The sequence below is a fragment of the Oncorhynchus nerka genome, linkage group LG17 (genome assembly GCF_034236695.1).
Source record: "Oncorhynchus nerka isolate Pitt River linkage group LG17, Oner_Uvic_2.0, whole genome shotgun sequence".
Taxonomy (NCBI): Eukaryota; Metazoa; Chordata; class Actinopteri; order Salmoniformes; family Salmonidae; genus Oncorhynchus; species Oncorhynchus nerka.
The window spans coordinates 47,207,848-47,279,936 of NC_088412.1; the positions used below are offsets into that span (position 1 = coordinate 47,207,848).

General features: G+C 43.8%; 2 protein-coding genes and 1 pseudogene across 2 annotated transcripts in view; 2 read left to right on the plus strand and 1 right to left on the minus strand.

The window, feature by feature from the left end:
• The first annotated feature begins 1,641 nt into the window (after window positions 1-1,641).
• On the plus strand, window positions 1,642-13,382 carry LOC115145335 (phosphoglucomutase-1-like). The gene is made up of 11 exons (XM_029686828.2): window positions 1,642-1,953; window positions 4,744-4,906; window positions 5,567-5,710; window positions 6,165-6,290; window positions 8,357-8,547; window positions 8,796-8,950; window positions 9,983-10,098; window positions 10,299-10,434; window positions 10,713-10,896; window positions 11,184-11,318; window positions 13,121-13,382. Exons 1-11 carry the CDS (start codon window positions 1,708-1,710, stop codon window positions 13,208-13,210), a joined length of 1,686 nt encoding a protein of 561 aa, XP_029542688.2. The 5' UTR covers window positions 1,642-1,707; the 3' UTR covers window positions 13,211-13,382.
• A 26,631-nt stretch (window positions 13,383-40,013) lies between these two features.
• On the minus strand, window positions 40,014-40,883 carry LOC135561355 (uncharacterized; annotated as a pseudogene).
• Window positions 40,884-62,479: 21,596 nt separating this feature from the next.
• Window positions 62,480-72,089, plus strand: part of LOC115145333 (inactive tyrosine-protein kinase transmembrane receptor ROR1-like) — a 199,174-nt gene continuing 189,564 nt past the window's right edge. Inside the window, exon 1 of the mRNA XM_029686827.2 lies at window positions 62,480-62,801. Within this exon, the coding sequence (XP_029542687.1) occupies window positions 62,696-62,801 (106 nt within the window). The 5' untranslated portion in view covers window positions 62,480-62,695. The remainder of the gene's footprint in view (window positions 62,802-72,089) is intronic.

Genomic DNA, 72,089 nt, shown 5'->3' on the forward strand with positions numbered 1-72,089 from the left:
GTGCTTGTCTTCACCCCCCACCAAGTGTCTCCTATTTTTCCCCCATAATTCTGTGTATTTACACCTGTATTTTTATTTTTTTTCTGTTCTCAAGTTTTGTTTTCTAGTCTTCCGGGTTCTGACCATTATGCCTGTCCTGACCCTGATCCTGCCTGCTGTTCTGTCCCTGATTGACTCTGCCTTGGATTACGAACCTCTGCCTGCTCTCGACCTGACCTTTGCCTGCCCCTTTGTTATAATAAATATTCGGAGAATTATTCTATCTGCCTCCTGTGTCTGCATCTAGGTCATATGCCTGAGTCGTGATAGTACGAACTGGCCATGACTGACCGAGCAAACCAGCTCTGCAACACTGTCTCCTCCCAAGGAGCCACCATTGGAAAACACGAAGAGTTACTACATTACCTAATGGAAGGATTCCATACCTTGACAGAACACCATGCCAAGTCAGTGCATTGTTGGAACATTTCCACGGACTATTAGGCAGCCAGCTTGTCCTCCGGATTTCATCCTCAATCTAACGGCCAGTCGGACCCCAGCTCCCCGCTATCGTCTCGTGCAGAGGGTATGGCTCTCCACTCGGGGTCTGCCTCTCCGGGTGGAGTCCCGTAAACTTCCCGCCTGCTTTATCGGGCCCTTTCCACATCTCCCATTGCTGTTTGTCTTCTGTCGCCCCACACCCTCCGTATACCTCCCACTTTCCATGTGTCTAGGATTAAACCTCTGTCTCACAGCCCTTTGTCTCTTGTTTCCATCTGGGTCGTTCCCTGAGTCGTGATACATGGACTAACTATGTGTGCAATAATAGTGTGCTAACGTGATTTTTGAATGACTACCGCATCTCTGTAGCCCACCTGTGAAGTTATTACACTTTGGATGGTGTATCAATACATCCCAGTCGCTACAAAGATTACAGGCCTCCTTCCTAACTCAGGTTGCCAGAGAGGACTGGTGAGGCCAATGGTGACTTTAAAACAGTGAGTTTAATAGCTGTAATAGGAGAACTACGGATGGATTAACACTAGTTGAAGAATTTTAAAAAGAATAATGTGCAAATATTGTACAATCCAGGTGTGCAAAGCTCTTAGAAACTTACCCAGAAAGAGTCAGCTGTAATCGCTGCCAAAGGTGATTCTTACATGTATTGACTAAGGGGTGTGAATACGTATCTAAATGAGATATTTCTCTATTTCATTTTCAATACATCTGCAAAAAAAATATCTAAAAACATGTTTTCATTTTGCATTATGGGGTATTGTATGTTTTATTGTAGGTGTGATTTTTTTTATTTCATCCATTTTGAATTAAGGCTGTAACACACATTCAAACGAATTCCATGGAGAGCCGAGTTTCTAAATTCATGAATTAAGGTCACTAATTAGTAACGAACTCCCTTCACCTGGTTGCCTAGGTCTTAATTCCCTCTGTGGAATGAGTTTGTTGTAAAACAATCAAGTGTGGAATAAGTCAAAGGGTATGAATACTTTCTGAAGGCACTGTACACTGTGGCATCCAACAGCTTGCATCCTTACAAAGCGAAATATGGTTTCCTTCATGCACTGACAGGCCTAAATTCAAATTGGAGTACTGTCGTTTTAAATGTAAAAGTGGGCGGGATCCGAACAAGAGGACTTGTGGCAGGCTGTGGGGTGCATTCGCCTACATTGAATAAGCGGATCACACGGGCTGTCAACATTATTTGGGAAAATGACGAAAATCACAGTAGTCAAAACCAAGGCATATCCCGACCAGAAGCCTGGTACGAGTGGCCTGAGGAAAAGGGTGACAGTCTTTCAAAAGAATGAGCACTATGCAGAGAACTTCATTCAAAGCATTATTTCTTGCATCGACCCAGCGGAGCGTCAGCCTGGACTGCTCGTAGTGGGAGGAGATGGAAGGTTTTTCATGAAAGATGCCATTCAGTTGATCATCCAGATCGCCGCTGCTAATGGGGTCAGTAATACTTCTGTCGTAGTCCAGCAGGTAGTCCCTAAAACATGACTCTTAAGCCTAGGCCTCACCCTCAAACATGCATAGCATCAGCAGCTAGCTTAGCATCTTTGACAGCTCCCGGTGTTGACAGTGGCAGCTCCAATCGTTTATACATTGTAACGCTTCTGTGATTGTGTTGAAGTTGGCGGATACATTCATTTCAATTCCTGTCATGTAGACTAAAATAACTATCGGCCTGAGCCTACATTTGCTTAAGGTATATTAATTGGGACTATATAGGCCTAGATGACAATTCTCTCTCTCATATCAAATCACATGCATAGGATCACTTTAAAGAAAGTATTGAATCCTCGTGGACTTTGACGTTCAATGACGTGCAAGCCCCATGCATCGGAACGTGATAGGGGTCAGTGGTGTTCTTAGACGGTCTCTGGTGCTAAATGACCCCGCTGATCTTTCGATGAAGTGCACGGAGATGGCATGTTTAAATGGTAGGATACCCTTGCCCTTTCCCCAGGTGACGCAAAAAAACACTACACCATCCGGTTCCCCTTACGTAGCATATCCAGTCAGTGAGCACTCTGCCTTGCCATGAATGTTTAGTATACCAACAAAGACAACGGTTCTCTGCACGTTTGTAATAATCGGGAAAAAGTGCAACACCGAGGGATTATTTTATTAGGAGAGACTGTTTTTGGATGTCAGTGGCACGCACAGCCTTTCGTTCTGTTCGTTCCCTCTGCGACTTTTTAGAGGAAGGCGTGGTGGTGTGCTGTCACGTAGCCCTGCGGTTTGCATTACAGCGAGCTGGGCATTTTGGGTACACAGGCACATCTTGTTTAACTAGACACACAATGACCTCCTGGCTACGCTAAACACGATTTACAGACAGACCAACGTCATGATCACACCATATAGCGCCAGTATGATCTGTCCCATTATGATGACAAAATGAACATCATGATCACACCATATAGCGCCAGTATGATCTGTCCCATTATGATGACAAAATGAACATCATGATCACACCATATAGCGCCAGTATGATCTGTCCCATTATGATGACAAAATGAACATCATGATCACACCATATAGCGCCAGTATGATCTGTCCCATTATGATGACAAAATGAACGTCATGATCACACCATATAGCGCCAGTATGATCTGTCCCATTATGATGACAAAATGAACATCATGATCACACCATATAGCGCCAGTATGATCTGTCCCATTATGATGACAAAATGAACATCATGATCACACCATATAGCGCCAGTATGATCTGTCCCATTATGATGACAAAATGAACATCATGATCATCACGTCAACTCTACTCTGAATGCGTCTTATTCGCGGTGAATAATGTATTGCTGCGTTTATATTTGCTACCCATGTCATCTTCACTTTTAATGTAGGCCCATTTACGTAAATTAAAGGGGATGTTACCCGGATGTCTTCACAAACCAACAATAGTTGAAAATAATAATTTGAGAAGGGTTTATATTTGTCCTGTTACACACACACACACACGTGTGTATGGGAAATGTGTTTCTTGCATATCCCAACACCCCCTGAGACACTCCCCAGGCCCAATTGGGGATAAGTGCTTTTTAAAAATGTTCTTACCTTGTCAGCTCCAGGATTCGAACCAGTGACCTTTTTGTTACTGGCCAAACGCTCTAACCTCAAGGCTATATGCTGCCCAGCACTTTCCATACTATCCCGTGTTGCTCAGTTGCTTGTTTAGCTCCCACATAGCAGCCTGACCTCACCACTGGCATGTTGAATCAGTATACTCCTCTCGTATTTTCATCCTCACAATGTGTGTAGACTGAATAGGTGAATGTAATAAAATAAAAATAGGATGTAAAGGAGTCTACAGTGAATTCACTAAATGTTGCTAGTCATACAAAAGCTGGCCTCAATCTTCGGTGAGAAAGATGTCCAGTTATGATGTTTTAAGATGTTTTAATGGAAATATTTTCAAAGTGTGTGTGTGTGTGTGGTTTTCTGAAAGTACAGAGTAAAGAAATGGTCATTAGTATGCAATATTGGTACAATATCAGGATATAAGCATCTTGACAATATCACAGTGGTAAAATAATAAGCAACTATTCGAATAGTAAGGCATCTTGACAATGATATTGCACCTTTGATTAACATAGGCAAAACCTAATTAAAAACCTCCACAAGGGGGCAGGGCAGAGCTATACAATGAACAGGCCAAAGGGCCATGATGACCACTTCAAAGGAGTAAAAGAAGCTAGCGATTCTCAGACGCCATAGTAGCATACAGAACTAATGGGGAAATGGACTTAAACACAGAAAATGATACCATAAAGGCTATGAAATGAGTACCTCTTGTGTCTGCGGTTATAATGAAAAAAGACGGGCTACACATTCTCTATACATGTGCCAATTATTGGGCATGATGCCGCTACGTGCAAATCAATTAGCTAGCAATGGAAAATAACTTAACACTGTGTGCTTGGGTAGAAACGACAGCATAATTACCACAAGGAAATGTTGATACAAATTATAAGGTACTTACTGTTGCAGGTATGCACACGTGTACAAAGTTATTATCAGTAATGAAACAACAAAAGTCCACGGGGGAAATGCTCTGCTCCACTCAACAGGTTCTGACCAGAGAATATGCAAATGTGGCACGCGCAGAACGGCAGGGAATATTCTACACAGTATAACATATAGTAGAAAATGACATCGGAGGAAGCTGATTAGCCCATTGTTCTCCCCGTCCCTCGCTTTCTCTCCTGTCTCCATGTAGATCGGCCACCTGGTCATCGGTCAGGATGGCATCATGTCCACCCCTGCTGTGTCCTGTGTGATCCGCAAGCTCAAAGCTGTGGGAGGAATCATCCTCACCGCCAGCCACAACCCCGGTGGCCCCAATGGAGACTTTGGCATCAAGTACAACATTGCCTCCGGAGGTGAGATGGGATGGGAGAGGAGAGGGATGGGAGTTGAGATGGGATGGGAGGTGAGATGGGATGGGAGGTGAGATGGGATGGGAGGTGAGATGGGATGGGAGGAGAGGAGAGTGATGGGATGAGATGGGAGAGGAGAGGAGATGGGATGGGAGGTGAGAGAGGAGAGGGATGGGAGAGGTGGGAAGGGAGGAGAGAGACTGGAAAAAGACCCACAGGAGGGAGAAAAGGAAAAACCCATAGAGGAGAGAGACCGGTGAGAGATAGGAACAGGGGATGAGACTGTGCTGGAGGGTAACATTTAAACTTCACTGACCTTTGATGAAGATTTACATGTACAATTTAGCCATTTAGCAGATGCTCTTATCCAGAGCGACTTACAGTTAATGCAATCATCTTAAGATGGCTGGGTGGGACAACCACATATCACAGTAAGTCATTTGTTTTTCCTTCATAGTAGCTGTCGGCAAAGTCAGAGCTAGTAAGGTGTAGCACGTTTCAGGATAGGGTGCGCAGAGCAATGCTGATATACTTCAATCGATACTTTTAAGACAAAGTTTAGTATACATAGTGGTGGGATATGGCTGTTTCACTGTATTGCATAGCATTTCTCAAAACCTCTTCCTTATCCTCCTCACCTTACCGTGTGTCTCTGCCCCCCAGGTCCTGCTCCAGAGGGAATCACAGACAAAATCTTCCAGATCAGCAAGAGCCTAACAGAGTACCACATCTGCCCTGACCTCAAAGTGGACATCTCCAAGATCGGCAAGCAGACTTTCGATGTGGACACGTTCAAGCCCATGACAGGTATTGTAGGATTGGACGGGTGTCAGATCTCAACTGACTGGGATGGGTTAGCTTGACAGGTATTGTAGGATTGGACGGGATTAGCTGGGTGTCAGATCTCAACTGACTGGGATGGGTTAGCTTGACAGGTATTGTAGGATTGGACGGGATTAGCTGGGTGTCAGATCTCAACTGACTGGGATGGGTTAGCATGACAGGTATTGTAGGATTGGACGGGTGTCAGATCTCAACTGACTGGGATGGGTTAGCTTGGAGACCAAATCTGCGAGAAGCTCACTGGTACAAATCCTTGGGCAAGGCACTGAAGTTCAGGTGGTATTGCAATCAGTAAAGCACTGTGATCTAAAGTATGTGCATATGCAATATAGTTTTATAATTTGTCTGTTTTTATCCTGAGTCTAAAATGCTACATTAAATCTTATCAATCCTAACTCTGCTGTTTATCCCTCTACAGTGGAGATTGTGGACTCTGTGGAGGCCTACGCTGAGATGCTGAGGGGAATCTTCGACTTCCATGCCTTGAAGGGGCTGGTGTCTGGAGCCAATCACATTAAAGTCCGTCTGGACGCCATGCATGGCGGTATGGATCACATACTGTAGCCTTCCTCTCTGGTTCTGGCGGTATGGATCACATACTGTAGCCTACCTCTCTGGTGCTGGCGGTATGGATCACATACTGTAGCCTACCTCTCTGGTGCTGGCGGTATGGATCACATACTGTAGCCTACCTCTCTGGTGCTGGCTGCTGTATGACACCTCCACCATCTCCCATGTTTTGTGTTGAATTGGCTTTTGTTTATTTACATATATATATGCATACATATATACAGTTGATGTCAGAAGTTTACATACACCTCAGCCAAATGCATTTCAACTCAGTTATTCACAATTCCTGACATTTAATCCTAGTAAAAATTCCCTGTTTTAGGTCCGTTAGGATCACCACTTTATTTTAAGAATGTGAAATGTCAGAATAATAGTAGAGAACTATTTATTTCAGTTTTTATTTCTTAAATTACATTCCCAGTGGGTCGGAAGTTTACATACTCTGAATTAGTATTTGGTAGCATTGCCTTTTAAATTGCTTAACTTGGGTCAAAAGTTTTGGGTAGCCTTCCACAAGCTTCCCACAATAAGTTGGGTGAATTTTGTCCCATTCCTCCTGACAGAGCTGGTGTAACTGAGTCAGGTTTGTAGGCCTCCTTGCTCGCACACGCCTTTTCAGTTCTGCCCACAACTTTTCTATAGGATTGAGGTCAGGGCTTTGTGATGGCCACTCCAATACCTTGACTTTGTTGTCCTTAAGCCATTTTGCCACAACTTTAACTTCCTGACTGATGTCTTGAGATGTTGCTTCAATATATCATTTAATTTTCCTGCCTCATGAAGCCATCTATTTTGTGAAGTGCACCAAATCCTCCTGCAACAAAGCACCCCCACAACATGATACTGCCACCCTTGTGCTTCACGGTTGGGATGGTGTTCTTCGGCTTGCAAGCGTCCCCATTTTTCCTCCAAACATAACGATGGTCATTATGGCCAAAAAGTTATTTTTGTTTCACCAGACCAGAGGACTTTTCTCCAAAAAGTACGATCTTTGTCCCCATGTGCAGCAAACCGTAGTCTGGCTTTTTTTATGGTGATTTTGGAGCAGTGACTTCTTCTGTGCTGAGCGGCCTTTCAAGTTATGTCGATATAGGACTTGTTTTACTGTGGATATAGATACTTTTGTACCTGTTTCCTCCAGTATCTTCACATGGTCCTTTGCTGTTGTTCTGGAATTTATTTGCACTTTTTTGCACCAAAGTACTTTCATCTCTAAGAGACAGAACGCGTCTCCTTCCTGTGCGGTATGACGTCGGCGTGGTCCCATGGTGTTTATACTTGCGTACTATTGTTTGTACAGATGAACGTGGTTCCTTCAGGCGTTTGGAAATTGCTCCCAAGGATGAACCAGACTTGTGGAGGTCTACAATTTTTTTTCTGAGGTCTTGGCTGTTTTCTTTAGATTTTTGCTTGACATCAAGGAAAAATCAAAGAGGCACTGAGTTTGAAGGTAGGCCTTGAAAGACATCCACAGGTACACCTCCAGTTGACTCAAATGATGTCAATAAGCCAATCAGAAGCTTGTCAAGCCATGACATAAGCTGTTTTAAAGGCACAGTCAACCTATTGTATGTAAAATTCTGACCCACTGGAATTGTGGTACAGTGAATTATAAGTGAAATAATCTGTCTGTAAACAATTGTTGGAAAAATGACTTGTCATGCATTAAGTAGATGTCCTAACCGACTTGCCAAAACTATAGTTTGTTAACAAGAAATTTGTAGAGTGGTTGAAAAATGAGTTTTAATGACTCCAACCTAAGTCTATGTAAACTTCCGACTTCAACTGTATGTATGTATGTATGTATGTATACATATTTATTTTTTAAATTATGTCTAAGCAAGGTAGATGATCTAGATTCCTGCTCTCAGTTCTGTTTGTATGCCCAGGACAAACACAGTTTTGTGTCTTTAGGACTGTGACATGTTGTCCAAATGAGTCTAATCTCTTAAATGCTGTTTTTTGTTCAGTTAGAGTCCCAGCACACACACACTGCACATCCACACCCCATAATAACCTTTACCCTCTCGCCCCCTCCAGTGGTTGGACCCTATGTGAAGAAGATTGTTTGTGAGGAGTTGGGCGCTGCCGCCGATGGTGCTTTCAACTGTGTCCCCAAGGAGGACTTTGGTGGTCACCACCCTGACCCCAATCTGACCTACGCCTCTGACCTGGTCAACGCCATGAAGGGAGGAGAGTACGACCTCGGCGCCGCCTTCGACGGGGACGGTGTAAGTAGACGGGGGGCTGTAGGAAGCCTGGAATTGAAGCTATTCCTTGCATGACTGGTGTCAGTAGAACCAGTCCTTGAGTCGGCCCACAATCCATCCAAACCTCTGCTTTACCTCGTCTCTGTTGCAGTCTGTTCAGATGCTGATCCACTCCTTCCTTTTCCTTCCCTACCCTCTCCTTTCCTTCCCTACCCTTTCCTTCCCTACCCTCTCCTTTCCTTCCCTACCCTCTCCTTTCTGCTCCACAGGATCGTAACATGGTCCTGGGAAAGCATGGCTTCTTCGTCAACCCATCGGACTCTGTGGCCGTCATCGCAGCCAACATCACCTGCATCCCCTACTTCCAGAAGACTGGGGTCAAAGGTCTGGCCCGCAGCATGCCCACCAGCGGAGCTCTGGACAAGTGAGCCTAACGTCCACACACAGTCCGTTCATAGCTTCTTCTTGGTTGTGCATTAAATATGTATTTATTCATGTATCAAATGTTATTTGTCACATACACATGGTTAGCAGATGTTAATGCGGGTGTAGCGAAATGCTTGTGCTTCTAGTTCCGACAGTGCAGTAATATCTAACAAGTTATCTAAACATTTCCCAACAACAACCTAATACACACAAATGTAAAGGGGTGAATGAGAATATGTACATGTTAGTATATGGATGAGCGATGGCCGAGCGGCATAGGCAAGATGCAGTAGATGGTATAGAATAGTGCATATACATATATGAGTAATGTAAGATATGTAACCATTATTAATGTGGCATTATTTAGAGTGGCATTGTATAAAGTGACTAGTGATGAATTTATTAAAGTGGCCAGTGATTGGGTCTCAATGTAGGCAGCAGCCTCTCTGAGTTTGATTGCTGTTTAGCAGTCTGATGGCCTTGAGATAGAAGCTGTTTTTCAGTCTCTCAGTCCCAGCTTTGATGCACCTGTGCTGACCTCACCTTCTGGATGGAAGCGGGGTGAACAGGCAATGGCTTGGGTGGTTGTTGTCCTTGATGATCTTTTTGGCCTTCCTGTGGCATCAGTAGCTGTAGGTGTCATGGATGTGCTTTGTCCCTGGGACAGTGCACATTAATCAGCATTTAAACATTTAAAATGAATATATATATTTAACTACGCTCGTCAGTTAAGAACAAATTCTTATTCACAATGACGACCTACCGGGGAACAGTGGGATAACTGCCTTATTCAGGGGCAGATCGGCAGATTTTTACCTTGTCAGCTCAGGATTCGATCCAGCAACCTTTCGGTTACCGGCCCAATGCTCTAACCACGAGGCTACCCTGCCGCCTCTACACTCTAACCACTAGGCTACGCTTCCGCCTCTACACTCTAACCACGAGGCTAGCTGCCACTCCTAGTTTCCTCATCAGTGTTTAAGTGCAGGGTATGAAAATGAGCTCTTTTTGCTCTCTCTCTGTCCCTCAGTGTGGCTAAAGCCCTGAAGATGAATCTGTATGAGACTCCTACTGGCTGGAAGTTCTTCGGCAACCTTATGGACGCTGGCAAGCTGTCTCTGTGCGGAGAGGAGAGCTTCGGCACTGGTGAGTGAGGGATCCACATTTTCAAGTAATATAACAGCCTGTTTACTATGGCCCGTCAGCGCAAACATTTAGATAAATCCGATTGGTGGTATTACTTCGTTCCAGTCAGTTGGGCAATGCATTCTGGTGAGAGGTGCTAGCAGATGTCTTAACCACCACCCTTCTTCCCCCTCCTCTCTTCGTTGTTTACCCCCCCCCAGGCTCTGATCACATCCGTGAGAAGGACGGCTTGTGGGCGGTGCTGGCCTGGATGTCCATCCTAGCCCACAGGAAGCAGAGTGTGGAGGAGATCATGAAAGACCACTGGAACAAATTTGGCAGGAACTTCTTCACCAGGTAAGTCTGGGACTCTGCTACTCTGTTACCCTCCAGTGGTGAACTAGAGAACTACAGTCTCTGGATTCGGGCCACATTCTGTAGGCTGTTGTTTCTCATAGAGTATTGAAGTACTTATAGAACTATTTGTTAGTCTTTCTTTTATATCAAGTTCTTCGACGATAGCCTCCATTTGACTATTTTAACGCCACTCATCTCGTGGAGACACATTGACCGTTGAGAGCTCTTATTTAGTCTTCCTATTAAGACCATTCCCCAACCCATCCAAACTACACCAGGTATGACTATGAAGAGGTGGACTCGGACAAAGCCAACACCATGATCAAGGAGCTGGAGGCTACGATGTTTGACAAGTCCTTTGTGGGCCAGAAGTTCTCGTCAGGAGATAAAAGTTATGAGGTGGCAGTCTCTGACAACTTTGCCTACACCGACCCCGTGGACGGCAGCGTCTCCAAGAACCAGGTAAGCGACAGGACCCAGGGGGGGGGGGAGTCTAGGCAGAGCCATTGCAATGTGGGTGATCTATTTAGTCAGTATAGTTTGATGGTATTTTTTCGAAAGATGACCATCACATTTGATGATTGATCCTGCCTATGTAGGGACTTGAAGTATCACCAGAGGCACTTGCATATTGTACCTTGAAAAATGCCATTGTTGTTGTTCGTTTTTGCTCCGTATTTCCAGTAAATTGACTTCCATAAGTCATTTCACCAGAGTCAGGTTTAACTCTCTCTCTCTCTTTCTCTCAGGGTCTGAGGATCGTCTTCTCCGACGGCTCCAGGGTCATCTTCCGTCTCAGTGGGACAGGCAGCGCCGGGGCAACCGTCAGGCTCTACATAGACAGCTATGAGAAAGACCCCGCCAAGATCTACGGCGACGCACAGGTGAGACCTGAGGGCCGAGGAGCAGCTGGGGTCTTCTGATTTGGGTGATGGAATGTGACAGGGCACGGTGGGGGAGCCCTTACATTTGTCATGACGGCTCTATGGGAGATGAAGTATTTACACACACACACACATCTAAGGTTAGTTACGTTGTCAGAGGGAATAGCCCTCAAAAGGCTTCCCCTCAGCCCGGAGGGGGAGGCCTGGAATCTGGACCTAGCAGACAGCTTGTTTAGAATTTTATTTAACCAGATTAGTAGTGTTGCGATTTAAATACATATTTATCATGAGTAAACTGGACCAAGACAGCAGCAGGAACACACCAGTTTCAGACAAACAGGCAGACAGACCAAAGATGCATCAAACCAGATGAAGTTGCATCATGATAGGAAAAAGCAGCAGGTCAGTAAAGACCATGTGCACAACACGAGTCCGGAAAGAAACAAGTGTGATACGTCACGTTACAGAATCAAAAACAGTTCAAGGAAAAGAATCGGCATAAAGGCCATCGCCAGGCAGTTACTTCGGGGGACAACTAGGAACAAATGCATGTCTCGACAACCTGTTTTGTCCTTTTAACTCTTCTAGGGACACCAGGTCCCCCCCCCCCCCCCCATGCTATGTTCTAGTGGCACATGGCACTGTCAGTATAAAACAAGATTGGCATCTGAGCTAGAAGAGAAGATGGATAAAAAGGTCCTTTCTAAATGATAATGTACCGGTGCTTGAGTCTGCGTGTTGCTATGCCGACAGCACTGTGGAGATCACAATGAGGAGGCATCTGGTTAGTGACTAAATGAAAGGGCTGCCTGATACACAGAGTCGAGAACCTTTAGTGAAGAGCTTGAGGATTGCACATAAATAGTATCACCATAGTCCCAACACGGAGAGCAAAGTACAACGAATCAACTCCGGTGGCAAAGGGAACGAAAACGAGCTTTGTGCCGCTAATGAAATTCTATACACAGCTTGAGTTTCCCGACAAGGTTTTCTACAAGGGTGGTGGAAGCTCAACTTCTCGTCCACCCAAACTCCCAGATATTTGTAGGCTTTAACTTGCTCTATGGACTGCCCTGCCAAGGTAGTCATGACCATGTGTTTAGTGTTTAGCATTGGACAATACCATGCATTTTGGTTTTAGAGGAATTCAGAACAAGCTTCAAATCAAACCGATTCTGTTGAATGATGTTTAAAAAGCTGTTTTTGAGCTTTTTCAAAAGCCAGTCAAACTGCTGCCACTTGACGAGAGAACAGTGTCATCTGCGTAAAAATGTACATCAGCTGTCTCAATCTGTCTCCCAATGCTGTTGATTATAAGACAATAAACTCAAATTGATCCTCGAGGCACACCTGAGTGCATCTCTGATGTCCGACTTAACCATTTGCCTTGACACGTTGGGTCGTCAGGTCCAACAACCGTTCCTTCCAGAATTCCTAGTTGACTTGAGAGGGAATGTTTGGCTAAGAGTTTAGTCATGGTTGATATCAGGGCCAGGAAGAAGTGGTGGGGGGGAGGAACCATGGGGAAAAGAAGTAGAGATTTGACATCAAGTGTTCTGGGCAGGAGGGAGAATGATAGCTTAAGAAAGGCAGACTGGCAGAAGGGGAAGAAACTCCCTGATAATCGTTTTGGATAAAGAGGCCCTCTGAAATGGATTAATTTAGTCTCCTTCACCTTGCTCACAAGTGAACGCAATATTGCAGATGCTTGGCCTACTCGAGGGCCAGGTGGAGTTCTTTGTTAAGACTGTTATGGGGAATGGGTTATGGGGCTGTAATCTAAGGTTGACTGTCTTCCTCAGGTCATGCTGAAACCTCTGGTGGAGATTGCGCTGAAGATCTCTGGGCTCCACGAGAAGACCGGCCGCACGGGCCCCACTGTGATCACATAGACTGACATGCTCTGCCACGCCCTTCAAGGTACCTCAGTCCTTTCAACCGTTCAACTTGTGCCTACCCTCTGACTTCCAGAAGAACAATCTCACCTCTACCCTAATGTCCAAACAAAGCCTTCAAAGCCAACACTTTCATTCACCATGAATAAAAAGTCATTACAAAAAACAATTGTTGCACTCGTGTATTTATTTTGGAAATATCAATATATTTTTCATCACAAACTGGGTGGTTAGAGCCCTGAATGCTGATTGGCTGACAGCTGTGGTATATCACCGTATACCTTGAGTATGACAAACATTCATTTTTGCTGCTCTAATTACATTGATAACCAGTTTATAATAGCAATAAGGCACCGTGGTATATTGGCCATATACCACACCCCCCTCGTGCATTATGGCTTAAATATACAGTGCATTTAGAACGCATTGACTTTTTACACATTTTGTTGTTACAGCCGAATTTAAAATGAATTCAATTGTTTTATTTTGTCACTGGCCTACACACAATAGCTTAATGTCAAATGGGAATTGTTTTATTTTGTCACTAGCCTACACACAATAGCTTAATGTCAAATGGGAATTGTTTTATTTTGTCACTGGTCTACACAATAGCTTAATGTCAAATGGGAATTGTTTTATTTTGTCACTGGCCTACACACAATAGCTTAATGTCAAATGGGAATTGTTTTATTTTGTCACTGGTCTACACAATAGCTTAATGTCAAATGGGAATTGTTTTATTTTGTCACTGGCCTACACACAATAGCTTAATGTCAAATGGGAATTGTTTTTATTTTGACACTGGCCTACACACAATAGCTTAATGTCAAATGGGAATTGTTTTATTTTGTCACTGGCCTACACACAATGGCTTAATGTCAAATGGGAATTGTTTTATTTTTCATAAATTCTTTACTAATGTTAATTTTTCTTACACTTTGACCTTAGAATTGTGTGGATCGTTGACAAAAACTGTGTTTAAATAAATTTAAATCCCACTAACACAACAAATTGTGGAAAAAGTCAAGGGGCGTGAATACTTTCTGAATGTTGAAAAATATATTTAATGTTCTTATTGAACATGCAAAGGCAGTATGAGCAGTATGTTTTGTTGTCCGTAGCGGCACGCACAAACACACACCCTACTACCACCACGCTCGGATTCGGTGAGAGATATCGATCACTCCCAGAAAGCCTGATTTGAGCCAATCATCTGGGAGATCAGTGCTGGGATGTCGTGGTGAGATCACAGCCAACCAGCCTTGGGACCTGCATAGTCAACAAGACTCCCCCTCTCTATTTTCTCACTGTCATGGTCCAAATTATATTGATTCAATTGTTGTAAAGAATGAGAGAGGTCTGTCCGTGATAAAGAGCTGCTCTGCTCTGCTTCTCTTTGTTGACACCACCCTCCACAAAGCAATTCCTGCAGCCTCTATTTTGATCCTATCTTGATTATTGTCCAGCCATATGGTTAAGTGCTGCAAAGAATGCCCTAGTTAAGCTGCAGCTGGCCCAGGACAGAGCGGCTAATATCAATGCTATGCATGCCAGACTCTTGGCTAAAAGTTGAGGAAAGACTGACTACATTGCTTCTTGTTTTTATATTCATGTGTTGGAAATTCTGGATTGTTTGCATAATCAACTTACACATAGAACTGGCACACACACTTACCCCACCAGACATGCCACCAGGGGTCTTTTCACAGTCCCCAGGTCCAGAACACACTTACCCCACCAGACATGCCACCAGGGGTCTTTTCACAGTCCCCAGGTCCAGAACAAATTCAATGAAATGTAAATGTTATTCAGAGCCATACCTGCATGGAACTCCCTTCCATCTCATACAGCGCAAGTGAACAGCAAACCTGGTTTAACTTCTTGCGTCGAGCCATCCCGGATCCGGGATCATGACTACAGCCTCAAGCCCATTACCATAACGCAAGGTTAACTATTCATGAAAATCGCAAATGAAATGAAATCAATATGCTAGCTCTCATGCTTAGCCTTTTGTTAAAAAATACAAATAAAGCAGCACCTCACGGCACAACGTCTCTCCCATGTGACCTTTTTTGTGTGTGTACTGACATGTAATTGAATCTTCCATAATTGTTCAATTTAAACCCCGTATGCTCCTTTGAGACCCCTCTTTCAAAGTCACCAAGATCTCTTCTTCTAGCCATGGTAGCCAAAATAATAATAATATCTGTAATTGATAGATGAACAAACACACTCACTACATGTTCATGTTTGTCAGATCTTTTGTCTGTATTTTTCGTTATGTGTTGGACCCCAGTAAGACTAGTTAATGAGGATCCTAATCAAATAAAAACCTCTCCTCTCACTCTTATATATATATATATATATATATATATATTCATACCCACTTCCCACCACAAATACCAGGCCAGGGTTGTCTGTCTATTTGAACTGATGAGAATTAGCTCTGGTAGACGCAGACCATAATCCCCCTCAGCAGACAGTCTGTGAGAGAGAGCTCTGAGGTAGACAGAACTAGCCACTAGCCAGCCCTAAACGGGGCCTGGGGAGATGAGTGGGTGGGGTGATAATGTTAATGATGACGGCCTCTAAGAGGAGACAATGTTCTGGATATTAACATTGTGAGTTATTCTCTATCAACAAACAAGCCAAGAAGTTTAGGATGGATCAGGACTGGTTCTATCCAGAGTCAATATAGGAGAAATGGGAGAGTTTCCAAAAGGTAATGTCTCCAAAGACATTCCTGGGTTATGTCCCAAATGGCATCCCATTCCTTATGTAGTGTACTACTTTTGACCAGAGCCCTATGGGTCCATAGGGTGCCATTTGGGACACAGACCTTGTCCTGAAGCCAGCCTGGAGGGTTATTAGACCCAATGAATCTACTCTTCCTGTTCTCTGCCGGGAAATGTACTCACCATTATCTTGAGTAATATGTGTGTGCGTGTGAGAGACCCTAAGATGATCTTCTAGCCAAATGGCAGAGAGCTGAGTATAACAGACTTCTAGAGTCCAGGGGATAAAGCGAAACAAAAATCCCATGACTGAAACTTACGTTGATCTCAGGTCGAAGTTAACCTCCTCTTTCATGTAGGAAAGTCATGACCATCATGCTTTTAGGGAATGATAATCATTTTATACAGAATTGTTATGTAGAAGGACTGAGGAGCTCAATTCTGGAGACTTTTTTAACAGACAACCTACCCTCCAGAAATGGGCCCAATAACATATGGGTAAAAATGGTTGACATTATTTTCACATTATTGGACCATGCATGGTCTATATTATCAGATGTGTTATCAGCAATGTACAGTGCCTTGCAAAAGTATTCATCCCCCTTGGTGTCTTTCCTATATTGTTGCATTACAACCTGTAATTTAAATCAATGTTTTATTTGGATTTCATGTAATGGACATACACAAAATAGTCCAAATTGGTGAAGTGAAATGAAAAAAATTACTTGTTTAAAAAAATGTCTTAACCAATTAAAAAACTGAAAATTGGTGTGTGCATATGTATTCACCCCCTTTGCTATGAAGCCCCTAAATAAGATCTGGCGCAATAAATTACCTTCAGAAGTCACATAATTAGATAGATTGCACACAGGTGGACTATAAGTGTCACAGTGAAGTATGGTGGTGACGCATCATGTGGGGATATTTTTCATCGGCAGGGACTGGGAAACTGGTCAGAATTGCAGGAATGATGGATGGTGCTAAATACAGGGAAATTCTTGAGGGAAACCTGTTTCAATTTGTATTATTTTATTATAAATAACACTTTTTTCACTCAAATTTAGATGTGTGTAGTTTCTATAACAAAGTACTGTATGTCATTGCCCTTTTAAGAAGACATTGCCCCTTTAAGAGCTCTGTTGCTTGAAACTCCGGTTGTAAAACAATGCTGCTGATGTACAACCACATTTCGAAGTTGCACCTAGTGTTTTCTACTATTCTAACTCGCAACTGTAAGTTTAGACCCTGACTGAGTTCCCAAGAAAGGGCAATACTACTAATTGACCATCCCTGACTTATCCAGCTACGGAAAAACTGTCTAAGTGGATATACTGTAAGCTGATTGAAAGTTATATCTACAGTGGGGCAAAAAAGTATTTAGTCAGCCACCAATTGTGCAAGTTCTCCCACTTAAAAAGATGAGAGAGGCCTGTAATTTTCATCACTTCAACAATGACAGACAAAATGAGAAAAAAAATACAAAAAATCACATTGTAGGATTTTTAATGATTTTATTTGCAAATTATGGTGGAAAATAAGTATTTGGTCAATAACAAAAGTTTATCTCAATACTTTGTTATATACCCTTTGTTGGCAATGACAGAGGTCAAACGTTTTCTGTAAGTCTTCACAAGGTTTTCACTCACTGTTGCTGTTATTTTGGCCCATTCCTCCATGCAGATCTCCTCTAGAGCAGTGATGTTTTGGGGCTGTTGCTGGGCATCACAGACTTTCAACTCCCTCCAAAGATTTTCTATGGGGTTGAGATCTGGAGACTGGCTAGGCCACTCCAGGACCTTGAAATGCTTCTTACGAAGCCACTCCTTCGTTGCCCGGGCGGTGTGTTTGGGATCATTGTCATGCTGAAAGACCCAGCCACGTTTCATCTTCAATGACCTTGCTGATGGTAGGCTTTGTTACTTTGGTCCCAGCTCTCTGCAGGTCATTCACTAGGTCCCCCCATGTGGTTCTGGGATTTTTGCTCACCGTTCTTGTGATCATTTTGACCCCACGGGGTGAGATCTTGCGTGGAGCCCCAGATCGAGGGAGATTATCAATGGTCGTGTATGTCTTCCATTTCCTAATAATTGCTCCCACAGTTGATTTCTTCAAACCAAGCTGCTTACCTATTGCAGATTCAGTCTTCCCAGCCTGGTGCAGGTCTACAATTTTGTTTCTGGTGTCCTTTGACAGCTCTTTGGTCTTGGCCATAGTGGAGTTTGGAGTGTGACTGTTTGAGGTTGTGGACAGGTCTTTTATACTGATAACAAGTTCAAACAGGTGCCATTAATGGAGTGGAGGACAGAGGAGCCTCTTAAAGAAGAAGTTACAGGTCTGTGAGAGCCAGAAATCTTGCTTGTTTGTAGGTGACCAAATACTTATTTTCCACCATAATTTGCAAATAAATTCATTAAAAATCCTACAATGTGATTTTCTGGATTTTTCCCCTCATTTTGTCTGTCATAGTTGAAGTGTACCTATGATGAAACTTACAGGCCTCTCTCATCTTTTTAAGTGGGAAAACTTGCACAATTGGTGGCTGACTAAATACTTTTTTGCCCCACTGTATATCAACAATGTTTTAAACACACTGTCTTTTTAGGGAAGTACCTGATAATGTCATCAGATGTTTCAACAGTTTCACAGTAGAAATGAGCTTGAAATGATGTGAACAGATTTGAGTCAGATGTTATAAGATTATAAAATGTGAGATTATGTTTTTAGTTTCATTTTCTAATTACACATTATTATATCATACATTAAATACAATTTTAACAATGGCTAAGAAGGCTACTCTGGCTATTTGAGCATAATGTAAGCCTGCCAGAGTGGCCTACCATAAAAAAAACTATGGAGAAAACGCACCCATAAAATGTAACTTGGAAATAGCTGTTCTATCATTCAGTCTACAGTAGCAGCGTATGGTGTTCAATTTAGGCCTACATTCCATGAGACTTTTGAAGAAGAAAAAACACGCAGGGCTTCACGATAACCTGTTCATCCACTTGTCCTTCAGACAAGGAGGTGACTGAAAATGTTGTGTTGTTCGATGCAAGAAACCACTTTACAAAATAAAATGCATTATTATTATTCCCATACCAGAGAATCAGACAAATTATCCTACCCTCTGCCTATTGGCTACTTAGCTCATTCAAGCCTGTCTCAAAATACAACACTGCGCCACAAAACCACCAGTCTCAAAGTCAACAGTGAATCGGCGACTCTGGGATGCTGGCCTTCCAGGCAGAGTTACAAAGAAAAAGCCATATCTCAGACTGGCCAATAAAATAAAAGATTAAGATGGGAAAAATAACACAGACACTGGACAGAGGAACTCTGCCCGAGAAGGCCAGCCTCCCGGAGTCGCCGATTCACTGTTGACGTTGAGACTGGTGTTTTGCAGGTACTATTTAAAGAAGCTGCCAGTTGAGGACTTGCGAGGCGTCTGTTTCTCAAACTAAACACTCTAATGTACTTGTCCACTTGCTCAGATGTGTGACAGGGCCTCCCACTCCTCTTTATATTCTGGTTAGAGACAATTTGCGCTGTTCTGTGAAGGGAGTAGTACATAGCATTGTACGAGATCTTCGGTTTCTTTGGCAATTTCTCACATGGAATAGCCATCATTTCTCAAAACAAGAATAGACTGACGAGTTTCAGGAGAAAGTTCTTTGTTTTTGGACATTTTGAGCCTGTAATCGAACCCACAAATGCTGATGCTCCAGATACTCAACTAGTCTAAAGAAGGCCAGTTTTATTGCTTCTTTAATCAGCACACCAGTTTTCAGCTGTGCTAACATAATTGCAAAAGGGTTTTCTAATGATCAATTAGCCTTTTAAAATTATAACTTGGATTAGCTAACACAATTTGCCATTGGAACACAGGAGTGATGGTTGCTGATAATGGGCCTCTGAATGCCTATGTAGATATTCCTTTTAAAAAATCTGCCATTTCCAGCTACGATAGTCATTTACAACATTAACAATGTCTACGCTTTATTTCTGATCAATTTAATGTTATTTTAATGGACAAAAAAAGTAGCTTTTTTTTCAAAAACAAGGACATTTCTAAGTGACCCCAAACCTTTGAATGGCAGTGTATGTATTCCCTGCTTCAGGCCTTATTTAAGGCCTTTTAGAATTATGGCTTTGTCAGCTGATGGTCTTGTTCTTTGTCGTAAGGGACGAGTTCTCCCTATAGAGTATTCTAGGGGCAACTGTAAAAACACAGATGCCCCACCAACCACAGAGAAAGTCATTTGGCCATCTAATAGCTCCAGACCTAAAGCGTCTTAATGCAAGCCTTATTGTGATTACCTGACGTAATGACAGCCAATCAAAATCCAACCTGGGAACCATTACCGGCCGAACAGGGAAACACATTATGCGTCTCACCATGTCGGAATCACAGCCCTGGCCCCAACAATGTAGGTTCAGGAACAAACGGTCCGCTCTATTATTAATTCCCCCCATGGACCCTAAAGAGGAACCATTTAGGTTTGTTACACATCCCGCTGTCACAGTCTGTACCTTTGATGGGGTGGCGGCTCAGTTTAGGGTTAACCCCCTCGATGGTACAGAGATGCTCCACAAATAAGGGGCCGGGGGTTATTGTATTTGAGTTGTTGTCAATGTGAATGACATTGATATAGACGTACATGACAGGACAGGCTTTGGTGGAATCAAATCTGATCTCCGCAGAGTACTTTTATTTTCCCTTCCCACATGTCCAGAGAGAGAGACAGATTCCTCTGCTTACGGTCACCTGATTTTCCAGCGGGAGGTGTTTGGAGGTGACAGAAGCATGTCTGTTCCACGAAATATATTCCCAAATGTTTTTCTTTTCTCTGCGTGCACTGGTCTGACGTTAATGAGTGTTGATGACACTCGGATGTTCCGGTGAAGGGAATGAAATAGTCTGTAATGAGCACCACAGCAGCAGCACTCAACTCAAACGGTGGTGTGTAGCCCAGCCCTTCTGTAGCTGCTGGCAAAGTCATTCAAAGCCTATGCTTCATCACTCAGGATGTATCTTTCCAAGGGCTAATATTTTTGCCATGTCATGTTGTCACTAAAACAAAAAACATGAATTCTGACAAGCACTCAATGCACAACAATTCTTAATGCAATTGCAGAAAAACAGTTTTGAAAGCAGTTTTGGGCTTTGTTAAAAAGAAAGAGTGGGATCCCAGATTTGCATTGCTACCAATGCACAGTAGCTCCCGGCAGTCCCCTGCCTTGCATAATAAATATCAGCCCACAGAGAGAAGAAGCACAAGATTGAACTTCACTCAACATTCTAGAGCAGTGGTTTCCAACTGATTGATCTCCAGGGCATTTCTGTGAAAACTCCAACAAAGCATTGTGTTCCTCTTTCTGTGAAAACTCCAACAAAGCATTGTGTTCCTCTTTCTGTGAAAACTCCAACAAAGCATTGTGTTCCTATTTCTGTGAAAACTCCAACAAAGCATTGTGTTCCTCTTTCTGTGAAAACTCCAACAAAGCATTGTGTTCCTCTTTCTGTGAAAACTCCAACAAAGCATTGTGTTCCTCTTTCTGTGAAAACTCCAACAAAGCATTGTGTTCCTCTTTCTGTGAAAACTCCAACAAAGCATTGTGTTCCTCTTTCTGTGAAAACTCCAACAAAGCATTGTGTTCCTCTTTCTGTGAAAACTCCAACAAAGCATTGTGTTCCTCTTTTGTTGTTGTTGTCTCTTGCTGTTGGTGGTGGTAGGTACACCCGATTCATGCCGGGTAGCAAACTGTTGCCATTTGAACCATTTCAAGTGTCTGAAGGTACAACTCTGCCTTCCCGGCTAGCCAGGAGAGCAAATCAAGTGCACTGCTGGCCAATCGGATGGCTCAGATTACCGTGTCAGCAGTAATGTAGCAGCCATAAAATAAAGATATACCAAAGTTCATACTGCGAGATTTGCACTTGCTTTGAGATCAAGTGAGCTCCCGAGTGGCGCAGTGGCCTAGGCACTGCATCTCAGTGCAAGAGGTGTCACTACAGTCCCTGGTTCGATTCCAGGCTGTATCACATCGGGCCACGTTTGGGAGTCCCATAGTGCGGCGCACAATTGGCTCAGCGTCGTCTGGGTTTGGCCGGGGTAGGCCGTCATTGTAAATAAGAATTTGTTCTTAACTGATTTGCCTAGTTTAAATAAAGGTTACATTTTTTTTAAAGCAATGGCTGTATGAAGCCACGTGTGTAGCTTTTGTTCATATCCTTTGCAAGGGTAGCATCATTTGTCTGATTCTCTGTAATAATGGTATAGGAATAATAATGCATTTTATAATAATAATGCAGTTTCTTGCATCAAACAACACAACCACATTTTCAGTCACCTCTTTGTCTGAAGGAAAGTGGTTAAACAGGTTCATGTCAAGCCCTGCAAGTTTTTCTTCTAAATTCTCATGGAAATTAGGCCTACATTGAACACAGCACATTGGCTGCTACTGTTGGCTGAATGATAGAACAGCTATTTCCATGTTAATATGTTATGGGGTGCATTTTCTCCATTGTTTTGGATGGTAGGCCATTCTGGTAGGCCTCCATTATGATCAAATAGCTACAGTAGCTTACTTGGCCACTGTTAAAACTGTAACTTAAAGCGGGTACAGCCTCAGTGTTCATAGTAAACGCACGCTAGAAGTTGGACATAATTTTCACAACTGTGCAAGTTTGCGCTCAGCAGACCAAATCAAATCAAATGTATTTATATAGCCTGTTTTATCGTAGTCCTTTTATGATATAATTAATTAGAAAATTAAACTAAAAACATAATCTCACATCTTATAACATCTGACTCAAATCTGTTCACATCATTTCAAGCCCATTTGTACTGTAAAGTTGTTGTACTGCGGCCTCCCGAGTGGTGCAGCAGTCTCCGGCACCGCAGTGCTTGAGGTATCACTACAGATCAAGGTTTAATCCCGGGCTGTATCGCAGTCAGCCGTGACCGGAAGTCCCATGAGGCGACGTACAATTGGCCCAACGTCGTCCGGGTTAGGAGGAGGGTTTGTCCGGCCGGGTTGTCCTTGTCCCATCGTGCTCTAGCGACTCTTCAAATCAAATTGTATTAGTCACATGCGCCGGAATTCTTACTTACAAGCACCTAATCAACAATGCAGTTGAAAAAAATATGAATAAGAATAAGAAATAAAAGTAACAATTAGTTAAAGAGCAGAAGTAAAATAACAATAACGAGACTACATACAGGGGGTACTGGTACAGAGTCAATGTGGAGACTATATACAGGGGGGTTCCGGTACAGAGTCAATGTGGAGACTATATACAGGGGGGTTCCGGTACAGAGTCAATGTGGAGACTATATACAGGGGGTACCGGTACAGAGTCAATGTGGAGACTATATACAGGGAGTACCGGTACAGAGTCAATGTGGAGACTATATACAGGGGGTACCGGTATAGAGTCAATGTGGAGACTATATACAGGGGGTACCGGTACAGAGTCAATGTGCGGGGGCACCCGTTAGTCAAGGTAATTGAGGTCATAATGAAAATATGAAATGAATGACGCAATGAAAATATTCTGGGTAGCCATTTGATTAGATGTTCAGGAGTCTTATGGCTTGGGGGTAGAAGTTGTTTAGAAGCCTCTTAGACCTAGATTTGGCACTCGGGTACCGCTTGCCGTGCAGTAGCAGAGAGAACAGTCTATGACTAGGGTGGCTGGAGTCTTTGACCATTTTTAGGGCCTTCCTCTGACACCGCCTGGTATAGAGGTCCTGGATGGCAGGAAGCTTGGCGCCATTGATGTACTGGGCTGTACGCACTATCCTCTGTAGTGTCTTGCGGTCGGAGGCCGAGCAGTTGCCATACCAGGCAGTGATAGGCAGTGATGCAACCAATCAGGATGCTCTCAATGGTGCAGCTGTAGAACCTTTTGAGGATCTGAGGACCCATGCCAAATAGGTTTTGTCTTAGCTTATTGATGAGCTTTGATGGCACTGTGGTGTTGAACGCTGAGGTGGAGTCAATGAACAGCATTCTCACATAGGTGTTTCTTTTGTCCAGGTGGGAAAGGGAAGTGTGGAGTGCAATAGAGATTGCATCATCTGTGGATCTGTTAGGGCGGTATGTAAATTGGAGTGGGTCTAGGGTTTCTGGGTTTCTGGGATAATGGTGTTGATGTGAGCCATGCAGCCTTTCAAAGCACTTCATGGCTACAGATGTGAGTGCTACGGGTCGGTAGTCATTTAGGCAGGTTACCTTAGTGTTCTTGGGCACAGGGACTATGTTAGTCTGCTTGAAACATGTTGGTATTATAGACTCGGACAAGGAGAGATTTCTTTAAATTTGACCTTTATTTAACCAGGCAAGTCAGTTAAGAACAAATTCTTATTTACAATGACGGCCTAGCAACAGTGGGTTAACTGCCTTGTTCAGGGGCAGAGCAACAGATTTTTACCTTGTCAGCTCGGGATTCGATCTAGCAACCTTTCGGATACTGGCCCAACGCTCTAACCAAAAGGCTACCTGCCGCCCAGGTTGAAAATGTCAGTGAAGACACCTGCCAGTTGGTCAGCGCATGCTCGCAGTACATGTCCTGGTAATCCATCTGGCCCTGCGGCCTTGTGAATGTTGACCTGTTTAAATGTCTTACTCACATCGGCTGTGGAGAGCGTGATCGTCTGGAACAGCTGGTGCTCTCATCCATGTTTCAGTGTTATTTGCCTCGAAGCATAGAAGTAGGTCTGGTAGGCTTGTGTCACTGGACAGCTTTCGGCTGTGCTTCCCTTTGTAGTCTGTAATGGTTTGCAAGCCCTGCCACATCCGACAAGCATCGGAGCCGGTGTAGTAGGATTCGATCTCAGTCCTGTATTGACACTTTGCCTGTTTGATGGTTCATCGGGGGCATAGCAGGATTTCTTATAAAATTACGGGTTAGAGTCTTGCTCCTTGAAAGCGGCAGCTCTAGCCTTTAGCTCAGTGCGGATGTTGCCTGTAATCCATGGCTTCTGGTTGGGGTATGTACAGTTGAAGTCGGAAGTTTACATACACTTAGGTTGGAGTCATTAAAACTTGTTTTTCAACCACTCCACAAATGTCTTGTTAACAAACTAGAGTTTTGGCAAATCGGTTAGGACATCTACTTTGTGCATGACACAAGTCATTTTTCCAACAATTGTTTACAGACAGATTATTTCGCTTATAATTCACTGTATCACAATTACTGTGGGTCAGAAGTTTACATACACTAAGTTGACTGCCTTTAAACAGCCTGGAAAATCCCAGAAAATTATTTAATGGCTTTAGAAGCTTCTGATAGGCTAATTGACATCATTTGAGTCAATTGGAAGTGTACCAGTGGATGTATTTCAAGGCTTACCTTCAAACTCTTCTGTCTCCTAGAGGTGAACGTGCTTTGGTGCGAAAAGTGCAAATCAATCCCAGAACAACAGTAAAGGACCTTGTGAAGATACTGGAGGAAACAGGTACAAAAGTATCTATATCCACAGTAAAATGAGTCCTATATCGACATAACCTGAAAGGCCGCTCAACAAGGAAGAAGACTACTGTTTTCAACTGAACATGGGGACAAAGATTATACTTTTTGGGAAAATGTCCTCTGGTCTGATGAAACAAAAATAGAACTGTTTGGCCATAATGACCATAGTTATGTTTGGAGGAAAAAGGGGGAGGCTTGCAAGCCGAAGAAAACCATCCCAACCGAGAAGCACGGGGGTGGCAGCATTATGTTGTGGGGGTGCTTTGCTGCAGGAGGGACTGGTGCACTTCACAAAATAGATGGAATCATGAGGTAGGAAAATTATGTGGATATATTGAAGCAACATCTCAAGACATCAGTCAGGAAGTTAAAGCTTGGTCGCAAATGGGTCTTCCAAATGGACAATGACCCCAAGCATACTTCCAAAGTTGTGGCAAAATGGCTTAAAGACAACAAAGTCAAGGTATTGGAGTGGCCATCACAAAGCCATCACAAAGCCCTGACCTCAATCCCACATACGATTTGTGGGCAGAACTGAAAAAGCGTGTGCGAGCAAGGACTCAGTTACACCAGCTCTGTCATGAGGAATGGGACAAAATTCACCCAACTTATTGTGGGAAGCTTGTGGAAGGCTACCCGAAACGTTTGACCCAAGCTAAACATTTTAAAGGCAATGCTACCAAATACTAATTGAGTGTATGTAAACTTCTGACCCACTGGGAATGTGATGAAAGAAATAAAAGCTGAAATAAATAATTCTCTCTACTATTATTCTGACCTTTCACATTCTTAAAATAAGTGGTGATCCTAACTGACCTAAGACAGGGGACTAGGATTAAACGTCAGGAATTGTGAAAATCGAGTTTAAATGTATTTGGTGTATGTAAACTCTCAACTTCAACTGTACGTACGGTCACTGTGGGGACGACATCATCGATGCACTTATTGATGAAACCAGTGACTGATGTGGTGTACTCCTCAATGCCATAGGAAGATTCCCGGAACATATTTCAGTCTGTGCTAGCAAAACCATCCTGCAGCTTAGCATCTGCTTCATCTGACCACTTCTTTATTGACCGAGTCACTGGTGCTTCCTGTTTTAATTTTTGCTAGCAAGCAGGAATCAGGAGGATAGAATTATGGTCAAATGTGCCAAATAGAGAGTGAGGGAGAGCTTTGTACATGTCTCTGTGTGTGCAGTAAAGGTTGCACATTCCCTCTGGTTGCACATTTAACACGCTGATAGAAATGTGTTAAAACAGGCCGTGGCAGGCCTGGCGCATGCACACTGACACCGTCGCCAGTTGAACGGTGTTTCCTCCAGCACATTGGTGCGGCTTGGCAGGGTCGTGTTTCTGAGGACACTTGGCTCTCGAACTTCACCTCTCCCGAATACGTACGGGACTTGCAGCGATGGGACAAGACTGTAACAATTGGTTATCACGATATTGTTTATTTTTAATTTTTAGTTATTGTACTGTGAAACTGTTTAAACATTTAAATGGCAGTCTGATGACATTAACAGCTATTTCCCTTAAAAGACAGTGTTTAAAACATTGTTGATATATATTTCACTTTCAAGTAGCTTATTATTATTATTATTATTATTTTGTTAGTCACTCCTAAAAAAAAACATTTACCTTCACCCAATGTTAAAATGTGTAGAACTGCAGAAAATGTGCTGTAAAATAGCTAATCTTCCTCTCCACCACATGGCAAAATGAGTAGAATTGCAGAAAACTTGCTTTAAAACTGCAACATTTTCTCTACTCTCCGTAAAACGTAAAAAAATGCATCCGCTGTCAATTTGTTGGATGTGGGTTGGCAGACCAGCGAGCAACTGCGACTTTTCATGATGAGTTCAGATTTTTTTGTGGTCCGCACCCTCATCAAAGCTGCCCATCTATGAAGGACCGCTGACCTTCATTCTCATCCCTTCCCTCCACTGATGTCATGGTGAACTGTGACTTTTTATACTGGAATAGTCTCCAGGAATAGTCACGTTGGACCGATCCAATAGTTCTGTATCAGAGGCAGCAAGCTCTATGTTGGTTGAGGCAGGCCACAGGGGACCACTATGTTACTGACACTACTGAGACTGGATTTGAGTCTGGGAGAGGAGTCAACACAATGCTCCGGCTCAGGATGAATGGATGCCTTCCTGACCGCACTGGAGACTCCTCAGCTAGGAAAAAAAAACAGTTGTTTTTGTAATTTACTGCGCAGGCATGACAAATGATCAAAGACTCACTTGTTTTCCAAAATATTAACTCTCAAACGTTGTTTATGTGCCGCAAACCTCAAGATAACATCAGTCTGGTCAAAGTGCCATCACCATTAATGAATGCAATTCTCTTGTTCTATGTGTGTATCTGGTACAGTGGCATATTGCTGCCCCTCTGGGAAAAAAAGGGTTTATATCCTTATTGTGAGATAAGATCACTTTATAATGAGAAAGATGTAGTTATTACGAAATAATCCACGTTATTGTGAGAAATAGCCTATGCCTTTATTATGCAGAAATGTTATCATAGGCTACTTTGCAAGCTTGGCTTCCTCTCATGCAAAGGTTGACATTATGTCTGCTCTGCTTGAGTTGATCAACTTTTATTTTCTCCTCGGTTTGAGGCACTGGGGGATATTAGTGTCATCGAGCAATATAGACGGTGGTGTCATTCGTTCACGTACATCACGGAGAAGTTCTCTAAGGCTCTACAGACGGACCTCCTTGACAGCATTATCCCTTGATCAACTGAACCCACATGGGAACTTTCATGGACACAAATGAATGCATCTGAAATGCATCCAAGCGGGATGTGACCCAAAACACAAGTCATGCATTTACTTTGTAATATATTCGAGACCCCCATGGAGTGCACATTTGGGAGGAAGTCTCTAGGAAGGAGATTAGCTAGCTAGCGAGCTACTTTACCTTCACAACCAAAATGACACAGAGGAACAGTTTATGTCCTTTTTGTCTTGTAATTTCACAATTGGAAGGTGCAATGAAACATTTAGCTAGAATTGTTATATAATTTATAGCACAGTGTCATGACGTTGGCCCGGGGTTAGGTTTATGACAGTCATAAATACCTCTTCCCCCCCCTTTTCCTCTCTCTACCCTACTGATGTTACATTTGCAAAACCCCTTGGTTAACGTAGAGATTCTGGGAACGTCAGAAGGTGGGGGGAAATTAACTATATTCTGGTCATCCGACCAATTGAACATATGCAGTGGTACTTAATGAATATGATGTCAGTTCGGTTGTCATCGGAGACATTCTCATCACTGATAACATGACATAAACTCTACAGTGGAAAGTCTACACATCAGAGTTATCGGATTCACATGGAATTGTTGTTCAATTTAAATGTTTGAATATGAAATTATTTGTGATGGGATGAAATGTGATTTTAGCTTCTAAAATGTGAGATTTGGGTTTTCATAAGTTAGGGCTCTGCTCAATCAGTGGCCCGCCCCTGTGAAGGGACATGGGCTATAAAACTTTTCAAACATGCCCTCTTCTCCCTTCCTATATAAAGCCTTGATGACAATACAACCTCCTGTTCCGAGGATGTGAGGATGACGGTCCGATGTCAGAATGGTTCAGATAATAACTACAAAACGAAGCCAACATCAGCGTGAGCTTTGGTTTTGAATGGTATGAACTTTGAACTCTTATTCACTACAGAAGTGATACCTCCTAGCCGTTGAGTTAGCAACAGCAGCTGCAAACACAGGTTAGGAAGGAACAGACAGAGTATCCCGTCTACCACACAACGAAGTTACTACAACGTATCCAATTTACCACCAGAGACATTCTTCAAAGGACAAAGGACTCGGTTTGGCAAGACGGCCTTCCATCTACCACCAACCTACCGAAGCGCAGCTCAGAGTAAATATTTATTGCATTTTCCTTTTCCAAATGGGCGGTAATTTAGAATGCATAAGATACTGTATTTACGATAGCACAGCTTCTCCCTGTGTCCCTCAGTCTTCCCGCTCTTTCACTCAAACCCAGACCCCTTTCTTTTGTGTAACCAGCTGTCACATCTGTTCCGCCCGCTAGGGACGTTTTCCTTTATGACGTCATTTGTAATCAAGTTATGATTAATTATGTGCATATGTAATTCTGTGTGATTAGTTAGGTATTGAGTAAATAAATAATTACACCCAATTTTGCATTGCTGATTCAACTTGTTAGCCAGGGTTTGTGCAGATGACCAAGAATTTACGACTTTCAGGTGAGACTGAATTAAGGTGACGATTAATATGGGCTGCTATTGATGTAAAATATTACTAAGTCTTTAAGAGTTTATTCGGAAGATAACAGCTCTATAAATATTATTTCGTGGTGCCCCGACTCTCTAGTTAATTACATTTACATGATTAGCTCAATCAGGTAATATTAATTACGGAGAAATTATTTTATAGAATAGCATGTCATATCACTTAATCCGACATAACCAAAGACACGACAACAGCCAACAACCTAGCTAGCAAGCTATATGAATAATGCACTGAAGTTTCCTTCTGGGGATCACTATGGTAGCTATCTATTGCTATTCTCAAGAACAAGCAAGCTCTATCTGAGAAGCATATCCAACTGATCGAGCATTCTACTCAATGCATTGTCAATGAGCGATGATTTGCATTACAGTGGCTTGGAAATACAATGACATTGCAAAAAGAGGCAAATCATTTGTAGGAAAACCGTTTGTCATCATTTTGATGTCGCCAGATTTACTTTATATGCATTATAACATTAGGCTAAGATTGAAGTGAGTACACCCGATTTTAGCTAGCTAACGTTAACATTGTTAGCTATTTTTTATACGGTCCTTGCTAGCTAATGACAACAATGCAATCCATTTGACGGCATGATAATGATGACAAAGTTGTTTGCCTACTTAAGCAATGTCCTCATATTTCCAGGCCACTATAGTGTTATTTAGATGAAACAGTCGTTAGCCTCCATCTATCACCACTTTTGTGCACCACTTTGGCTCAGCCGGCAGAGGGCGGATCGAGAATGTTCATAACAACGTGACACAGTGATGGATGTGCAACCTATGTATAGCAATATTTGTTTTGCATTTTCATATTTCATTAATATACAGGGTCCACTTTGACCCAAGAGAACCTTCCAGACTAAGAATTTGAAAAAGGTAAGATCATAATGAATACTTGTATTATATGGACAGAGTGGACCTGATCCTAGATCAGCACTCCTACTCTGATAGTGAATGTCTCTCCCTCATCCTTTCAATAACTTCAGATTGACCCCTTGGTCTATGATTAGTAGATGTGGGTGAGTGGAATACAGATCTGGGACTGGCCTAGCAATAGCAGCTCATCTCAACTATTGGCAAGGTTTTATTAGACATCCAATCACCATGAGATATGATTTATTCTGCAGTCAACACTGAGGCCAGGAAGAAGTCCACCAACCGAAGTAGGAAAAACGATTGAAACCATTTCCCTGTTTGACCACTAGATTCTATGGGTATTATGACTCATACGGTGGTACTCTATAATACATACCCAGATGGTAGTCTCTTTAGACAGATGCTTACACGCCTGTATGTAAAGAACATAAGTTTGGCATAGAGGAAAGGGCGGAGTTGGGACAGCCCACATTCCAACGTCACTTCATTATCCACTTGTTGCCCTAGGACAGGGTTTCCCAAAACTCCCTCCCAGGCCCACCCATGGCTGCGGGGGAGCCAGGCCCAGCCAATCAGAATGAGTTTTCCCCCACAAAATGGTGTTATTACAGACAAAAAAAACTCTTCAGCACCTCCCCACCCGGATGTGGAGGTCCTTGGCTGGCATGGTTACACGTGGTCTGTGATTGTGAGGCCGGTTGGATGTACTGCCAAATTCTCTACAATGACATTGAAGGCGGCTTATGGTAGAGAAATTAACATTCCTGCTGTCAGCATGCCAGTTGCCCACTCCCTCAAAACGTGAGACATCTGTGGCATTATGTTGTGTGACAAAACTTCACATTTTAGTGGCCTTTTATTGTTCCCAGCACAAGGTACACCCGTGTAATGATCATGCTTCTTGATATATCACACCTGTCAGGAAGATGGATTTTCTTGGCAAAGGAGAAATGCTCACTAACAGGGATGTAAACAAATTTGTGCACACCATTTGAGAAAAAAATACGCTTTTTGTGCATTTCTGGGATCATTTATTTCAGCTCATGAAACATGGGACCAGAGAGTTGTCTGTCTGGAGAGGATCCTCCCTGGAATATGTTTTCTTCCCTTTTCGAAGTTAACAATAGAGTCCATCATTAATCCCAGACCTAGTCACTGCTGTTGTCTAGGTCTGGTTTTCTGAGACTACCTGGATGGTGGCTTGCACTCTACTCAATTAATACTTTAAATACCTTGGAGTACAAAGCAATAAGTTACTTTCCATCTCATAATCGTAACCAGTGGTGTAGGGGTGGGTATACTCACTTCTTAATCCCCACAATGAGTGTCAAGGTAGTGTAGTGGTGGTATACGCCGTATCAATTAATAAGGCTGATGGAACAGATCAGAATGTTTAGCTTAAAATTGTGACTATTATTTCTTCACATTTTAAGGGCAACAATGTACACACGGCAATAGGCCTATGCGTGAATGTACCAAAATGACATTTGCGGGTGTCTAAAATGCGCACTGCACATGCGAGCGGTTTCATGGAAAGATATGGAAATATCCGTTAGAAATGTTGAAAGATCTAAAGATGCAACAACCATCATAGGTGGCTAATATAACTAGGGCCTTTGGCTTCTAGACAATTAAATATAGTTTCAAGAAAAGCATTAAAACAGGATAACGCATATGAGTGAGTCTTTATAAAATTGCCTCCACATTTCTAGGGTGGGATTTTGGCTTATAGGCTATTTTGAAGCAAGGTAAGACATGCCTCATAATAACAGGAAAAATACAGCGATGCTAATGATGAGCATATCCTGATTATTTGCATCAATCCAGTGGCCATTTGTTTTGCGAACTCAATCTCATGTGTTACAGATGCACAGCTAGGGAGTGTACATTATTTATGATAAGGGTTACCTGGAGAAAATCGGAGCTCCCTGAAATGAAAATGGATGTCCCATATATTCTAACTACACCCTCTCTGAACGCTTGGAAAAAAACGAGATACCATCCCCATTCCCAAAATATTAATTAAAACATTAAGTGGATAGGTGTCACGATTTCTACCGAAGGTAGCTCCTCTCCCTGTTCGGGCGGCGCTCGGCGGTCGGCGCCGTTGGTCCACTATTCATCACCGATCCCTTTTTCCTTTTCGGTTTGTTTTGTCTTTGGTTCTTTTTCACACCTGGTTTCATTTGCGTTAATTTCTGTGTGTATAATTGTAACCTGCTGCCTGCCTACATTTGTGCGGGGTTAGTCTTTTATTGTGATGTGCTCGGTTAGATTATACCGTTATTTGTTTTCACAAATTCTGAAGTGTATGAGTGTCGGAACTTTGTTTGTTCCTCCGTGCGTTTGTACGGGTTCTCTGTTGTCGAGGGCGTTGTACATTTTCGATTGTGCCATTCCTGTGTTGGTGGACTTTCTTATTAAAACACACTTCTCAGACATCCCTGCTCTCCTGCGCCTGACTCCTACACCTACCACCTAGACGCACATGATCACAATAGCAGACAACATGCCAACTGTTTACCCTCACTTCTAGGACTGTCCAGAACTGTTCTTTGTCCTGTAAGCATTACATGGTAACGCAGGAATTTTGGTAGAGCACAGGGCTGTGGGCTAGAAGGTTGTGGATTCACAGACTAACCTGGACAAGAGAAGGGGTGGAAAAATCTCCTTTATAGTAAAAGCATTGCTTAAATCGTATTTGCGGGTATGAGAAGAAATAGCCTTTTATACATTTTTCAGGCAATTCTGTCATTTTACAACTGGAGACTTTAAGAGAATCAAGCAAGGGGGAAGCCAATGACATCACGGATTCCCATCAGACTAACTCTGAATGCCCTACTCCTTGAAGTTTGAATTTTTGTCTTAAAAACAACATTTTGCAAAAAAAAATTTTACCCTTTAGTGTGTGTACTTTACTGTATTTATATATGGTATATCGCTTTTCAACAGTGAAAGTAAAATTTAAAAAATCGCTGGAGAATGTCTTTACTTTTTGCCATTTTCTTTCATAAAAGGTTTATCCCATCTATTCGAGTCCGCTTTTAATTTAACAGCTCTTCACCAACACAGGGATAGGCTATTTAAAGAGTGCGTGGTGGGTGGAGGAATTGACTGAATAATCTATGGATACAGATGTAGGATCTTAATTTGCTGCTGAGAATTTTCCTGCACAGCAAGAAATGCCAACTTGTAATGTATTTGAGGTTTTAAAAGGCTTATTTCAGACTTGATTTGCCATAAGAAAAACGTCACAAAACTTTGTCACATAATAATTGCATGGATAGTGTTTAACATGATTTTTGAAATTTACATTTACATTTAAGTCATTTAGCAGACGCTCTTATCCAGAGCGACTTACAAATTGGTGCATTCACCTTATGACCTCCAGTGGAACAGTAGTGCATCTAAATCTTTTCAGGGGAGGGGGTGAGAGGGATTACTTTATCCTATCCTAGGTATTCCTTAAAGAGGTGGGGTTTCAGGTGTCTCCGGAAGGTGGTGATTGACTCCGCTGTCCTGGCGTCGTGAGGGAGTTTGTTCCACCATTGGGGGGCCAGAGCAGCGAACAGTTTTGACTGGGCTGAGCGGGAACTGTACTTCCTCAGTGGTAGGGAGGCGAGCAGGCCAGAGGTGGATGAACGCAGTGCCCTTGTTTGGGTGTAGGGCCTGATCAGAGCCTGGAGGTACTGAGGTGCCGTTCCCCTCACAGCTCCGTAGGCAAGCACCATGGTCTTGTAGCGGATGCGAGCTTCAACTGGAAGCCAGTGGAGGGAGCGGAGGAGCGGAGGTGACGTGAGAGAACTTGGGAAGGTTGAACACCAGACGGGCTGCGCGTTCTGGATGAGTTGTAGGGGTTTAATGGCACAGGCAGGAGCCCAGCCAAAATTGCAGTAATCCAGACGGGAGATGACAAGTGCCTGGATTAGGACCTGCGCCGCTTCCTGTGTGAGGCAGGGTCGTACTCTGCGGATGTTGTAGAGCATGAACCTACAGGAACGGGCCACCGCCTTGATGTTAGTTGAGAACGACAGGGTGTTGTCCAGGATCACGCCAAGGTTCTTAGCGCTCTGGGAGGAGGACACAATGGAGTTGTCAACCGTGATGGCGAGATCATGGAACGGGCAGTCCTTCCCGGGAGGAAGAGCAGCTCCGTCTTGCCGAGGTTCAGCTTGAGGTGGTGATCCGTCATCCACACGGATATGTCTGCCAGACATGCAGAGATGCGATTCGCCACCTGGTCATCAGAAGGGGGAAAGGAGAAGATTAATTGTGTGTCGTCTGCATAGCAATGATAGGAGAGACCATGTGAGGTTATGACAGAGCCAAGTGACTTGGTGTATAGCGAGAATAGGAGAGGGCCTAGAACAGAGCCCTGGGGACACCAGTGGTGAGAGCACGTGGTGTGGAGACGGATTCTCGCCACGCCACCTGGTAGGAGCGACCTGTCAGGTAGGACGCAATCAAGCGTGGGCCGCGCCGGAGATGCCCAACTCGGAGAGGGTGGAGAGGAGGATCTGATGGTTCACAGTATCGAAGGCAGCCGATAGGTCTAGAAGGATGAGAGCAGAGGAGAGAGAGTTAGCTTTAGCAGTGCGGAGCGCCTCCGTGATACAGAGAAGAGCAGTCTCAGTTGAATGACTAGTCTTGAAACCTGACTGATTTGGATCAAGAAGGTCATTCTGAGAGAGATAGCGGGAGAGCTGGCCAAGGACGGCACGTTCAAGAGTTTTGGAGAGAAAAGAAAGAAGGGATACTGGTCTGTAGTTGTTGACATCGGAGGAATCGAGTGTAGGTTTTTCAGAAGGGGTGCAACTCTCGCTCTCTTGAAGACGGAAGGGACGTAGCCAGCGGTCAGGGATGAGTTGATGAGCGAGGTGAGGTAAGGGAGAAGGTCTCCGGAAATGGTCTGGAGAAGAGAGGAGGGGATAGGGTCAAGCGGGCAGGTTGTGGGCGGCGGCCGTCACAAGACGCGAGATTTCATCTGGAGAGAGAGGGAGAAAGAGGTCAGAGCACAGGGTAGGGCAGTGTGAGCAGAACCAGCGGTGTCGTTTGACTTAGCAAACGAGGATCGGATGTCGTCGACCTTCTTTTCAAAATGGTTGATGAAGTCATCTGCAGAGAGGGAGGAGGGGGAGGGGAGGAGGATTCAGGAGGGAGGAGAAGGTTGCAAAGAGCTTCCTAGGGTTAGAGGCAGATGCTTGGAATTTAGAGTGGTAGAAAGTGGCTTTAGCAGCAGAGAGAGAAGAGGAAAATGTAGAGAGGAGGGAGTGAAAGGATGTCAGGTCCGCAGGGAGGCGAGTTTTCCTCCATTTCCGCTCGGCTGCCCGGAGCCCTGTTCTGTGAGCTCGCAATGAGTCGTCGAGCCACGGAGCGGGAGGGAGGACCGAGCCGGCCTGGAGGATAGGGGACATAGAGAGTCAAAGGATGCAGAAAGGGAGGAGAGGAGGGTTGAGGAGGCAGAATCAGGAGATAGGTTGGAGAAGGTTTGAGCAGAGGGAAGAGATGATAGGATGGAAGAGGAGAGAGAGTAGCGGGGAGAGAGAGCGAAGGTTGGGACGGCGCGATACCATCCGAGTAGGGGCAGTGTGGGAAGTGTTGGATGAGAGCGAGAGGGAAAAGGATACAAGGTAGTGGTCGGAGACTTGGAGGGGAGTTGCAACGAGGTTAGTGGAAGAACAGCATCTAGTAAAGATGAGGTCGAGCGTATTTCCTGCCTTGTGAGTAGGGGGAAGGTGAGAGGGTGAGGTCAAAAGAGGAGAGGAGTGGAAAGAAGGAGGCAGAGAGGAATGAGTCAAAGGTAGGCGTGGGGAGGTTAAAGTCGCCCAGAACTGTGAGAGGTGAGCCGTCCTCAGGAAAGGAGCTTATCAAGGCATCAAGCTCATTGATGAACTCTCCGAGGAACCTGGAGGGCGATAAATGATAAGGATGTTAAGCTTGAAAGGGCTGGTAACTGTGACAGCATGGAATTCAAAGGAGGCGATAGACAGATGGGTAAGGGGAGAAAGAGAGAATGACCACTTGGGAGAGATGAGGATCCCGGTGCCACCACCCCGCTGACCAGAAGCTCTCGGGGTGTGCGAGAACACGTGGGCAGACGAAGAGAGAGCAGTAGGAGTAGCAGTGTTGTCTGTGGTGATCCATGTTTCCGTCAGTGCCAAGAAGTCGAGGGACTGGAGGGAGACATAGGCGGAGATGAACTCTGCCTTGTTGGCCGCAGATCGGCAGTTCCAGATTCAAAATAAATGTCACATTTAGATAAGTATTCAGGCCCTTTACTCAGTACTTTGTTGAAGCATCTTTTGCAGTGATTGCAGCATCGAGTATTATTCAGCAGGACGTTGCATATAACACCTGTATTTGGGGAGTTTGAAAAACATCCCCACGGCATGATGCTTCCACCACCATACTTCACAGTCGGGATGGTGCCAGGTTTCCACCAGACGTGATGCTTGGCATTCAGGCCAAAGTGTTCAATCTTGGTTTCATCAGACCATAGAATCTTGTTTCTCATGGATGCTGTCATGTGCCTTTTTCTGAGTAGTGGATTCCGTCTTGCCACTCTACCATAAAGGGCCTGATTGGTGGAGTGCTGCATAGATGGTTGTCCTTCTGGAAAGTTCTCCCATCTCCACAGAGGAACTCTGGAGCTCCATCAGACTGACCATGGGGTTTTTGGTCACCTCCCTGACCAAGGCCCTTCTTCCCCAATTGCTCAGGAAGTGTAGCTCTAGGAAGCGTCTTGGTGGTTCCAAACTTCTTTCATTTAAGAATGATGGAGACCACTGTGTTCTTGCAGACATTAAAATCTAATCTAATTGTATTTGACACATGCGCAAAATACAACAGGTGTAGACCTTACCTTACAGTGCAATGCTTACTTACAAGCCCTTAACCAACAACGCAGTTTAAAAAAAAAATGTGTTAAGTGACGCCTTAATTTATTTGGCTTCATGCTGTCCACTGCCAACATTTTTAAACACAGTAAACATACCGGTCTTTCCTCGTCCCCCACCGTAGTCACAGTGAAGCCAAGCGCTACATACGCTTCATCATATTTCCTCGTCTCCCACCGTAGTCACAGTGAAGCCAAGCGCTACATACGCTTCGTCATATCTCCTCGTCTCCCACCGTAGTCACAGTGAAGCCAAGCGCTACATACTCTTCGTCATATCTCCTCGTCTCCCACCGTAGTCACAGTGAAGCCAAGCGCTACATACTCTTCGTCATATTTCCTCGTCTCCCACCGTAGTCACAGTGAAGCCAAGCGCTACATACGCTTCGTCATATTTCCTCGTCTCCCACCGTAGTCACAGTGAAGCCAAGCGCTACATACGCTTCATCATATTTCCTCGTCTCCCACCGTAGTCACAGTGAAGCCAAGCGCTACATACTCTTCGTCATATCTCCTCGTCTCCCACCGTAGTCACAGTGAAGCCAAGCGCTACATACGCTTCCTCATATTTCCTCGTCTCCCACCGTAGTCACAGTGAAGCCAAGCGCTACATACTCTTCGTCATATCTCCTCGTCTCCCACCGTAGTCACAGTGAAGCCAAGCGCTACATACGCTTCCTCATATTTCCTCGTCTCCCACCGTAGTCACAGTGAAGCCAAGCGCTACATACTCTTCGTCATATTTCCTCGTCTCCCACCGTAGTCACAGTGAAGCCAAGCGCTACATACGCTTCGTCATATCTCCTCGTCTCCCACCGTAGTCACAGTGAAGCCAAGCGCTACATACGCTTCCTCATATTTCCTCGTCTCCCACCGTAGTCACAGTGAAGCCAAGCGCTACATACGCTTCCTCATATTTCCTCGTCTCCCACCGTAGTCACAGTGAAGCCAAGCGCTACATACTCTTCGTCATATTTCCTCGTCTCCCACCGTAGTCACAGTGAAGCCAAGCGCTACATACGCTTCGTCATATCTCCTCGTCTCCCACCGTAGTCACAGTGAAGCCAAGCGCTACATACGCTTCCTCATATTTCCTCGTCTCCCACCGTAGTCACAGTGAAGCCAAGCGCTACATACGCTTCCTCATATTTCCTCGTCTCCCACCGTAGTCACAGCTTTCAGGAGACTTACGTTTGTGTCATTATCTCCGTCTCTGTCCGCCTTTCTTTTCATCCCTGTTCAATATTTTTCCATGTTGTCTCTTAAGGGTTGGTTATCTGCACTTCATATATCTTGCTCTGTGCTGTGTGCTCTTGTTCGGTGCAAAAAAACCCTACTCCGGCAGGGGGAAAAAAGCATGTTCCCCGGGGTCACACGTGTCCCCCCTGGCATCGCTCCGAGCCCCCCCAGGGGGGCGCGCCACACTATTTGAGAAGGACTGCAGTAGGGGAATGTGGTGATATATCAAAGAACCGGTCTTACTCAAGTTATCTTTCAATTATTTGTTTCAATAATATCTCACAGTGGAATATGCCCAACTGTCGTATTGCACATGCTCTCCGAAGCCAGGCAGTCTCACATATCAACCCTCAGAGGCCCTGACACGGAGTACAGTATGCACCAATGAAGGTGCAGTGATGTCATAAATCTCATAAAAGTATGAGGGGATGCCCAACACCACTTCTCAGAAAATGCACCACTAGTTTCCATACAGTGAGTGTAGGAGGACCCCTAGAACTCTGGATAGTCTCAATGACTCCAAGAGGCAGGCCCGTTGCATCCAGATTTAACCTCTCACGGGACATAGGGCCATGGCGTCCAGGAGAGGGTGGAAAATATCTCAGTTCGCTTGGGTCAGCAGGTCCCTGTATAACGGGAGTTGTCAAGGCTGATCGCTATCCAGAGTTTGCCTTGCCATCATGGGTCTACCAAGATGAGGGACAAGCCTTCTTCCCTCACTCTGGCTAGAGTGTGGAGAGTATGAGGCTGAGGTGAGGGAAAGCATAATGGAACCCGCTTGGCCAAGTGTTTGCCAGCACGTCCACCCCCAGTGGTGGGTTTCCTGCTAGCGCAAAGAACAACGGGCAGTGCGTGGACAGATGCTTGACTGTATCTCTTTGATTTGTTTCACCAGTTGGGGATGGAGTCTCCAGTCCCCTTGATGGGGATTCCCTCTGGACAAGTCTGCTCCTACGTTCAGTAAGCCCGGGACATGAGTCACACGTAGGGACAGTAGCTCCACAGAATAATCCTGACGAATAGTCAGTGGTTGATTGTCCGTAATGTCTTATTGTCCTTTCTGATCAAAACATGACAATTCCGAAGAGTTTCAGTAAAAAATAAATGTAAAAAATACACTGTGAACAATTCAAGTTAATTTACAGTATGTGAGCAATGCGAAGATGTGGGGTCCACACTACTCCTAGGGGAGTTGCCAATAACAAAGACAGAAGGCCCCTTCCAGTGGCGGGGAGCTAAGAGACATGCGAGGTGACGCTGTGTACACAGACGTTGGGCAAACACCTAGCACTGGAAGTCTTTCATCCTCAGTAGGCCAAGCGGTACTACTACGATGGTGGACATCATCAACCTCAGCACTCGGAGGCACGTGTTGAACGTGACCGAGGGCCCCCTGTGGAACAGGGAGTGCCACTGTCGGGATGTGGTCGTGATGTGGTCGACCGAGAGTGTTGCCTGGTAAAAAAGAATCCAACATTACGCCTAAGTATTCTAGTCTCTGTGTTGGCATCAAACAGCTCTTTTTAGAGGTGGGTTACAAGGGAAGTTGTGTCTCATACCGCTTTCTCCCGGGATGGGAGGTAATCGTCTTTGTAGGTGGGAACTCTCAGCCCCTTGTTTCTCATGGGTGTGAGGGCTGCCTCTACACACTTTCTGACCAGATGTAGCTCTAGCCCGAAAGGGACAGCAGGGTATTCGTTGGCTGTGCCTTGAAAAGCAAACCTTACAAACATCCTGTGTGCTGTCAGGATGCTTATGTGAAAATAAGCGTCCTGCAGGTCAACTAAGGTGAAACAGTCGCTTCGACAAATTGAGTGAGACAGCACATTGAACATAAACATACGGAACGTGAACTTAGTCAGATAGCTGTTGAGGACCCGTAGTTGCAGAATGGGGTGAACCCCTCCCCCATTTTGGGGAACTGGGAAGTACCGGTAGTGAAAACCGAGGTGGCTCTCTGCCGCTGGTATCGCCCTGAGAGCCCCCTTTGCGTAATAGAGAGGTGATTTCCTGCTCTAGTATGCATGCCGAGTCGGCAGTCTCTACTGATTCCAAAATTCAGTTGAAAACCGGTGGACCCAGAGTGAACTGCAGTCTGTACCCATTTGTGACCTTGGACCAGACCCAGGGCTGGACTGCACATGCGCAGAACATGGGGACAGTGCTTGGTGTCGATTGACAATTAGTCTCCCTGCCCCGGCAGCTTGAACTAGAGCCAGGGAAAGAGCCATGGCACAGAGTGCACTCAGGGGCAGAGTGGATTCCCTGTCTTCCATTAGAGCAAACACATGAGAATGGGAAGGGTTCTAGGAGCAGAGATGTGCCTCACTCCCGGAGGTGGCAGGCCAGAACACGGGGTGAACTGTTGGCTGCCGCTCTTTGCCGCAGGGGGTGTACCCCTAAGTCGGTTGCCCCTTCTTCCCCACAGGGGAATCAAATGGGCGGGACCTCGATGCGGCTGCACTGTCGGCCCCTGTTTGTGGGGTCGATGCCCACTATGTTGCTGGAGTCTTGGCTCGTGGAGGGTTAGGCCGGGTAGCCACGATTTCCAGGTCTACGGGGCAGGCAGAATTCTTTTAAAGTTCACACTTCTGCCAAATGGCGGCGACAGCCGGCCCAAATAGTTACTTCGGCTCAACAAGAGCGTCAAGGAAATCTTTCTCAATGTCTAACAGGCTGGACAAGTTGAGCCACAATGCTCTCTCCCCTACCACTGCAAGGCTCATGGCATGGCCACAGCCTTGAATGGCACACCTGAATGCTTGAAGGTGACGACACAGATCTCCTCCCAAGGGTCTGGGTTAGGCTTGCCCGATAGCTAGGAGATTATGCATGTAGCATCAAATCTGCCTGGTAAGCCAGCAGTAGGGACATAACGTTCAACGCCCGTACAGAACGTTTAGCAGACACGTAGACCCTTTGGTAGATAGACGCAGAGAAGCGCTCTATCTTATCAAGGCAAAAAGTACCTGTACTGACAAGACACTGGCGTTGGGGTGGTTGTCCTAGACATTCATGCTAGCAAAAAGTCTAGTTTGGAGGGTTTGTCCCAAGGGTTTGCCAAATGCATTTGGCTTCCGCCATGCAAGCTGGGATAGCTGGGAGAATTAATTGCCTGAGACGGTGAAAGAGAGGTGTTTCCTCCCATCGTACAGTCCCTCTCTGCTATTTCACCTCCCACAGGTTCAGGCCACTCAATATTGAGTCTGGTCGCTGCCCGTTTGCATACATAAATGAGTGAATATCTGTCATCCTCCACCGATGCCCCGCTAAGGGCGGAAGAGCGCCTAGAGGTAACAGCTTGCGCCTCCTAGTCCTCTTCCTCCTCTACTGCTTGGAGGAGGTCGGTCTTGCCCTTGCCATCGTCTTCGTCGGTGATGAGGTCCCCTTCCCCCTCCTCCAGGGCCAAGCCCTGGAAAAGTGGGTGAAGGTCCTCGGGATAGCCATACATGATGTCGGTCCATGAGGGCTTGGTTTGTGAGCTAGTCTCCCTGCTTGAATGCAGTGTGGGAGACAAACCATGTTGAGCTGCTCTGCGCAGTCTTTGGTGTAGAGTGTTAGCAGCAAAATTTCCACAATGGATGCATGACCGGGTGTTGTCGAACGCTGCTTCCGCATGTTCAAGACCGAGGCAAATGACACACAAGGGGGTGCATGTTCTTGCCTGATATGGTTGCCCCTTGGGCTGAGCTAGCAGGCTCCATGGCAAAAAACAGCTAATCAGAGAACAAAGTGAAACGTATTTAGGGTTCGCCACTTGGCCGAGTAGCCTAGCTAGTTAGCACAGTGCTAACCGGAGAAGCAAATCTTTTAACAATGTCAAGTTAGCTATCATTCACCTTGTGGGCTAGTAGCCTAGCTAGTTAGAACAAAGTTAGCCAAAGCGTGGCTCTTGACCGATAGGCAGTGAAGCTAGGACGGTCGGTCTAGACAACGTGGCACTGTAGTGGATTGAGCTAAACGAGAGAGCGAGCTAGTTGGTAGGATAGCTAGCCTTGGGTGAGCTAGCCAAGTTAGCTAAGCCTTGCAGCAGCTATCCTTGTGATGCTAGCTACCACAGGAGACAAAATGAAGAAAAAGAGGCAAAGCTCATTTTTACCTCAAGCTAAAACTTTCCTCGCGGTAAAGTCACACAACACAAAGCTAAAAAACCTGCACTCAGTAGTGTAACCTCAACTGCACACCTTCAAGCAACGTAAATTATCTGGTGAATATCAATATCATTGGACAGTGATTAGGGGGTCCCAAAGGAGACAGAGGCAAATCCAAATTAATACACTGAGTTCATTGATGTTTTGTCACCGAGTCACTGCAGAGATGTCAGTAAAATAATTGAATTTGCAGATTGGGGCGAGGAGTATCAACGCCAATGTAATTTAACTCATGTCATATGTTTCAACGCTTGTCTTGCTATACATATAAAGTAGAGATTCAACCAGACATGCGTTCAACAATGTCAACAGTCTGTTTTAATTTTGTCCAAAGAGTTGTCGATTTTTGTCAGTCTTTTTTGATGCGTAGCGCCGTTAATCATGAATGAAGCTCATCAATCAAAGGACTGAACAAGCTGAATAGCGAATAATTTAGCTGAACAGTTTGTTTTTGTGCTTAATTCTGTAAACACACGGGATGATTTAGAACCCATTGAAGAGCTTGAACGATTCATTGACGAGAGATACTTACGAACTCAAAGAAACATGTCGCTGGTTTCGGAGGATTCAAGCATTGTCAAGGACAACCAAACAAATCTACAAAACAAAACAAAACCAGGTTGGCCAATAGGTATCAACGATGGAACCAAACCATCCCCTAGTAAGAGGGCGAGTGGGGAGAGGTTTACTGATATGGATGTGGACTTGTTAAAATCCATCAATGAAAGGATTGCCAAACTTGATATCTTGGATATATTACGAGAGGACATCAATGCATTATGTGCCAGTCTCGAATTCAGCCAATGCCAGATTGATGATCTAAGGAAAGAGAACACTGCGCTGAAAGGTACTGTAGACTCTATTCATAGCAAGGTGGAGCTGAAATGTACTGTAGACTCTGTTCATAGCAAGGTGGAGGTGGTGCAAAGTGAGAACAAACAACTTAAAGAAACATTGCTTGATGTACAATGTCGATCAATGCGGAACAATCTAATATTCTCAGGGATACCGGAGAATGACAACAGCAGAGGCTGTGAGGACACAGTCCGAGACTTTATGTCAACTAAACTAAAACTGCCCACTGATGTTGTGCGCAATGCCACTTTCTCCAGAGTCCATAGAATAGGTAAGGCCTCTGGAAATAGACCACTTTCTCCAGAGTCCATAGAATAGGCAAGGCCTCTGGAAATATACCACTTTCTCCAGAGTCCATAGAATAGGCAAGGCCTCTGGAAATAGGCCACTTTCTCCAGAGTCCATAGAATAGGCAAGGCCTCTGGAAATAGACCACTTTCTCCAGAGTCCATAGAATAGGCAAGGCCTCTGGAAATAGACCACTTTCTCCAGAGTCCATGGAATAGGCAAGGCCTCTGGAAATAGACCACTTTCTCCAGAGTCCATAGAATAGGCAAGGCCTCTGGAAATAGGCCACTTTCTCCAGAGTCCATAGAATAGGTAAGGCCTCTGGAAATAGACCACTTTCTCCAGAGTCCATAGAATAGGTAAGGCCTCTGGAAATAGACCATTTTCTCCAGAGTCCATAGAATAGGCAAGGCCTCTGGAAATAGACCACTTTCTCCAGAGTCCATAGAATAGGCAAGGCCTCTGGAAATAGACCACTTTCTCCAGAGTCCATGGAATAGGCAAGGCCTCTGGAAATATACCACTTTCTCCAGAGTCCATAGAATAGGCAAGGCCTCTGGAAATAGACCACTTTCTCCAGAGTCCATAGAATAGGCAAGGCCTCTGGAAATAGGCCACTTTCTCCAGAGTCCATAGAATAGGTAAGGCCTCTGGAAATAGACCACTTTCTCCAGAGTCCATAGAATAGGTAAGGCCTCTGGAAATAGACCATTTTCTCCAGAGTCCATAGAATAGGCAAGGCCTCTGGAAATAGACCACTTTCTCCAGAGTCCATAGAATAGGCAAGGCCTCTGGAAATAGACCACTTTCTCCAGAGTCCATAGAATAGGCAAGGCCTCTGGAAATAGACCACTTTCTCCAGAGTCCATAGAATAGGCAAGGCCTCTGGAAATAGACCACTTTCTCCAGAGTCCATAGAATAGGCAAGGCCTCTGGAAATAGACCACTTTCTCCAGAGTCCATAGAATAGGCAAGGCCTTTGGAAAAAGACCACTTTCTCCAGAGTCCATAGAATAGGCAAGGCCTCTGGAAATAGACCACTTTCCCCAGAGTCCATAGAATAGGCAAGGCCTCTGGAAATAGGCCACTTTCCCCAGAGTCCATAGAATAGGCAAGGCCTCTGGAAATAGGCCACTTTCTCCAGAGTCCATAGAATAGGTAAGGCCTCTGGAAATAGACCACTTTCCCCAGAGTCCATAGAATAGGCAAGGCCTCTGGAAATAGACCACTTTCTCCAGAGTCCATAGAATAGGTAAGGCCTCTGGAAATAGACCACTTTCCCCAGAGTCCATAGAATAGGCAAGGCCTCTGGAAATAGACCACTTTCCCCAGAGTCCATAGAATAGGCAAGGCCTCTGGAAATAGGCCACTTTCTCCAGAGTCCATAGAATAGGTAAGGCCTCTGGAAATAGACCACTTTCCCCAGAGTCCATAGAATAGGCAAGGCCTCTGGAAATAGGCCACTTTCTCCAGAGTCCATAGAATAGGTAAGGCCTCTGGAAATAGACCACTTTCTCCAGAGTCCATAGAATAGGCAAGGCCTCTGGAAATAGGCCACTTTCTCCAGAGTCCATAGAATAGGTAAGGCCTCTGAAAATAGACCACTTTCTCCAGAGTCCATAGAATAGGCAAGGCCTCTGGAAATAGACCACTTCCTCCAGAGTCCATAGAATAGGCAAGGCCTCTGGAAATAGACCACTTTCTCCAGAGTCCATAGAATAGGCAAGGCCTCTGGAAAAAGACCACTTTCTCCAGAGTCCATAGAATAGGCAAGGCCTCTGGAAATAGACCACTTTCCCCAGAGTCCATAGAATAGGCAAGGCCTCTGGAAATAGGCCACTTTCTCCAGAGTCCATAGAATAGGTAAGGCCTCTGGAAATAGACCACTTTCCCCAGAGTCCATAGAATAGGCAAGGCCTCTGGAAATAGACCACTTTCTCCAGAGTCCATAGAATAGGTAAGGCCTCTGGAAATAGACCACTTTCCCCAGAGTCCATAGAATAGGCAAGGCCTCTGGAAATAGACCACTTTCCACAGAGTCCATAGAATAGGCAAGGCCTCTGGAAATAGGCCACTTTCTCCAGAGTCCATAGAATAGGTAAGGCCTCTGGAAATAGACCACTTTCCCCAGAGTCCATAGAATAGGCAAGGCCTCTGGAAATAGGCCACTTTCTCCAGAGTCCATAGAATAGGTAAGGCCTCTGGAAATAGACCACTTTCTCCAGAGTCCATAGAATAGGCAAGGACTCTGGAAATAGGCCACTTTCTCCAGAGTCCATAGAATAGGTAAGGCCTCTGGAAATAGACCACTTTCTCCAGAGTCCATAGAATAGGCAAGGCCTCTGGAAATAGACCACTTCCTCCAGAGTCCATAGAATAGGCAAGGCCTCTGGAAATAGGCCACTTTCTCCAGAGTCCATAGAATAGGTAAGGCCTCTGGAAATAGACCACTTTCCCCAGAGTCCATAGAATAGGTAAGGCCTCTGGAAATAGACCACTTTCTCCAGAGTCCATAGAATAGGCAAGGCCTCTGGAAATATACCACTTTCCCCAGAGTCCATAGAATAGGCAAGGCCTCTGGAAATAGACCACTTTCTCCAGAGTCCATGGAATAGGCAAGGCCTCTGGAAATATACCACTTTCTCCAGAGTCCATAGAATAGGCAAGGCCTCTGGAAATAGGCCACTTTCTCCAGAGTCCATAGAATAGGTAAGGCCTCTGGAAATAGACCACTTTCTCCAGAGTCCATAGAATAGGTAAGGCCTCTGGAAATAGACCATTTTCCAGAGTCCATAGAATAGGCAAGGCCTCTGGAAATAGACCACTTTCTCCAGAGTCCATAGAATAGGCAAGGCCTCTGGAAATAGACCACTTTCTCCAGAGTCCATAGAATAGGCAAGGCCTCTGGAAATAGACCACTTTCTCCAGAGTCCATAGAATAGGCAAGGCCTCTGGAAATAGACCACTTTCTCCAGAGTCCATAGAATAGGCAAGGCCTCTGGAAATAGACCACTTTCTCCAGAGTCCATAGAATAGGCAAGGCCTCTGGAAAAAGACCACTTTCTCCAGAGTCCATAGAATAGGCAAGGCCTCTGGAAATAGACCACTTTCCCCAGAGTCCATAGAATAGGCAAGGCCTCTGGAAATAGGCAACTTTCTCCAGAGTCCATAGAATAGGTAAGGCCTCTGGAAATAGACCACTTTCCCCAGAGTCCATAGAATAGGCAAGGCCTCTGGAAATAGACCACTTTCTCCAGAGTCCATAGAATAGGTAAGGCCTCTGGAAATAGACCACTTTCCCCAGAGTCCATAGAATAGGCAAGGCCTCTGGAAATAGACCACTTTCCCCAGAGTCCATAGAATAGGCAAGGCCTCTGGAAATAGGCCACTTTCTCCAGAGTCCATAGAATAGGTAAGGCCTCTGGAAATAGACCACTTTCCCAGAGTCCATAGAATAGGCAAGGCCTCTGGAAATAGGCCACTTTCTCCAGAGTCCATAGAATAGGTAAGGCCTCTGGAAATAGACCACTTTCTCCAGAGTCCATAGAATAGGCAAGGCCTCTGGAAATAGGCCACTTTCTCCAGAGTCCATAGAATAGGTAAGGCCTCTGGAAATAGACCACTTTCTCCAGAGTCCATAGAATAGGCAAGGCCTCTGGAAATAGACCACTTCCTCCAGAGTCCATAGAATAGGCAAGGCCTCTGGAAATAGGCCACTTTCTCCAGAGTCCATAGAATAGGTAAGGCCTCTGGAAATAGACCACTTTCCCAGAGTCCATAGAATAGGTAAGGCCTCTGGAAATAGACCACTTTCTCCAGAGTCCATAGAATAGGCAAGGCCTCTGGAAATATACCACTTTCCCCAGAGTCCATAGAATAGGCAAGGCCTCTGGAAATAGACCACTTTCTCCAGAGTCCATAGAATAGGCAAGGCCTCTGGAAATAGACCACTTCCTCCAGAGTCCATAGAATAGGCAAGGCCTCTGGAAATAGACCACTTTCTCCAGAGTCCATAGAATAGGCAAGGCCTCTGGAAAAAGACCACTTTCTCCAGAGTCCATAGAATAGGCAAGGCCTCTGGAAATAGACCACTTTCCCCAGAGTCCATAGAATAGGCAAGGCCTCTGGAAATAGGCCACTTTCTCCAGAGTCCATAGAATAGGTAAGGCCTCTGGAAATAGACCACTTTCCCAGAGTCCATAGAATAGGCAAGGCCTCTGGAAATAGACCACTTTCTCCAGAGTCCATAGAATAGGTAAGGCCTCTGGAAATAGACCACTTTCCCCAGAGTCCATAGAATAGGCAAGGCCTCTGGAAATAGACCACTTTCCCCAGAGTCCATAGAATAGGCAAGGCCTCTGAAATAGGCCACTTTCTCCAGAGTCCATAGAATAGGTAAGGCCTCTGGAAATAGACCACTTTCCCCAGAGTCCATAGAATAGGCAAGGCCTCTGGAAATAGGCCACTTTCTCCAGAGTCCATAGAATAGGTAAGGCCTCTGAAATAGACCACTTTCTCCAGAGTCCATAGAATAGGCAAGGCCTCTGGAAATAGGCCACTTTCTCCAGAGTCCATAGAATAGGTAAGGCCTCTGGAAATAGACCACTTTCTCCAGAGTCCATAGAATAGGCAAGGCCTCTGGAAATAGACCACTTCCTCCAGAGTCCATAGAATAGGCAAGGCCTCTGGAAATAGGCCACATTCTCCAGAGTCCATAGAATAGGTAAGGCCTCTGGAAATAGACCACTTTCCCCAGAGTCCATAGAATAGGTAAGGCCTCTGGAAATAGACCACTTTCTCCAGAGTCCATAGAATAGGCAAGGCCTCTGGAAATATACCACTTTCCCCAGAGTCCATAGAATAGGCAAGGCCTCTGGAAATAGACCACTTTCTCCAGAGTCCATGGAATAGGCAAGGCCTCTGGAAATATACCACTTTCTCCAGAGTCCATAGAATAGGCAAGGCCTCTGGAAATAGGCCACTTTCTCCAGAGTCCATAGAATAGGTAAGGCCTCTGGAAATATACCACTTTCTCCAGAGTCCATAGAATAGGTAAGGCCTCTGGAAATAGACCATTTTCTCCAGAGTCCATAGAATAGGCAAGGCCTCTGGAAATAGACCACTTTCTCCAGAGTCCATAGAATAGGCAAGGCCTCTGGAAATAGACCACTTTCTCCAGAGTCCATAGAATAGGCAAGGCCTCTGGAAATAGACCACTTTCTCCAGAGTCCATAGAATAGGCAAGGCCTCTGGAAATAGACCACTTTCTCCAGAGTCCATAGAATAGGCAAGGCCTCTGGAAAAAGACCACTTTCTCCAGAGTCCATAGAATAGGCAAGGCCTCTGGAAATAGACCACTTTCCCCAGAGTCCATAGAATAGGCAAGGCCTCTGGAAATAGGCAACTTTCTCCAGAGTCCATAGAATAGGTAAGGCCTCTGGAAATAGACCACTTTCCCCAGAGTCCATAGAATAGGCAAGGCCTCTGGAAATAGACCACTTTCTCCAGAGTCCATAGAATAGGTAAGGCCTCTGGAAATAGACCACTTTCCCCAGAGTCCATAGAATAGGCAAGGCCTCTGGAAATAGACCACTTTCCCCAGAGTCCATAGAATAGGCAAGGCCTCTGGAAATAGGCCACTTTCTCCAGAGTCCATAGAATAGGTAAGGCCTCTGGAAATAGACCACTTTCCCCAGAGTCCATAGAATAAGCAAGGCCTCTGGAAATAGGCCACTTTCTCCAGAGTCCATAGAATAGGTAAGGCCTCTGGAAATAGACCACTTTCTCCAGAGTCCATAGAATAGGCAAGGCCTCTGGAAATAGGCCACTTTCTCCAGAGTCCATAGAATAGGTAAGGCCTCTGGAAATAGACCACTTTCTCCAGAGTCCATAGAATAGGCAAGGCCTCTGGAAATAGACCACTTCCTCCAGAGTCCATAGAATAGGCAAGGCCTCTGGAAATAGGCCACTTTCTCCAGAGTCCATAGAATAGGTAAGGCCTCTGGAAATAGACCACTTTCCCCAGAGTCCATAGAATAGGTAAGGCCTCTGGAAATAGACCACTTTCTCCAGAGTCCATAGAATAGGCAAGGTTCTGGAAATAGACCACTTTCTCCAGAGTCCATAGAATAGGCAAGGCCTCTGGAAATAGACCACTTTCTCCAGAGTCCATAGAATAGGCAAGGCCTCTGGAAATAGGCCACTTTCTCCAGAGTCCATAGAATAGGTAAGGCCTCTGGAAATAGACCACTTTCCCCAGAGTCCATAGAATAGGCAAGGCCTCTGGAAATAGACCACTTTCCCCAGAGTCCATAGAATAGGCAAGGCCTCTGGAAATAGGCCACTTTCTCCAGAGTCCATAGAATAGGTAAGGCCTCTGGAAATAGACCACTTTCCCCAGAGTCCATAGAATAGGTAAGGCCTCTGGAAATAGACCACTTTCTCCAGAGTCCATAGAATAGGCAAGGCCTCTGGAAATATACCACTTTCCCCAGAGTCCATAGAATAGGCAAGGCCTCTGGAAATAGACCACTTTCTCCAGAGTCCATAGAATAGGTAAGGCCTCTGGAAATAGACCACTTTCTCCAGAGTCCATAGAATAGGCAAGGCCTCTGGAAATAGGCCACTTTCTCCAGAGTCCATAGAATAGGTAAGGCCTCTGGAAATAGACCACTTTCTCCAGAGTCCATAGAATAGGCAAGGCCTCTGGAAATAGACCACTTCCTCCAGAGTCCATAGAATAGGCAAGGCCTCTGGAAATAGACCACTTTCTCCAGAGTCCATAGAATAGGCAAGGCCTCTGGAAATAGGCCACTTTCTCCAGAGTCCATAGAATAGGTAAGGCCTCTGGAAATAGACCACTTTCTCCAGAGTCCATAGAATAGGCAAGGCCTCTTGAAATAGACCACTTTCCCCAGAGTCCATAGAATAGGCAAGGCCTCTGGAAATAGGCCACTTTCTCCAGAGTCCATAGAATAGGTAAGGCCTCTGGAAATAGACCACTTTCCCCAGAGTCCATAGAATAGGTAAGGCCTCTGGAAATAGACCACTTTCTCCAGAGTCCATAGAATAGGCAAGGCCTCTGGAAATAGACCACTTTCCCCAGAGTCCATAGAATAGGCAAGGCCTCTGGAAATAGACCACTTTCTCCAGAGTCCATAGAATAGGCAAGGCCTCTGGAAATAGACCACTTTCTCCAGAGTCCATGGAATAGGCAAGGCCTCTGGAAATATACCACTTTCTCCAGAGTCCATAGAATAGGCAAGGCCTCTGGAAATAGACCACTTTCTCCAGAGTCCATAGAATAGGCAAGGCCTCTGGAAATAGGCCACTTTCTCCAGAGTCCATAGAATAGGTAAGGCCTCTGAAATAGACCACTTTCTCCAGAGTCCATAGAATAGGTAAGGCCTCTGGAAATAGACCATTTTCTCCAGAGTCCATAGAATAGGCAAGGCCTCTGGAAATAGACCACTTTCTCCAGAGTCCATAGAATAGGCAAGGCCTCTGGAAATAGACCACTTTCTCCAGAGTCCATGGAATAGGCAAGGCCTCTGGAAATATACCACTTTCTCCAGAGTCCATAGAATAGGCAAGGCCTCTGGAAATAGACCACTTTCTCCAGAGTCCATAGAATAGGCAAGGCCTCTGGAAATAGGCCACTTTCTCCAGAGTCCATAGAATAGGTAAGGCCTCTGGAAATAGACCACTTTCTCCAGAGTCCATAGAATAGGTAAGGCCTCTGGAAATAGACCATTTTCTCCAGAGTCCATAGAATAGGCAAGGCCTCTGGAAATAGACCACTTTCTCCAGAGTCCATAGAATAGGCAAGGCCTCTGGAAATAGACCACTTTCTCCAGAGTCCATGGAATAGGCAAGGCCTCTGGAAATAGACCACTTTCTCCAGAGTCCATAGAATAGGCAAGGCCTCTGGAAATAGACCACTTTCTCCAGAGTCCATAGAATAGGCAAGGCCTCTGGAAATAGGCCACTTTCTCCAGAGTCCATAGAATAGGTAAGGCCTCTGGAAATAGACCACTTTCTCCAGAGTCCATAGAATAGGTAAGGCCTCTGGAAATAGACCATTTTCTCCAGAGTCCATAGAATAGGTAAGGCCTCTGGAAATAGACCACTTTCCCCAGAGTCCATAGAATAGGCAAGGCCTCTGGAAATAGACCACTTTCTCCAGAGTCCATAGAATAGGTAAGGCCTCTGGAAATAGACCACTTTCCCCAGAGTCCATAGAATAGGCAAGGCCTCTGGAAATAGACCACTTTCCCCAGAGTCCATAGAATAGGCAAGGCCTCTGGAAATAGGCCACTTTCTCCAGAGTCCATAGAATAGGTAAGGCCTCTGGAAATAGACCACTTTCCCCAGAGTCCATAGAATAGGTAAGGCCTCTGGAAATAGACCACTTTCTCCAGAGTCCATAGAATAGGTAAGGCCTCTGGAAATAGACCACTTTCTCCAGAGTCCATAGAATAGGCAAGGCCTCTGGAAATAGACCACTTTCTCCAGAGTCCATAGAATAGGTAAGGCCTCTGAAATAGACCACTTTCTCCAGAGTCCATAGAATAGGCAAGGCCTCTGGAAATATACCACTTTCTCCAGAGTCCATAGAATAGGCAAGGCCTCTGGAAATAGACCACTTTCTCCAGAGTCCATAGAATAGGCAAGGCCTCTGGAAATAGACCACTTTCTCCAGAGTCCATAGAATAGGCAAGGCCTCTGGAAATAGACCACTTTCTCCAGAGTCCATAGAATAGGCAAGGCCTCTGGAAATAGACCACTTTCTCCAGAGTCCATAGAATAGGCAAGGCCTCTGGAAATAGACCACTTTCTCCAGAGTCCATAGAATAGGCAAGGCCTCTGGAAATAGACCACTTTCTCCAGAGTCCATAGAATAGGTAAGGCCTCTGGAAATAGACCACGGGCTATTATTGCATGTTTTGACAAATTTAAGTCAAAGGAAATGACGAAGAACGTGGGCAGAGAACTCAGAGACACTGATTTTGGAATGAATGATCACTTCCCCACCGAGATCAAAGGAGAAAAAACCATATCCCATCATGAAGGAAAAGCGTTGCCTGAATTAACGAGTCTCCATGGTGATGGATAAACTTTATATCAACGGGCAATTGTATCGGGACTCTAGAGTAACTCCCTGGTTATTTTCATTTAATGTTCAAATTTTTAGTTTGTGTGTTGTGTATCATGACAACTATAATGGATACATGCTCTATTAATCTCCACTTGACAAGGAAAGGGTTGCATATAGCTCAGGTTAATATATGTAGCCTTCCTAACAAAATACATGAGGTTTTTAACTTGGTCATATTTTGGCTTTGAACAAAACACATTTAGATGCATCTGTAAATGATGGGCAAATGAACATTCAAGGATATAGTCTACTGAGAAGAGACAGGAACAGGAATGGTGGGGGTGTTGCACTGTATATTCAGAATCATATACCTTTTAAGGGCTGGACAGACCATAATATTGTGACCATAACCACGAACACCAAGGTTCCAAAGAAACCCCCTAGGATTGTGGTCAAAAGAAATGTTAAAATATTTAATCATGAGTTATTTCTAAATGATTTGGCTGCTGATTTATCTAGAGGATGATTTAAATCACGCTACACAATGTTTTATTGATTTGCTCACTGAGGTAATGGACCATCATGCCCCTATAAGAAAGAGAACAGTTCTTCGACACAGCCTTTGAAGAGGAGTGGGACAGTATTCCATAGGCCACAATCAACAGCCTGATCAACTTTACGTGAAGGATATGTGTCACACTGCATGAGGCAAATGGTGGTCACAACAGATAGATTGTAAACTGTCATGGTCAAATCTAGTCTCCTCAACTTGGTCAACAGCCACACCGTTCATTGAAATCTAACAGTACAGCCACCACAATCTTCTTATTATCGATTTATTTCAACCAATCATCAGTCATTTGTGCCAATGGAGTACATGTTGAGTGCCCTTCTCTATAAGCATGCTGAGAGTCTGTTGTTAATTTGTTTACAAAGAAGTAGCATTGTATTTGGTCAGAAACATTTTTTTCCAATTGTTTGCTAAGAGTTGGCAGCAAGCTGATAGGTCTGCTGTTAGAACTAGTAAAGGCTGCTTTACCACTCTTGGGTAGCAGAATGACTTTGGCTTCCCTCCAGGCCTGAGGACGAAGACTTTCCTCTAGGCTCAGATTAAAGATATGACAGATAGGAGTGGCTATAGAGTCAGCTACCATCCCCAGTAGCTTTCTATCTAAGTTGTCAATCTCAGCAGGTTTGTCATTATTGATCGATAAGAATACTTTGTCCACCTCTCCCACACTTTAACTTTACAAAATTCAAACTTGCAATGCTTTTCTTTAATTATTAGCTTTTTTGTACATCAGTGCTATGGCTCACTGTTCGTTGTTGGCGTTTCCTGCCTAAGTTTACCCACTTTGCCAATGAAGTAATCGTTAAAATAATAATTGGCAACATCAAATGGTTTTGTGATGAATAAGCCATCTGATTCGATGAAAGAGGGGAGTCGAATTTGTCTTTCTGCCAAAAACATCATTTAAATTACTCCCAAGTTATATCATTGATCTTGGCTCCATAATACCGTTTGTTCTGCTTTTTTGTTGAGTTCTGTTACATTATCTCTCAATTTGCAGTAAGTCAGCCAGTCAGATATGCAAAGCAGATTTATTAGCTACTCCTTTTGGCCCATCTCTTTCTGCCATACAGTTGTTCAATTCCTCATCAATCCATTGAGCCTTAACAGTTCTGACAGTCAGTTTCTTAACAGGTGCACGTTTATCAATAATTGGAAGAATTTGTATGAATTCATCAAGTGCAACATCTGCATCCTCCTCGTTAATCACATCAGACCAATACATATTTTCCACATAAGAGTCACAATAAGATCTTTTGTATTTTAGGCCCAGCTTTTTGGAACTTTGGCTTTCCTGCATATAGCCACTATATTGTGATCACTGCATCCAAGGGGTACAGATACAGCTTCAGAACAAAGTTATCTTAGTAAAAACGTGATAAATACATCTGGATGATCTTGTAAACACCCTCCTGGTAGGTTGATTAATAACCTGAACCAGATTAAATCAAATCAAAGTTTGTCAAGTGCGCCAAATACAACAGGTGTAGTAGACTTTACAGTGAAATGCTTACTTACAGGCTCTAACCAATAGTGCAAAACAAGGTATTAGGTGAACAATAGGTAGTAAAGAAATAAAACAACAGTAAAAAGACAGGCGATATACAGTAGCGAGGCTATAAATGTAGCGAGGCTACATACAGACACCGCTTAGTCAGCCCGATTGAGGTAGTATGTACTTGTAGATATGGTTAAAGTGACTATGCATATATGATGAACAGAGAGTAGCAGTAGCGTAAAAGAGGGGTTGGGGAGGGCACACAATGCAAATAGTCCTGGTAGCCATTTGATTACCTGTTCAGGAGTCTTATGGCTTGGGGGTAAAAACGGTTGAGAAGCCTTTTTGTCCTAGACTCCGGTACCGCTTGCCATGCGATACTAGAGAGAACAGTCTATGACTGGGGTCTTTGACAATTTTTAGGGCCTTCCTCTGACACCGCCTGGTGTAGAGGTCCTGAATGGCAGGCAGCTTAGCCCCAGTGATGTACTGGGCCGTATGCACTACCCATTGCAGTGCCTTGAGGTCAGAGGCCGAGTAATTGCCGTACCAGGCAGTGATGCAGGATGCTCTCGATGTTGCAGCTGTAGAACCTTCTGAGGATCTCAGGACCCATGCCAAATCTTTCTGGTGTGTTTGGACCATTCTAGTTTGTTATTGATGTGGACACAAAGGAACTTGAAGCTCTCAACCTGCTCCTCTACAGCCCCGTCGATGAGAATGGGGGCTTACAGGCACTGGTTACAGTGAGAAGCTTCCTCTTAAGAGGACAGCTTGATGAGAAGGTCTCCAGGTCCCCAAGAAAGTAGACCTCGCTGTTTACATCACATACACTATCAATCATTTCATACATAGTATTAAAATAGTGACTGTTAGTACTTGGTGGCCTATAGCAACACCCTGAATGAAAAGGCTTTAGATGTTCCAGGTGAACCTGCAACCACAACACTAGTGGTTAGAGCATTGGGCCAATAACCGAACTAAGCCCATACTCAATGAGCAGTATACGGCCATAAGCAAACAGGAAAACTCTCATCCAGAGGCAGCACTCCTAGTGGCCGGGGACTTTAATGCAGGGAAACTTACATCTGTTTTACCTCCTTTTTACCAGCATGTTAAATGTGCAACCAGAGGGAAAAAAACCTCAAGACCACCTTTATTCCACACATAGAGACGCATACAAAGCTCTCCCTCACCCTCCATTTGGCAAATCTGACCATACTTCTATCCTCCTGATTCTTGCTTACAAGCAAAAACTAAAGCAGGAAGCACCAGTGACTCTGTCAATAAAAAAGTGGTCAGATGAAGCAGATGCTAAACTACAGGACTGTTTTGTTAGCACAGACTGGAACATGTTCCGGGATTCTTCTGATGGCATTGAGGAGTACACCACATCAATCACTGGCTTCATCAATAAGTGTTTCGATGACGTTGTCCCGACAGTGACAGTACATACATACCCCAACCAGAAGTCATGAATTACAGGCAACATCCGCACTGAGCTAAAGGCTAGAGCTGCCGCTTTCAAGGAGCGGGACTCTAACCCGGAAGCTTATTAGAAATCCTGCTATGCTCTCCAACAGTGACACGAGCCTACCAGACGAGCTAAATTACTTCTATGCTCAAATCAAAATATATTTTTATTTGTCACATACACATGGTTAGCAGATGTTAATGTGAGTGTAGCGAAATGCTTGTGCTTCTAGTTCCAACAATGCAGTAATAACCAACGAGTAATCTAACCTAACAATTTCACAACAACTACCTTATACACACAAGTGTAAAGGGATGAAGAATATGTACATATATTTTTATATATGAATATATATGAATATTAATATATATGAATATATGAATGAGTGATGGTACAGAACGGCATAGGCAAGATGCAGTAGATGGTATAGAGTACAGTATATACATATAAGATGAGTAATGTAGGATGTGTAAACATATAAAAGTGTCATTGTTTAAAGTGGCTAGTGATACATTACATGCTCACTTCGAGGCAAATAACACTGAAACATGCATGAGAGCATCAGCTGTTCTGGATGACCGTGTGATCACATTCTCCATAGCCGATATGAGTAAGACTTTTAAACAGGTTAACATTCATAAGGCCGCAGGGCCAGACGGATTACCAGGACGTGTACTCCGAGCATGCGCTGACCAACTGGCAAGTGTCTTCACTGACATTTTCAACCTCTCCCTGTCTGAGTCTATAATATCGCCCCAACAGATCCACAGATGAAGCAATCTCTATTGCACTCCACACTGCCCTTTCCCACACAGACAAAAGGAACACCTATGTGAGAATGCTATTCATTGACTACCGCTTAGCGTTCAACACCAAGGACCCTGGGACTAAACACCTCCCTCTGAAAACTGGATCCTGGACTTCCTGATGGGCCGCCCCCAGGTGGTAAGGGTAGGTGACAACACATCCGTCACGCTGATCCTCAACACAGGGACCCCTCAGGGGTGCGTGCTCAGCCCCCTCCTGTACTCCCTGTTCACTCATGACTGCATGGCCAGGCACGACTCCAACACCATCATTAAGTTGGCTGATGACACAACAGTGGTAGGCCTGATCACCGACAACGATGAGACAGCCTATAGGCAGTAGGTCAGAGACCTGGCCGTGTGGTGCCAGAACAACAACCTCTCCCTCAAAGTGATCAAGACAAAGGAGATGATTGTGGACTACAGGAAAAGGAGGACCGAGCACGCCCCCCATTCTCATCGACAGGGTTGTAGTGGAGCAGGTTGAGAGCTTCGAGTTCCTTGGTGTCCACATCACCAACAAACTATCATGGTCCAAGCACACCAAGAAAGTTGTGAAGAGGGCACAACAAAACCTATTCCCCCTCAGGAAACTGAAAAGATTTGGCATGGGTCCTCAGATCCTCAAAAAGTTCTACAGCTGCACCATTGAGAGCATCCTGACTGGTTGCATCACTGCCTGGTATGGCAACTGCTCGGCCTCCGGCCGCAAGGCACGACAGAGGGTAGTGTGTATGGCCCAGTACATCACAGGGGCCAAGCTTCCTGCCATCCAGGACCTCCATACCAGGCGGTGTCAGAGGAAGGCCCTAAAAATTGTCAAAGACTCCAGCCACCTTAGTCATAGACTGTTGTCTCTGCTACCGCACGGCAAGTGGTACCGGAGCACCAGGCCTAGATCCAAAAGGCTTTTCAACAGCTTCGACTCCCAAGCCATAAGACTCCTGAACAGCTAATTGAATGGCTACCCATTTGCATTGCCCCCCCTCTTTTACACTGCTGCTATTCTGTTTATTATCTATGCATAGTCACTTTAACTCTACCTACATGTACATAATTACCTCAACTAACCGGTGCCCCCACAATGACTCTCTACCGGTACACCTTGTATATACTGTAGCCTTGCTATTGTTATTTACTGCTGCTCTTTAATTATTTGTTACTTTAATTTATTATTTCTTACTTAAAGACATTACACCCCAACCACGCTGATAAGCCGCTTGAGTTTTTTCAGCGAAAACGTGCAGAATATTGCCAACAATAGTCCCGCTTTGTGAATGCTACTTCAGTAAACCAACGAGCACTGTTAGCATCATATAAGGTGGCGTACCAAATTGCTCAGTGCAAAAACCTGTTCAAGCTGTGCTCTGCAAAATGTGCTCATTGTAGCCATTAATCCTGACTTCCTCATTCTGATTTTAAAAAATCAGCACAAATTGTTTTATTCATTTTTGTTTTATAGGTTTGTTTCATATATTGTGCTCCTGAGTTAAAGTTGCTGATCAATTTGAATGTATTATTATTTATTGATTATATTTTATTTTATTTTTCAGTATCAAATGGTCAAAAAAGGTTTACAGTTTAAATAAGGCCTGAGGTTTGTTTTAAAATTTCAGGCAAATTGATGAACTTGAAGTCTTTTCTGTTACAGACTAAAAAACAATGTTAATAAAGTTATTCTTTGTTGTAAGTTGATCTATATTTCTTTATTTTTTAAATATATTTTTTCTTTAATGTTAATAAGGATACAATGTTATGCAGAGGTGTACTTATAACAATTTTATAGACAAATGATACTATTTACAGGCTCAGCGGAGAGTTGGGGGGCGCAAAATGTTTACTTCTTCCTAGGGGGGGGGGGGGGCGTAACAGAAAATAATTGAGAAGCACTACTGTAAGAGAGTGAGGAAGTTCCGGCATGCTCGAGAATGATCCAGAGGGCGGGCGAATGGCTCTTTAGTATGAAGGGAGGGGCTCCCTCATTCGCCAATCGACCTGTCTGTCTACAACAGATGTGTCTGATTTTATTCTTCGAGCTACTTAGAGATTATGATGAATCCCACTGTGAGATATCTCATTCATAATATCAGAGAACCGGGGTTACCCAAGTAACCTTAAGTTTCAGTTTCAGTTAATAGTGGTCATAATGTGTGTGTGTGTGTGTGTGTGTGTGTGTGTGTGTGTGTGTGTGTGTGTGTGTGTGTGTGTGTGTGTGTGTGTGTGTGTGTGTGTGTGTGTGTGTGTGTGTGTGTGTGTGTGTGTGAGAGTGTCAAGTCAATGGTGTGTCATTATGGTAACCATGGATTTCACCATATTATCCTAACGTCTCTCCCTTTTCATCAAACAACCATCCTTTCTTTTGTTAGAGGCATGCCAAGGGACTGGGGTTTATATAGGAATGCTGAAACCACTCCAGAAGATCCACTGACAATCCCTATCTGTCTTATGTTATATCAGAACCAAACTACCTTACCAAAGAACACTGTCTGGGGGAGTGGGAAGGTTTTGATCAGGTTCTATAGGCTGACATGGGTCCCAGCCAACAAGCCAGGGCTGACAAGTAGTGGGGAAATGGGACGTGAAGCGGTGGGCTCGTGAGTCATCCCAGCCCTGTCACTTCAAACGTTGGAGTGCTCAACCCGCTCCCGCCTCGCTACTCTGCCGCCAGATGGCCTATCGAGCAGGAGCAGGCAGGATGTGGGACCCGGAGACGCTAAATTGCTACCATTCACTTTTCTCTCCCCCTCAGTATCTAGAAACACGACTTTGACACTGATAAAGTGTGTGTCTGAAGCGTGAAGTGTGTATGGTCAAATTTAACCGGGTGTATAGTTGGGAGATGGTGATGGGATTTGATAAAGGTTTGGAATAGATTATAAGCACATTACTTTCAGTGAGTTGGAGGCCTGGATTGTACAGGGTAGGTGTGTGTTGTAAAATAACTTAAATGATTCTTGTTCCTCTCCCTTCATTCCTCTTTTCCCCTGTCTTTCCCTTAATCTACCTTCCCCTGCTTAGAAATAAATGAATAACCTCTAGTCTAGCCTGTAAGCTCTACAATATTTGGCCCTGGGTGGATTTAGTGTGTGATGTCTCATTCCATGCGTTACAAATTTCAACCTCTTAGTTGTGCTCCAACATTGTGTATACACAACAACAAAATATGCTGGGTTAAAAACAACCCAGCTCTGGCTATATAGTGGACAGAACACACGTTGGGTCACTTAGTTGGGTCATTGAGCGTTGATCCACTGGGTCAGATCAGAAGACTGGAGTTGTGGTTTACAGACAATTATTTATGGCCACCTATGAGAGTATGAGAGTAAATTTAATTCTGGTTCATCTGTTCTGTTGTATTGTCAACAAATGTGAAGGTTTAGCACTGAAAATGTTGTACATTAGTGAGGCTTACACAAGTTGAGTGCCTCAAGCACCTATGTGTATCCCAATATTGGGATATTTCCCACTTTATTATGATATTTAAATATTAATGTTAAATAAATGTATATTAAAATATCTGAAAGCTATGCCCCCAATAGGCCACGCCACCTGAAAATAACCTATGGATTACGTTAAAAATACCAATCTGCTGTGTCACCCTAGCATGAAAAGTGAAATTTAAATTAACCTACGTTTGGGTAATCCAAAGGCATGGCATATTGGGAGCGTGGCTTTCAGATAGTTATTTTTGGCCACCCATGAGAGGAAATGTCATTCGTGTTCATCGTGTTAAGTTTGTATATTGCCAATTTCATTTCTCCTGTACTTTATTTGCGTATTATATATTTTAATATAAAAATGAATAACTTTATTTAATATTATAAGAAAGTAGTAGTAACTATCCCAAAGTTGGGATATGCTTTCGCAAGTGTTTCCCAAACTCGGTCCTCAGGACCCCAAGGGATGCATGTTTTGGTTTTTGCCCTAATACCACACAGCTGATTCAAATGATCAACGCTTGATGATTAGATGAATCAGCTGTGCAACAGCAAAACCTAAAACATGCACCCCTTGGGGTCACGAGGACAGAGCTTGGGAAACCCTGGCTTGGGCGCTTAAATAACTCACATTCTTGTATAAGCCCTTATTAAACCTACAAAAGTGTCAGTGCTCCACCTTAACAGTGTTAAAAATACAACAGAACAGATTAAGTGAATTGACATGTACTCTTACATGTGACCAGAAACAACTATCGGTTGGGTCACCTCCAGTCTTCTGATCTGACCTGGTGAATGGTAGTGCAATAACCCAGCATCAACGATCCAATTTAAATAAAACAATGGGTTGTTTGTGTTTGTGACTCAACTGGCTGGGTCAAAATAACTCAACATGTGTTCTGTCCAATATCTACCCAATTTGGATTGTTTTCCACCCAGCATTTTTTGTTGTTGTTGTTGAGTGTACTGGCGTAATTTATTTCACCCAAATCAACATACTTGTGTCTGTCCTTGTGGTAAAAATATGTTTGAGGTAAGGTATCACGTTGCAGTAGTGTAGTCTTTTGTAGGCGATTTTGGAACTGTTGATACGATTTTGTGGTATGATTAATCGATTTACACACACTTTTGCAATACCTGAAGTACAGCCTCACATTTATTTTTACTGCTCTAATTACGTTGGTAACCCGTTTATAATAGAAATAAGCACCTCGGGGGTTTGTGATATTTGGCCAATATACCAAGGCTAAGGGTCCTGCGTAAGGACAGACCTTAGACGTGGTGTATTGGCCATATACCACACCTCCTCGGGCCTTATTGCTTAATAAATATAGTCATATGTGAATTAACAAGTTGTAATAAACTGTATGCTCAATGAATAAGTCATAAACGGTATGTGAAAAATACAGTAGGCGCGATCTGAAGACTCTTGTCGGTCTTGCAGGTCTTGCACAAAGAAATATGTATTTTCAACACACGGTGGCGACACATCCAACCCTAATCAGAGCCAGATGGCTCGTGCAAGGCAAGCCGCACTCGGCATAGAAGTTTTGGAAGCGTGCGCTGAGAGCTCGAAGGAAAGTAGTGGGACTCCGGAGGAGAGAGAGAAGGAGAGAAGGGAAAGAGAGAGAAGGAACTTCGTGCTTTACATTACACACAGACACGGGATAAAGGACGACTGCGTGGACAGTTGTTATATACATTTTGTGCCTTTTAATTTGTAAATCAACGTTTACACGTGCGTTTACGGTTGTAGTGGATGTAAAGGGATTAGAATAGAATCGGGGGAATGTATCCTGCTCGGGCAACAGTGACCGACCGTCTTCCGAGATGTCAACTCAACATTCTCCGGGCCATCATGCTACTCCAGGCCGTTCTAGAGATGACTGCGACCAGTAAGAATGTGACTTTTTATTACGGTGCTACAATGTAATGTCGCAGAAAAACACGAAACGTTTTATGGCATTAATGTTAATATTTTAAGCCATTAATATGGTGATATAAATCTAGTCTATTGGTCGCTAGCCTATATCAATCTATTCGATTGACGTGTCTGCAACAATTTTAATTTCCTCTTTTTAATTGTAATTGTTTCGTGTATTTATGGGGGGTGATTTTCAAATGGTTATATGGACTTTAAATTAGTTTTCTTTGGCTTTAAAATAGGCTACTTGTTTAAACAAACGTGTTATAATTTATTAGGCTACATTAATAATAACATATCTTACTGTATACAACAAGAGCTACATTATCTGTGGAAGGTGCTACATAATAGGCGTTCAAGTATTGTTCACCGCCAAGTCTTTTATATTTGAAACAAAGCCAATTTAAACATTGATGTATAATCTCCAGTATTGAAAGACAAAGGGACTTCTCTTCTCAGGTGATGATGGAGGGGATAACCATCTCACTCCCAGCTGGAGGTTCATTGTGTGGGTCCCTCCATTTGTAATTAAATGTAATCTAAAATGTAATCTATGTAATCCCAAAAGTAATTATTTATCACGAGAGTGCCTACTAGTAACTACTAGTACTACTAGTAATTATGCATAGTTCTAGAAAGGTCTGGAACTCACCTTTCTGGTAAAAAAGTGTTATAAATTGCTGAGGTGTACTCATTTTTGAGGCACAAGCTCAAGTACATGTACAAATATTATGAAAATATAAAAAAATCAAAAGAGAGGCAATAGGGCTTTCTAAATATATTAACAATCAAATTATAAACACATTACTATAAGATTTCACCTTTCTTTATTCTGTCAAATAAAGATGGTGACAATACAAAATTGGCACCATTTCACATAACTGATGACAGAGAATGTTCTGTCCTGCATCCTCGGGGTGATGCAGAGATGCCGTTCAAATGTCTGCACACTTGTTCCAACTTCAGCTTTAAGCATAAAGTGACCCAGAGAAAGTGGTTTTGTTAAAGTTTTACTCAATTATTTTGTATGTTTTCATATAAATACATTTGATTATATTGCAGCGAGATGGGACCACTTTTGCTGCACTGTAAAAAATGGCCTGTAATTTTTACAGTAACTTACTGGCAGCACAGTAGCCAGTATGTACCTGTACATTTACAATAAATTACTGGCAGCACAGAAGACAGTAAATTATGGTAGATTTACAGGACCTTTAATTTGAACACATTGAACTGCATATTACTGGAACTCCTGACTACAGTAACATACTCTATTTCTAGAATTGACATTGCATTATTGGAAGCACTGTGGTTAGTAAACTGTTGCAGATTTACAGTGCAGGTAGCTAGTGCCAATGACAGGCAGGACGTCTGTTACATGTATTTTAAATAGCTATTTTAATATTATTAATACCTATTTTGTCATTTGTATTTCACTGGCCCGAACTACAATTAACGTAGCCTATTTTGTAAGAGTTTAATTATAATACATGTATTTTCTAATACAAATGTATACTAGCAAGTAGCCCGCTTAACTACAACATTCTGGTAGCATAATCTTTTTACTTGCTATGACTGGCCTATTCTTGTTTTCCTTAATTTAATACACTGACTGTATTAAATTAAGTAGCTCTGGATGTGAGCGTCTGCTAAATGACCAAAATGTAAATGTGAAAATGATCACTTCCAAAGCACACTGCTGAATATTATTCGATTGACCTCCGCCCCCAAACAAGGCCACATTTGATCCAAATACAAATAGTTTGAGGGTGGAGCTCATTAGAATAATACCCAGTGGTGCTTTGCAAATGCACATTTTCAACATCCACATTGTGGTCATTTAGCAGACGCTCTTGTCCAGAGCGACTTACAGTCAGTGCATTCATCTAAGGTTGAATAAATAAAGAAACACATATCACTGAGATAGTAGCATGTAAAACGTTGCCGTAACCATTACTGGGACTGTTGTTGTAGTTAAGGATGCATTGGTCTTCAAAATATCCTTCATTTGTCGCAAGATACCTTTTTGATATTTCTTTGCCCATGTCTGGCTAGTGCAAAATAGTGATGTTATGTTTGACACTGGATCTCCGAGGCATGTGTTGAAATCGCTAAGCAGTATGCTGATGCCTGTATGACTTTATCCGAAGTGTTGTTGAACAACCACCTGATTGCTTTGGTGTGGGACGTCATCTATAATGAGGATGTTGCTCTAAATGTTTGTGACTGGCAGGTGTGGGAGAGTACACTATGTGTATCAAAGCCTCAAGTAGTGAACCTATTTTCTACACAATTGGCTGGAAAACCTCAATGCTTCAGGAAACTTTATTTCCTCATCATTAGTGCAAAGTACTTTACAGTAACATTGATGGTAACGTGCTTCCTGTAAGTTACTGTAAAAAGCAGAGCAATGACACAGTGCAATACTGTCAGAAAGTAAATGCTACTGTAATTATGATATCTTACAGTATTTTACTGTAAATACATGAGATTAGTGCAAGCAGTTTGGCTGTTAATTATTTGTATATTACCTCATATTTAGGAATATTTGGTGTTTCGTATCACTTGCAGAGGAATTAACAAAGGCTCCCAAACAGCTGTGATTATAGGGCAAAACACATCAAAAGGACACAGTTTAATAGTCAATCATCAACAGTTTAAGACCTGGTATCACTTTCTGTTCCCTAAATAATTAAACATTTTAGTGCACTACAACCACATATCAGTTCAATGGGTACAGAATTCTCACGAACGGGTGCAACACATTTAGCCAATTACAAGGCACATCTCAAAATGTGTTAATGAGCCACCAATTCTTCCCCTCCCACAAAATGTCTATAATTTTTTATTTACAGAATGCTGCAGTAAATATACAGCAAAACAGCACTTTATTGTTAAATTGTAGTAAAATTACAGCAATCACTTGCAGTGAATATGTAATTATATCATACCAATTAATATTTAGGATTTTATATCACTTGCACCTGTAGAGGGTTGATCAAAGGCTTCTAAACCGGCAGTGAGTACATGAATCAAAAGGACATGGCTAAACACTCAACCATTAAAGGTTTGATACTTGATACCCTTCTGATCTGTTCCCAATATACACATAATAGTTAGGGAACTACTACCACATATCACTTAAATTGGTACAGCACTCTCACTGATGGGTGCAACAAGTATAGCCTCGCACAAGACACGCCTCAAAATGTGTTAATGACCACAGCAATACCATGCAGCCACAAAAGGTTTTTGGCGTTCCAAAATTACAGTATGGTAATGTATTCTGTGGGCGTGGTACTGATTTACAGTAAATTACTGGCAGCACAGTAGCCAGTAAATTACTGTAAATTTACAGGAAAAGGTTTTTAGATTCCAAAAATACAGTATGGTAGTGATGTTACGTTTGATACCAGATATCCTAAAGTCATCTTAAAGCAGTTTATTTCGAAGCAGTGTGCCAATGCTTGGTTCTCTTTATCAGAAGCACGTGATCAATGATGTCCGAAGATTCGTTTTGTCGAACAACCACCTGATTTGGTTTGGCATTAGTTTTAGTAGAAGAGAAAAAGGCCACACTGTGCACACACTACAGCGTTGTGAGACGTCATCTATAATAATATGGCTGTTCTAAATTATTTTGACCAGCAGGTGCCGCTAGTATGCCCTTTGTTGATCAAAGCCTCGAGTAATGAATCTATTTTCAACACGATCGTCTGGAAATGCTCAATGGTTCAGGAAGCTTCATTCCACCATCACTACAGTATGGTACTGTATTCTATGGGGTGGTATTGACTTACAGTAAATTACTGGCAACACAGTAGCCAGTAAGTTACTGTAAATTTACAGGAATAATATATTTTTAAATTGTATGGTACTGTATTCTGTGGGGTACATCATTCTCACTAATGGGTGCAACAAATATAGCCTCTTACAAGGCATGCATCCAAATGTGTTAATGAGACAGATAAAAACAATAAAAAAATACAGCAAAACAGGTTATACAATACTTTCCTGTACAGTAAAGTGTAGCAGAATGCCATTGAACCACCATAATGCATTGCTATTTACAGTTCTCTAATATAGAATTACAGTAGCTAACTTGGAAAGGTTTGCTGTAAATTTACAGCAATTTGTTACAGTGCTGCATTCCCTAGGCCCTCCCTTTTGATATGCCATATCCCATGCAGGGCTCTGAGCTTCACAATCAGAATAAATCTAGCCTTTGTCTGGATAGGCTAGAAAAGTTGACATGTCACTCCCTATGCAAATAAGGTGTCAGATTTCACATTCTCCATCTCAGCTCCTCTTAGGCAGGTTCAGCTGAAAGGGGAGACTCTGCTATTTAGCTGAGTATACAGAAATGGATGTTGCGCCGTTCACAGAAATCTCTGTACAAAAAAAGACTGTTGGAACTGTTCTAGAACCGCCACTAGTCCCCTAAATAGGGGACATCAAATTGGTTTTAAAGCAAACTCAGTGATACAGTACTGACTGATGCTGAGAGTAATGACTTCAAATGAAATGCCGAGTTCAAGAACATTGGGAAATGGCGGCACTCCAATTGTTGTTTATTTTAAGACAAAAGTCCACCTCATTTCACCTTTTTATTTTCGGCAGGGCAGTATTAACGCATTTCAAGTTTTAATGTCACATGCACAAGTATGGTGAAATGCTTTCTTGCAAACTCAAAACCCAACAATGCAATAATTCATTAATAACAATGTAATACTAGAAAGGGAAAAAATCCACCAGAAATAAGAAGAAATATGAAGAACACAATAAGAAAGTAAGCATACTATATACAGGGTCAGTTCCAATACCGTATTTACAATGTGCAGGGATACTGGAGTGATGGAGGTGGATATGTATAAGGGTAAGGAGACAGGGATACTGGAGTGATGGAGGTGGATATGTATAAGGGTAAGGAGACAGGGATACTGGAGTGATGGAGGTGGATATGTATAGGGGTAAGGTGACTAGGTAACAGGATATATAATAAACAGAGTAGCAGCAGCTTGTATGTGAGTGGGTGTGCGTGTGTGTAGAGTCAGCATAAATGTACGTGCATGTTATATGTGAGTGAGCAGATGCTGGAGTGAGTGTATAGGGCACTGTGAGTGAGCAGATGATGGAGTGAGTGTGCATAGACAGTGCAAAACCTAAAGGTCAATAAAGATACTAGGTTAACTGAAATAGTCTGTGTAGCTATTTTGTTAGCTATTTATCAGTCTTATTGATTGGGGATAGAAGCTGTTCAAGAGCCTGTTGTTGCCAGACTTGATGCGCCGGTACCGCTTGCCATGCGGAAGTAGAGAGAATAGTCTATGACTTGGGCGGTTGGAGCCTTTAACGATTTTCCGCGCCTTCCTACCTCGCCGCCTGTTATAGATGTTCTGGATGGCAGGGAGCTCCAGTGATGTACTGGGCTGTCCACACCACCCTCTGTAGCTCCATGCAATCGAGGGCGGTGCTGTTACCATACCAGGCAGTGATGCAGCCAGTAAAAATGCTCTCAATGGTACAGCTGTAAAACCTTTTCAAACTTCCGAAGGGGAAGAGGTGCTGTCACGCCTTCTTCACGACTGGGCGCATGTGTTTGGACCATTTGAAGTCTTTAGGGATTTGGACACAGAGGAACTTGAAGCTCTCGACCTGCTCCACTGCGGCCCTGTGGAAGGGGGTGTGCTCGCCCTCCCGTTTCCTGTAGTCCCCGATCAGCTCCTTGGTCTTACTGACGTTGAGGTTGTTGTTCTGGCACCACACTGCCAGGTCACTGACCTCCTCTCTGTAGACCGACTCATCGTCGCCGGTGATCAGGCCTACCACCGGCGTGTCGTCAGCAAACTTAATGATGGTGTTGGAGTCGTGCATGGCCACGCAGTCATGGGTGAACAGGGAGTACAGTAGGGGACTAAGCACACACCCCTGTGGGGCCTCTGTGTTTAGGGTCAGTGTGGCGGAGGTGATGTCGCCTACCCTCACCATCTGGGGTCGGCCCATCAGGACGTCCAGGATCCAGTTGCAGATGGAGGTGTTCTGGGTACGGGCTTGGAGGGGACAATGGTGTTGAACGCTGAGCTGTAGTCAATGAACAGCATTCTCACATAGGCATTCCTCTTATCTAGGTGGATGAGGGCAGTGTGGAGTGTAATTAAGATTGCATCATCTATGGATCTGTTGGGACGTTATGCAAATTGAGGTGGGTCTAAGGAAGCCTAGAAGAGCTTCCAGGCTTCCTTCATAACGGTCAATTGTGAATGAGAGAAACAATTAATTACAGGGGCAGTTTGGTCAAACTAATCCCGTTCTAATTGTCCACCGGAAAGACGGACATGCTGGGGTAACAATTACATAACCAATGTTCTGTAGTAATACTAGTCCCGGGGCGAATAGGACTTAAGCCAAACATTCATTCTCCTCCCCACACTTAACCTGTGAAAGGTTATAAACATCCCATGACTCTATATAAATGTTTTAACTGCTCTATATAACCTTCATAACTGCTGTCTATAGGAGGAAGATGCCCAGATTGGTGTCTGTGGCCTTATGTGAAGTATTGGATAGTTTGAAACGGAGGACATTGGACATTCATTTCCAATTTTGGTTTGCCCTCTTGTGAATCAAATAGGATTTTCATTTGTCACCCAGTTTGTCTATGTGTGATTAATCTCCAGCTAGAAGATGTGTCTGGGTTTGTTTGGATTACACCAATCCTCCCTACTGGTTTTGGATATTATTTACAATGGTTGGAGGAGGCAGAGCTTTCTAAAGCCATATTCTGGAATGCCACTCTCTCTCTCAGACTAGAGTCAGGAGCCCAGAATGTTAACCCAAGATACTTCACTGTCTGAGTTATAACCCCTTCACATGGGGTTTTATAATGGAACAGGAATAGAGGAGGAAAACTCACCCCCTCGTAACCATTTCACATCTCAACCAGCAGACTGGAAAAGAGGAGTGGAAAGAAACAGCTATTTGGGAATCGGCCGTGATACAGTCTCATTCTCTTACTCTTTCATAACAGTCAGAGGGCTATAAATCATTTGGGTGGAACTACCTCGACGGCAGATTTTGAACGAGACAGAATGTTGACATTAAAGGCACTTTACCTTTGAAAAAACTCACCCCGTGGACTCTGTCTCTTTCAGGGAGACTCTGAAAAGTCCTCGCCCTCCTCAGCTCTGATAGCTGAGCTCTTATACCCCTTTCTCATCTCTTCTCCTAATGCATGGTACAGTAACTCAGCCATCCACTAGTGCATCTTTAAAAGCCTTCTCAGACTTCCAGGAATGTGGAAGATTAACTATATGTGTGAAACAGATGTAGTGTGTGTGTGTGTGTGTGTGTGTGTGTGTGTGTGTGTGTGTGTGTGTGTGTGTGTGTGTGTGTGTGTGTGGGACAATTTGGGTCCAGTTTGAAGCATCTGGAAAGAAAAGAAAGTCACACACCTATTAATCAGCACTAAGTCATAAATCATACACTCCACGCCCCTTGTTACTTTCAAACAACAGTGTGTAAAGTATGTCATGCAATAGCAATTACCTATTTCCCTTTTGTTAATAACCTCAGATGTTTGCTAAAGTTTATATGGCAGTATTGCTCAACATACACAATGTTTGGAAGATGACTTATCTTGGCTTATTGTTTAATTGATGGTTATAGAATTCTTGTGGATTGTTACATAAAACTGATGGATGTGGATTAGATGAACAAATGTAATACGACCACTATAAAGACATCCATTTTTTTTATTTAATTTGTTTACCCTCAGTCTCTTTCCTCAAGTTATGATTTTATTTTTGTATGTTTGGGCTTGTAGTGATTGTAGTAAAGTGACTGGGAGTAGTAGCAGAGCTACACTGTTACAGAAGACTTTAAATTATATAATATTTTGTATTACAATAAAATACTCTGAAACGTTTCATACTGTAAATTATAGTGCATTGTGGGAAAATGTTGTGTTGCTTTATTTCGAATGGTACTGTAATTCCACCCTACAGAATACATTAGAGTTTTTTTGGTAGGGAGGTTACGTTTGATACCGGAGCGCCGAGGCATGTGTCAAAATCGCTAAGCAGTTTACTTTGAAGCAATATGCTGATGCCTGTATCCCTTTATTAGAACCACGTGATCAATTGCGTCAGAAGCTTTGTTTTGTCGAACAACCACCTGATTTGGTTTGGTATTGGTTTAAGACAAAAAAGCTACTATGTGCACGCGCTACAGCGTGTGGGACGTCGTCTATAATAATCTCACTGCTCTAAATTGTTTTGACCAGCAGGTGCCACTAGTGTACGCTGTGTTGAGCAAAGCCTCGTTTAATGAACCTATTTTCAACAGAATTGGCTGGAACTTCAAACCTTAAGGAAGGTTAGTTTCCCATCACTACTTTTTGGAGCACCAAAGACCTTTTGACCACTATAGATGGTATTTTTTGTTACTTGCAATTCTAGAGGCTTTAAAACTGGCAGCGTCTACAGGGTAACTAGACCAAAAGGACACAGCAGAACTATCATCTAGTTAAAGTTTAAGATTTGTTGCCACTTGAATCTGTCTCCTTGCGTCAATATATTGATAAGGCATTATAACCACATAGGAGTTAAATTGGTACAGCATTCTTACTCACGGGTGTAACAAATATAACCTCTTACCAGGCATGCCTCAAAATATGTTAATGAGCCAGATAGAACAATACCATGCACCCACGAGAGGTCCATTTTTTTTGCCGCTCTAAAGATACAGTACGGTACTGAATTCTGTGGGGTGGAATTACAGCAATTTCCCACAATGCACCATCTTTTACAGTATGCTGCAGTAAAAGGTTTCCAAGTGTTTCACTGATGATAATGCCTAAACTGACTGTATAAATGACAGTTTTCCGTTCCAGCGTATGTCACTCTCCCCTTGCAACCTCATGTTATTTAAGCATACGTATTCACGTTCCTTTGTCATATCCTCGTTTTGTCTCTGCCCTCTCTGTGGGTTTCATAAAGTTTCTTCATTACGAACTGAAGCCAAGCGTGGAAAACCCCTTCCTGTAATTACTGACTCTACATTGCACAGTGGAGGTGAGGGCATGGCGGAGAGAAAAACCTCCTCTGCATATCCATGGGCTCAAGAGTTTAACAGATATGGAAAAGGGAGGCTCTTTGCTGTAGATCTGACTTGTTCTTTAAAACTCCTATTGTAGCTAAGGGCCTCGTTCCCTTGACTCAGTGTCAAAAGTGTGCCTAAATGATCAGTTATTTGATAGAAG

Coding starts and splice junctions, on each gene's coding strand:
- LOC115145335 (XM_029686828.2), top strand. CDS start 1,708: ATGACGAAAATCACAGTAGTCAAAACCAAGGCATATCCCGACCAGAAG. Junction 8,548..8,795: donor CCGCCTTCGACGGGGACGGT/GTAAGTAGACGG, acceptor TCTGCTCCACAG/GATCGTAACATGGTCCTGGG. Junction 10,897..11,183: donor GCAGCGTCTCCAAGAACCAG/GTAAGCGACAGG, acceptor TCTTTCTCTCAG/GGTCTGAGGATCGTCTTCTC.